We start from the raw sequence: 72,089 nt of genomic DNA on the forward strand, positions 1-72,089 counted from the left end.
CCGTGCAGTGTACGTGTCCGTGTGATGCAGACTCTTGGATGCCTCCTCCTCAAGAGGTAAACCATGCTGACGGAAGATCAATGTAAGTATCATACCATAAGGTAGTGATACCCTGTTGCTGCACATCACCTTCCTCATCTGCCTTAATATCATAGCCGGAAGATTTAGAGGAGTCCCCCGAATCATACACTCCATAACTGCTAGATCTCGCTCTGAGATGAGATCAAATCTCCCGGTCTTCGGAAATAAAATCCTATTTATCATATTGAGCAATAACCTCATCTCAGCGGAAAGAGAACTAGCTATTACCTTCTGAGAAAAATCGAAGTTCTCGTTTTCCATGATCAATTGCAGAGCTCTCATTTTGTCTTCTGGCCTCTCCGGAGTGGCTCCTATGCAGGGTAGGTGTAGTAACTCACTCAAGCTCTCCTCGGACACACGGATCCGAACCCCTCGAACTTCCGACATAAGTCCTCCCATACCAGTCTTGAGGAAGGCGTAGAACTCTTGGACCAACCCGGGGTAAATCACCACATCAAGGGAGCAAAGATACTCCCAACCTTGTCTTTGGATCCATTTCCAAATCCGAAATCCTTCTTGGTTGAAAAACTCCGAATGAATCCTTCTCCCGGTAGTAACCGGCCTCCCCGCAAATCTTGCAAGGATCACTGAGGGGGAAGGAGGAGGAGGGACCTCCGCACGTGCCTCACGTCGTGGAGACACGGGAGAAGGCTCGGTAGGACGCCTTTCCTCTTGTTGGACTCGGGTTACTCTTCCGGATCTCTTGGCTACGGCTCGTTTGGGTCCCATTTCTCCAAGATTTTCAGGAAATCTACTGTTTGGAGGTGTTTAGTGGAGATTGGAGAGTGGGGGCTAGACTTTTCGGAAGGAAACAAAGGGCAAACAGTGCCCTAGATGAGCTCTCGGGCCCCCTTATAACAGTGGGGTCCCGACGTTGGGTCGACTCAAGAATTTTCTTGGGTCGACTCAACGTAGGGTCGACCCATGTTCTGGGTTGGGTCGACCCAAGTGCAGAAATTTTGTTTTCTCTCCCTTTTTGCTTCTAAAAAGTTTTCCTTGCTTCCAATCCTTATAACCTCTTTATGGAACAATGATACATGAGTAAGGAATCTATAGATAACCAATTTGACTCATGTTTCATGGGATTTTTGAAGTTAGAGGAATGTATCATGACACTATTAGCTCCCTTTCATATTCATTCAATAAAAGGATCACATATACCTAATTCCCTCCTGAGCATACAGAATCTATCTTCACTCAATGGTTTTGTAAATATGTCGGCCAATTGTTTTTCTGTGCATATATGCTCAATGCATACGTTTCCATTTTGCACATGATCCCTAATAAAATGGTACCTTATTTCTATGTGTTTGGCCTTAGAGTGCTGAACTGGATTTTTAGTGAGATTGATAGCACTCGTATTATCACATTTAATAGGAATATTATCTAGTTTAACTCCATAGTCCTCTAATTGTTGCTTGAGCCATAATACTTGGGCACAACAACTACCAGCAGCTATGTATTCAGCTTCAGCTGTGGATAGTGCCACTGAGTTCTGCTTTTTACTAAACCATGATACTAAGTTATTTCCTAGGAATTGACATGTCCCACTTGTGCTCTTTCTATCTAATTTGCATCCAGCAAAATTTGCATCTGAATATGCAAGCAAATCTAGACAGGAGTCTCTCGAGTACCATAATCCAATGGTGGTAGTTCCTCTTAAATATCTAAGGATTCTCTTAACTGCACTTAAATGTGACTCCTTAGGATCCGATTGGTATCTAGCACATATCCCTACACTGAATACAATGTCGGGTCTACTAGCAGTAAGATAGAGCAAGGATCCAATTAGTCCTCTATAGAGCTTAATATCCACACTTTTCCCTTTTTCATCCTTGTCTAGCTTACTAGTGGGATTCATTGGAGTGCCAATTCCCTTATGATTTTCATTCCCAAACTTCTTCAGTATTTTCTTTGTATACTTAGTTTGATGAATGAAAATGCCTTCTTTGGTTTGTTTGATTTGTAATCCTAAAAAGAAACTTAGTTCTCCCATCAAACTCATCTCAAATTCTCCATGCATTAAATCAGCAAATTCTTTGCACAGAGTATCGTTAGTGGCACCAAAGATTATGTCATCTACATATATTTGTACCACTAGTAGATTTTTGTCCTTTCTTTTGAGAAATAGAGTTTTTTCTACATTTCCTCTACAAAAATCATTATCAATCAGAAATTTACTTAGTCTATCATACCAAGCCCTAGGTGCTTGCTTTAATCCATATAATGCCTTATGTAATTTAAACACATGATTTGGCAATTCATGATTTTCAAATCCTGGAGGTTGTTCTACATATACTTCCTCCTCAATAATACCATTTAAGAATGCACTCTTCACATCCATTTGATATAATTTAAAATCCATAAAACATGCAAATGCTAGAAGTAATCTAATAGCTTCTAATCTAGCTACAGGAGCAAATGTCTCATCATAATCTATTCCTTCTTCCTGATTGTATCCTTTAGCTACGAGTCTGGCCTTATTTCTTATAACTACTCCATTTTCATCTAGTTTATTTCTAAATACCCATTTTGTTCCAATTACTGAATTATGCTTTGGTCTTTCAGTTAATGTCCATACATTACTTCTTTTAAATTGATTTAATTCCTCTTGCATGGCATTTATCCAGTTAGTATCTTTTTCAGCTTCTTCATAAGTTTTAGGTTCTAATTGTGAAACGAAAGCAAGATAATCATTTAAATTTCTAAGAGAAGATCGAGTTCTTACCCCTTGAGATGGATCACCAATAATTAAGTCTTTAGGATGTCCATGTGCATACCTCCATTCTTTTGGCACGTCTTGGGGTTGTGGTGGCACGCAATCATCTCCCTTATCTTGATTTGGTACGTCATCAATTTTTAACTTCTCAAAATCGATAATTCCTGTATCATCATCAATAGAGTTTTCTTTCCTAGCAGACTCACTATCAGACTCATCAAATATAATATTGGCCGACTCTTCCACTACTAAGGTTCTTTTGTTGAATACTCTGTATGCCTTGCTAGATGTGGAGTATCCTAAGAAGATACCTTCATCTGACTTGGCATCAAATTTACTTAAGTCCTCCTTGCCGTTATTTAAGATAAAACATCTACATCCAAACACTTTAAAATATTTTGCAGTGGGTTTCTTATTCTTCCAAAGTTCATAAGGAGTTTTCTTAGTTATAGGTCGTATTAAAACTCGATTTAGAATATGGCAAGAGGTGTTTATAGCTTCAGCCCAAAAGTACTTTGGAAGATTTGACTCGCACAACATTGTGCGTGCCATTTCTGCCAATGTCCTATTTTTCCTTTCAACAACCCCATTTTGTTGAGGCGTTCTAGGTGCTGAAAATTGATGTGATATTCCATTTTTAGTGCAAAATTCCTCGAAGTGTTGATTTTCAAATTCAGTACCATGATCACTTCGAATGGCTACTAAGGTGAGTTTCTTTTCATTTATGATTTTATTGTATAGTTTCAAAAATTCTGAAAATGCTTCATTCTTATGTGCCAAAAATGAAACCCATGTATACCTTGAAAAATCATCAACAATAACTAGTCCATATTTCTTTCCTCCTAGACTTGTAGTTCTAGTAGGTCCAAATAAATCCATGTGTATGAGTTCAAATGGTCTAGTTGTTGATACTACGTTTTTCGATTTGAAAGATGACTTAGTTTGTTTTCCCAATGAACATGGTCCACATATTTTGTCCTTTTCAAAAATCAATTTTGGCACATCCTTTATTAATTCCTTCTTAACTAGTTTTGATATTAATTCCATACTAGCATGTCCTAATCTTCGATGCCAAAGCCAACTAGTTTCAATTTTCTTTTCTTCATTAGTAATTAAGCATAAACCATTTTTCTTGCCTAACTCATGAAGATCTACTAAGTAAATATTTCTTTGCCTTTGTCCTACAAGTACAATGCTATTATCTTTAGGATTTGTGATTATGCATACAGATGCTTCAAATGTAACTTTAAATCCTTTATCACAAAATTGACTTATGCTAAGAAGGTTATGTTTCAAACCCTTAACTAATAAAACATTTTCTATAAAAATAGATGGAGCAATGAAAATTTTACCCTTTCCAATGATATACCCTTTACCATTGTCTCCATAGGTCACTACTCCACCTTTCTTTGGTTCCAAGGTGACAAATTGATCTTCGTCACCGGTCATGTGTCTTGAACAGCCACTATCTAGATACCATCGTTTTTCCATTTTATCAGCTGCAAGACACACCTGCAATCAAGATCAAGAAGAACCTTTAGGTACCCAAGCTAAGTTGGGTCCTTTAGGGTTAGTACTCCATGTTCCTTTTGGAACCCAAACTTTCTTGAATTTTATCTTTTGATTATTACTTGATCTGTTTTGACTAGACTTTCTAAAATTACATTCGTATGCTCTATGTCCTATCTTATTACAACAATAACAAGTAATATTTTCCCTTTTAGCTTTTACAAAAATATTCTTTAAGAGTTTTTGTTTCCTATTTGTTCTATACCCTAAACCGGCCTTATCATATACAGCTTTTTGGCTATCAAGAATCAAGTTTAATTTAGTAGAACTAAGAGTAAATCTATCTACCAAAGATTTATATTTTTCAGCATCTTCTTTTAGCTTGACATTTTCAGCAATTAGATTTTTGGTTTCATTTTCAAGTTTCCTACTTAATGTTTCATAGTTATGAGATAGTTTTATCTTATCTTTAATGAGAGATTGATTTTCTTCTTTTAGAGCTTTATTTTTATTAATTACTTTCTTATGTTCTTCCATGAGTTCTAAGAATGCATCATGCAATTCATCAACAGTAAAATCACAGTCAAGTTCAGAATCTACCTCATCGTCATTGGCCATATGACATATTTGGGCCGTGTCTTGATGATCTTCGTCCTCCGAACTTGATTCCTCACTTTCACTCCAATCGGCCATAAAATTCTTCTTTTTCAACTTTCTTGCCATCCTCTTCAAATCTGGGCAATCTATCTTATAATGCCCGGGTTTGTTACACTCATAGCAAATGGGAGTCTCCTTTTCTTTTTCCTTATCCTTAACCTTTTCTTTGCTTGAGTTACCTTTAAGAAAGGGTTTCTTTTTATGGAACTTATTCTTACCTCTCATGAATCTTCTGAATTTTCTCCCAAGCACTGCCATCCCTTCTTCATCAATATCTTCATCATCATCTGAATCTTCCGATTCAGTTTGTTGTCTAGGGGTGGTAGTCTTTAGGGCAATGGGTTTTCTTCTCTTGACCTCATCTTCTGAATTTTGCCTCATTGTCAACTCATGGGTCATGAGAGATCCTAGGAGCTCCTCTAACTGCAGTGTGTTGAGGTCCTTTGCCTCTTGAATAGCGGTTACCTTGGCCTCCCAATTCCTTGGTAGAGACCTGAGAATTTTACGCACCAAATCAGAGTTAGAATAAGACTTTCCTAAACTTTTAAGCCCATTTATAATATCAGTAAAACGAGTAAACATATCAGTTATGGACTCAGTAGATTCCATTTTAAACAGTTCATACTTGTGTACTAATATGTTTATCTTGGACTCCTTAACTTGATTGGTCCCTTCATGTGTGACCTCAAGTCTATCCCAAATTTCTTTGGCGGTGGTGCAAGTGGATATTCTATTAAATTTATTTACATCTAAAGAGCAGTAAAGTGTATTTACAGCTTTTGCATTTAACTGTGCTAATCTTCTATCACTTTCATTCCAATCCATTTCTGGTTTGGGTATGATAGTGCCATCTATGTTAAGTGTGGGTATGTGAGGTCCTCTAGTGATGATTTGCCACAGTTCATAGTCCGAAGCTTGAATGAATATCCTCATTCTAGCTTTCCAATATGTGTAGTTTGTGCCATTAAATAGAGGTGGTCTATTTGTGGATTGCCCCTCACTCATTGCACATCCCACTTGGGTTGTCATGATCTTTAACTCTTGATTGTTAGATCAATGAGCACTATTAGAGCACCTCGCTCTGATACCACTTGTTGCCCAAGGTGACAAGCTAAGGAGGGGGGGGGGTGAATTGGTTTCTTCTAAATTTTGGTGCTTTAAACGTTTTCTTAATTAAGTGCGGTGGACGCTTTCTTAAGCTATTTGAGTGAGTTAAACTAACGCAAGGGTAGAAGATGATGCAAGAGTAAATGAAAACACAAGCACAACACAAACACAACAATATATAGTGGTTCGGTGCTCTCCTTAGTACCTACGTCCACTCCCCAAGCGTCCCCTTGGGAATTCACTATAATCTCGCGGATTACAGTTGGATTATTTTTCGGGCTCACAATCCAAAAACCTTTATTGGTTTTACGGGCTCACCAACGAACCTATACACTTTGGTTTTCCGGGTTCACCAAAAACCTTTGTTGGTTTTACGGGCTCACCAACGAACCTATACACTTTGGTTTTCCGGATTCACCAAAAACCTTTGTTGGTTTTGCGGGCTCACCAACGAACCTTTACAAAGTGTTTAATAACAAAAGAAAAGATTCAAACTCCTAAATGAGCATATGAAACAATATAAGCTACAAGGAAGAGTTAGAAAGTATTTATCGCTTTGAAGTCGCTTTGCTCTTCTTTGTCAAGGATGCTTCACTCTTTAAAGGGGATGGAGCTCTTGATGCCTCTTTGAATCTGCTCAATCCCTTTCTTTGATTCTTGAATGAAGCTCTTGATGAAGAAGATTAGGGCACTTTTGTATTCTTGGGTACTCTTTGATATTCAACTCAAAAGGTTATTCTCTCTGATGAATAGTGCCCCTTTAAATAGCTTCCCACCTTCTTTGGTCAAGCCCCAATGGTTAGAATTCAAAAACTAGCCGTTACTGACCTTGGGAAGGACAAAAAGTACATCTGCAGAACTAGCCGTTACTGTTCAGCCCGTGTTTGGGTCGGCTCAACTTGTCCTTGGGTCGACCCAACTTTGCCTTGGGTCGACTCAAACATTCCTTGGGTCGACCCTCTCAGAGAACACAGAAACCTCAATTTCAGCCTTTCTTCCCATGGGTCGACCCAACCATTCTTTGGGTCGACTCAAAGTTCACTTGGGTCGACTCAAATTCTTCTTGGGTCGACCCTCTCAGTAATTCCAGAGAACCGTTTTCTGTCTGTCTTTCTGTCTTGCCCTTTGGGTCGACCCTCTCAGAGTTTGGGTCGACTCAAGCTTGGGTCGACTCAACCACTGTGTGGGTCGACCCTCTCAGTGAATCCAGAGAGCATTCTTCCTTTGCGTTTTGAGGTTCTTTGGAGGTTGGGTCGACTCATGCTTACCTTGGGTCGACCCAACTCACTGTTCATTTGTGCTGTTTTTGCAGGAGTGTGCCAGATGATTCCTAGATGTGCCGGGGTCGACCCAATCAACCTATGGGTCGACTCAATCCACACTTTGCTGCATTCTCAAGGTTAGATTCATCCAAATGAACAAGACCATATATATATTTTCAATTAAACAAATGTACTGAGAGTAATGAACTTATAAATGAAGTATCAATTTAACTTATAGCATGCTCTAGATAATTACTTGTTAATCATCAAAATAACACTATCATCCTCAAAGCTATTAACACATCATGTTTTATTCTAAATAGAGTTCTATTGAGACCAATTATAAAGAAAATACCTTATGAAATTTGGAGAGATAGAAAATCCAAAGTAAACTACTTTCATGTTTTTGGTTGTAGGTGTTTCATTCATAATAATGACAAAGATAACTCAGGTAAATTTGATTCCAAATCTGATGAAGGTATCATTTTGGGATATTCTACATCAAGTAAGGCATATAGAGTCTTCAACAAAAGAACCCTTGTTATTGAAGAATCTATTCATGTTGTTTTTGTTGAGTCTAATGATGCATCCTCTAGCAAGAGAGTAGCTTTTGATGATGATGCATGGATACTTGAAGAAAAGATGGATGACATGACCTTACAAAAGGATGAACCGAAGCAAATTGAAGAGACTTCAACAAGCCAAGAGGTAATTGCTGAACATGGGCTTACAAAGGCTTCGAGGTATGCTCACCGTCACCCTAAAGAGTTAATCTTAGATGATCCATCTCAACCTGTTAGGACTAGAGCCTTTCTTAGAAACTTAAATAATCATCTTGCATTTGTTTCACATTTAGAACCTAAAAATATTGAAGAAGCTGAAAGTGATGTAAATTGGATAAATGCTATGCAAGAGGAACTTAATCAATTTACAAGAAACAAAGTATGAAACTTAATCGAAAGACCCTCTGAATATTCAATAATTGGAACTAAATGGGTGTACAAAAATAAACTTGATGAAAATAGAGTTGTGGTTAGGAACAAGGCTAGACTAGTAGCAAAGGGCTATAATCAAGAAGAAGGTATAGACTTTGATGAGACCTTTGCTCCTGTGGCTAGACTTAAGGTAATTAGATTGTTACTAGCATTTGCATGTTTTAAAGATTTCAAATTATTTCAAATGGATGTAAAAAGTGCTTTCTTGAGTGGGTATATTAATAAGGAGGTTTATGTAGAACAACCTTCTAGTTTTGAAAATCATCAATATCCCAACCATGTTTACAAATTAAATAAAGCACTTTATGGTCTAAAACAAGCCCCTAGAGCATGGTATGAAAGACTTAGCAAATTTCTATTATACCATGAATTTTCTAGAGGGAATGTAGACATAACCTTGTTTTTGAAAAAGAAAAACAAAGATATGTTAGTAGTGCAGATTTATATAGATGATATTATTTTCGGTGCTACTAACAATCGTCTTTGCAAAGAATTTGCTGAATTAATGCAGAGTGAATTTGAGATGAGCATGATGGAAGAATTGAACTACTTCCTCGGACTTCAAATCAAACAATCTAAGGAATGAATTTTCATCAATCAAGCTAAGTACATCAAAGAAATGCTAAAAAAATTTGATATAGATGGAAACAAGTCAATTGACACTTCCATGAGCTCATCATGCAAACCAGACAAAAATGAATCAGATAAGTCAGTAGATCAAAAGCTGTATAGAGGTATGATCGGATCATTATTATATCTTACAGCAAGTAGACCTGATATCATGTTTAGTGTATGCATGTGTGCTAGGTATCAATCTAATCCTAAGGAATCACACCTAATTGCAGTTAAGAGAAATTTTAAATATCTAATAGAAACAAAAGACATTGGTTTATGGTACTCTAAAGAATCAAGCATAAACTTAATAGGGTACACTGATTTCGACTTCGCTGGTTGTAAAATTGATAAAAAAGCACCAGCGGGTCATGTCAATTTTTAGGAGAGAACTTAATTTCATGGTTTAGCAAAAAATAAAACTCGGTTGCACTATCTACGGCGGAAGCCGAATATGTTGCTGCCGGAAGTGTTGTGCTCAAATTTTATAGATCAAGCAACAACTTGAAGATTATGGCATTAAACAAGATAAGATTCCCATAAATTGTGATAATACAAGTGTCATAAATCTAACTAAAGATCCAATTCAACACTCAAGAACTAAACATATTGAGATAAGACATCACTTCATAGGAGATCATGTGTTAAATGGTGATGTGATGCTTGAATTTGTTTGTACTGATGATTAACTTGCTGATATCTTCGCAAAATCCTTGAATGAAGATTGATTTTGTATTCTTAGAAGAGGGTTAGGAGTGATTGATCCATTCCTGTGATACTCTTCTCTAATTCATTGATTTTGATGATTAGCTTACGTTGGATATAGGATTTCACGTCTGTGATCATCAAATCATTCCTTAAATTCTAAAAATTTTTATATCTCTCTCTTTTGGCACGGAATTAACTGAGATTTTGAGTATGTGCCAGAGTTCGAGTCGACTCGAATGAATTTAAGAGTCGACTCATGGGCAAGTCGACTCGCGCATATTCAGGAGTCGACTCGAGGTCGAGTCGACTCGCGCTTTACTAGAGTCGACTCGAGGTCGGAAATCCGTCTTTTAACCCTAATCGAAATGATTTTTTCCAAACTTCCTTTTCGGTCGCCACTGTTCAAAAACCCTAGAGTCGTCTCCTACCTCGTCTCCGACCCCTTTCTTCATCCTTTTCCCAGTGTTTCCTCCCTTTTCCCATCTTGTCTTCCGTGATTAGGTCAAAAATACCTAGAAAAGCCGTCGTCCCGAGCTGGAAGAGATATCTCACAGCGAGCGGCGCCGAGAGACGGTCCAAGTCGTGGAACGAACCCATGAGGCCACCACCTCCGGTTCCTTCTCTGCCTAGATCGATCCCTCGCATCCGTGCGCCGGGAGGGTTGTCTCCACCGGAAGGAAGGTCAACTTCGACTTCCTCTCCTAGGAAGGGTTCACATTAGGGCATCACCTTAGAGCCAAGGCCTAGATTACTTTTGTTCCCTTGACCTCCCTACATACCCAGGGCTAGTTAGGAAATTCTATGGGACCGTCACACAGGGTGGCGGTGGTATTCAAGGGACTGCAGCAAATGTCCGTATTTCTAATTCAGAGGATATCATTGCTCAAGTCCTCCACCTCTCCCGAGAGGGGATTGCTCCCACACATCCCACTGATAGGACTGAGGTCCTTACGGCCATCCTAGGGAGACCACCTCAATCCCACATAGAGGAGGTGTTTGCAAATCAGCTTTCAGCTAAAATGCGACTCCTTCTGAGTATCATTTCTAAGACTCTCTTTCCTAAGACCGGTAGGTTTGATTTCATTTCTGAAAAAGACCTAGCCTTGATGTTCTACATTCTACATGACATTCTCCTCAACTTTCCAAAACTTATCTACAGCTACATTTGTGAACCCCTAGACAAGCCTAGGTTGAGTCTCCCCTACGGCATGCTCTTCACACTCATCTTTAGGGAGTTAGAAGTTCCTATCCCTGAGGGGGAACCCTCTCGCTCACTCAGATATACAGATCATATGGGTGAGGGGACTCTTCACCGGATGGGTTTTCACAAAGTGTAGGGTGCTTGGGTTAGGAAGTCATCCACATCCATACCATCTGACCCCATTACTTATCACTCACCTATCTCTGACCATGATCAGGACCACTCCACAGATCCTTCCACCTTTCCATCCACAGCTGGTCCCTCATTCATTGCCGAGTGATGAGAGCACAAAAGTGCGATCTACACATCACTTAAATTAGCATTATTGCTAACAAATAATGATAACAGTGCTGCATTAATATTTTATTTTTGTTGGGTGCAGGTGATCGTAAATCAAAGTTAAAATGCGCATTGGGTCCAAAAGATGCATCACCGTAGGTGACCAGTCAACCGCATGGTTCAACCCCAGTTGCACATTAGAAGGAGTCTAAGTTCAGCAAGACAGTTCACTGCAATTAATTCCCACGTATCTTCTCCATATTCATCTCCTATGCATCCAGCTTCTCCCAGACTAGGTGCAGCCACATCCAGCGTCCGTGAAGCATCTCCCGCTCCCAGCTCCAGCTCCTACGTGTTCCAACCAATCCCAAGCGTTCAAGCCCAGCCGGTCAGCATCCCATGAAGCATTCCTTCCGAACCAGTCCACCCAGCATCCACGAGCCTCCCAGATTCCGCTTCTCCCGCGAGTGATCCTCCACGTCCAGGAACAACAGCAAATCCCAGGATTCATGATCATCCCAGCGCATGTGATCAGCTCCATCTCAAGCTCATCCGCGTGCAGCCCAACATCCCGTGAGCAGTCTCCGTGTCTCGGATTTCCTTCCTCCCAAGCTTCCACGTTCACAGAATCCCAGCATCCCCAGATCTTCAGCGGTCCACGTTCGAGCTCCTCACGAACGCATGCGTCTTCCGCCTCTTCCCGGCGATTTTCTAGCTCTTCCGTTCGCAAGCGTCTCAGCCCGTATCAGCTGCGATCCAGCCGTCCCGACTTCAGCCATCTGAGATTGCATCCAGAATCCCAGCATCACAACGTCTGCAAGCATCTTCCGCGAGCCATCCACGGTTCAGATCTCCCAAGCTACCACCGAGCGTCCACGCTCCAGCTTCTCCCGTGAAGCTTCCCATTTCCGCATCCTCCGAACCAGCATCCGATTCTTCCGGGATTCGCAATCATCCGAGTCCCAGTCAAGTATCCGCGTCCGAATCTCCCGCGCCCAACGCCTGCGATCGTTTCGTGATCCAAATCCCATGATTCCGCATTCGGATATTTCGCAACTGGATCAGGGATCCATCGCACGAGCTATGTGAGGCTTCCGCTCGGCTGGGGGGATGTTATTCCTTCCCATTCGGTGAAACAGAGGGGAGCCCTCTGTCAAAAGAAAAAAAAAAAAAAAGAAAGGGAAACAGGGCCTCCCCTGTTTCCGAAAAGAAAAAGAAAAAAATGAAAGGGGGATTAATGCATGAAATGAGTGGCTGATTTCTTAGGAAGGGTGATGGAGGAACCTTTGATGTATTTCTCTTTGAAGTAAATTCTAAACTTTTGCTTTCAATGATTTATATTTATTGATATGTTCTTGATCCATGCGTAGTTATTTCATAGATAGATCTTTAATGGATTATGATTATTGATATATGGATTGCTTTAGTATTTGATTCGTCGTAGACGTAGAAAGCACGATGAATGCTTAGAAATTGAGTTCATATGTTCATGAAACATATACCATGATTAGATCTATCCTACATTTAATCTTTAATCAAGAACCATAGAGTTTATTCCTTGGATGCAATATCATCAAGGGGGATTCCAGATCCCTACCATCTTTATTTTATTGAATTTTGTTTATTATTCTTTGCATTTAATTTCTGAAACTCAAAACATCATTTTAATCCACAAATTTATTTAACTGAAAATTACATCTAAAAATTACGCTAATAATCTATAGATCGTTCCCTGAGGATTCGACCTCGGACTCTCGAGATTTTACTACTTGTGCGATTCTCCTGCACTTGGGAGAACACCGAGCCCTCGACCTCTGCTGGACCTTCCACAGTGCCACCACCTCAGCAGCCACTAGAGATCAGGATTAGTCCTGAGTAGCTCCGAGAGTTGAGGGATGACATAGTGAGGAAACTCAGAGGTACCTCCAGTGCACCCTCCACTGACCTCACTTCCTCCACAGCAGCAGTATCCATGATGGTAGCTGAAGTCAAGGAGGAGTTGTCAAGTCTGAGGAGTCTAGTTCAGGGTCAGTACTTGAGCCTCACAGCTATTAAGGAGGACACGAAGCAAATGCAAGATACTATTAGATCAGAGCTGCTAAGGCAAAGTCAAGGTGCAGAAAGGCTTGCAAATGTATTGATAGATAAGCTTGATACAATCAATGAAAAGTGTGACCCAACTGACCCAGACACAAGCTAGGACGACTTCAGAGATTATTACACAACTAGGAAATGTCTCTAAAGGAATGAGCTTGGTTTTGCAGGCTCAGCGGCGAAGTATGGGCACTTCATCTTCTTCTTCCAGACGTCCTTAGTTGTACTTTTGTTTTATTATCATGTAAAATCCTTTTGGACTCTCAAACAATGTACTCAAATTTTGTAATTCATACAATGAATTGAAGTTATTTTCAAAAAACTTGAGGATTGTGCCTTGTTATATCTTTCTATGTTATGTGCTTTTTGCTATGATGACAAAAAGGGGGAGAAAAATAAGATATTTGCAAGTAAAGGAATCTAAACAAGAATACTTTTAAGCAAAAAGAAAACCAAATGTGATTTGTTCTCAGTGGAGAAAATAAGATATAATTGCAAGTAAACCAAATGAGATTTGTTCTTAGTGGATTCGATACCTCGAGGTTCATTATTCCTCTATTGGGGCTCCTCAAGGAGTAATCTCCAGAATCTATTCGAGGGATATTCGGAGATTAGTTGAATCATATTAAAGAACAAATTGTCAGATTTTTTCTTCTCTAATTAAAAGAATTTTTAAAAAAAACTTGAACAAAGTTCAAACAAAATAGAATGCAAATAATATTGAGGGGGAGAATCTGAAATTCTAAGAAAGCAAATTAATTAAAAGAATATAAGCCAAACAATTGAATGTATGTTTTTGAAGGCTTATATAATTCCAAATGAAAGGGAGAGCTTTAATTTCAAAGTATACTGACTCATACCTTTCAATTTTGGATACACTAAATGACTAGACATTTGAATTCATTTCGAAAATTTACTACAATTCACTTCTTGATTGAGCAATTCACTTTACAAATACTAAATGTTTTGTCATCATCAAAAAGGGAGAGATTGTGAAGTGATTGAGTAAACCCCTATATGATTTTGATGAGCTCAAAGCATTTGAGTATATTTTATGTTGTACTAATGAATTCAATCTAGTGTTTCAGACAAATATGTGTGAATTTCTATTTAAGTGCCTCAAGCTTTAGTTCAAAGTAATTTAAATAAGTATTGGACTCAATTTGAACCAAAGTCTGCATCCCGAGTCGACTCCGAAAGATTACGAGTCGACTTCGAGTGGTTTAAAGGTTCTGGCACAAGCTCGAGTCGACTCCGGTACTCTACGAGTCGACTCCGACTGAGAATAGATAGAAAGACAGAAAGAAGAGTTTCAGACCCTGCCAACGAGTCGACTCCAATGCTTGCCGAGTCAACTTTCGATGGTTCCGAGTCGACTCCAAAGGGTAACAGACAAAAAGACAGAACGATGGATTTTAAATCCTGTTACCGAGTCAACTCTAGAAGGTTACGAGTCGACTCCGATGTTTAGCGAGTCGACTCCTAGTTATGTCCGAGTCGACTCCTAGAGGAAAGCAGTTTGAAAGGCAGAGAACCAATCTCAGAAACACTGTGAACGAGTCGACTCCAATAGTTCCAGAGTCGACCCCCAAGTCAGCTGAGTCGACTCCAACAAAGCGCGAGTCGACTCCGAGGCAGATCAGTTCAATAAATAGAGAATCGATTTTTCGGACTCTAAGAACGAGTCGTATCCCGAAAATCTCGAGTCGCCTCTCAAGACAGCCGAGTCGATTCCAAGAAAATCCGAGTCGACTCGAGGAAGAAAAATAGAAAGATGGGTTTCTGGAACCCTAAGAACGAGCCGACTCCTAAGTGTCCGAGTCATCTCCAGATGTTGGCGAGTCGACTCCAGGTTTGGTCCGAGTCGACTCCAGGATGGGACAAGCACTTTAATTCAAATCCTGAACAACGGACGAGTCGTCTCCAGTAAAGCATGAGTCGACTCCAGCAACAGTCGAGTGGACTCTAGATCGCACGAGTCGACTCCGATCCCAACGGATACATTGTCAGGATGTGCAGATGGGACAGAACGGCTCCAAATCACTCTCTAACGGCTAGTTTTTGAATGGAACCATTTAAATAGCCAGAGTGAACAGTAGTAGACAACAAGAGAGCTATTCGATCTGAGCATTAAAGCATTTTCAACTACCAAGAGCTTCTTAAGAGTAGATACAAGCAAAAGAAGGAAGATGTGCATTCAACTCAATCCGAGAAGTACTTCCTTCGCATTCAAGGCTCTATTACTGTCCTCCAACCTTCAGTGCTTTCAAGAGGAGACTCAGAAATTGAGAAGCCCCTACTTTTCCATCTAAAATCTATTTGAGGGCTTCTAACTTTACTTTGCTTATATTGTTCTCACATCTGCTTTTTAGAAGCTTTCTCTGTGAATTTCCAAACTTTGTTTTTCTTACTTGATTCAATCAGGAGATTGAATCATGGGTTGTAAGGTTTGTTAGTAAGCCAAAGATAAAACCAACGGCGTAAGATTGTGGTTGGTGAACCGGTGAAAACCAACTGGGTTTGATTGTGAACCCGAAAAAATAATCGGATGGTTCTAGTCGATGAGCCTGTGAAAACCGACCAAGTTCGTTGTAATCTCGTGAAAACAACAAGTTGGGTTGTGAGCTTGTAAAACAACCGGCTATAATCCTAGAAATTATAGTGAACTCCCAAGTGCGGCTTGGGGAGTGGACGTAGGAGCAAGAGTTGCTCCTGATAAGTGCTTAATAATCTATAATTTAGTTATCTTTCCATAGCACTTATCAATGTTCTTGATAAATACATATTTTACCATGAAATTGAATAATCATTGAAATAAATTTAAAATATGGTAAGAAGTAAATAATTTTTTTTTAAAACAGACTCTGAACTTGTCTCTCTCCTGGTTGCGATCTTTCATGAAAACATATAAGGAGGATGTTGTGTTGACCTGGTTTAGTAACCTGATGGAGTTGTAACCAAGCTAAGGCTATGATTAAATAGGTTTTGGTCCTGATTAGATAATTATTTTTGTATAGGGAAAAATGTTTGATTAACCCTTTTTATTAAGTCACAGTCCTATTTTTAGTCTTGTCGAGTCCGGTCTAAAGCAATTTAGCAAGAATTAAATTTAAATGACATTGGGCTCGAGAGCAAGTTCAAGCAAATCAACGATCATGACCCACCTCAAATCCAAAGCCAATTCCCAACCAATTCCTTACCTGCCTTCATATAAAATTTATAATTTTAAAACAAAAAAAATAATTAAATATCAACAATAATTTCAAGAAAAATTACTAGATTCACTGTTCATATGAACAGTGTCCTGTGAAAACACTGTTCATATGAACAGTGTTACAAAAAAAAATATAAAAGATAAAAACACTGTTCATCTTCTTCCCCGCAGTGCATCACGGCCGAGATTCGCGTCCTCCCTCCCATTCTAGCCACGAGTCCCACGCAGTGCAGCCAGATCCAGATCCTCCGCCTCTTCTTCCGCCCGTGATGCATCCGGATCCACTCCCAGCAGCCGAGATCCAGCTCCTCCATCTTCATCCGGAGCTCTTCCCAGCAGCCACGCGTCACAGCCGATGCTCCCATCCTCCCATGGTCCAAAGAAGGAAAGCCATGAAGCATGATTCCTTCCACGGATCCACAGCTTGCGACCAGCATCCTATTTTTCACCATCATCGTCCGCATCTCCTCCGGATTCAAAATCCCCAAATCATGGATTGATGCCCTTCATCATCTTCACCCGAGATCCAGCCATTCTCCCAGCATCATGCCCTCGCGTGCAACAGGAATCAAGCCTCCGCGAGATCAAAGACGGCAGACCACGCCCTGAATCCATTGCTGGGTCTTCGGCAGTCTATAAGAGGAAGACGAGAAGAAGAAAGAGGAGGGGGAGAGAGCCCTGTTCCATGGAGGAAAAACAGAGCTTGCTCTATTTTGAAGAGAAAAGAAAAGCAAAAAAAAAAGAGAAGAGAATAAAAAATAGAGAGGTCTTGACGCGGATGGCTTCACTACAACAGAAAAGGTTTTTGCCGACTTTGTATTGCCGACGCTAGTTAAAAGCGTCGGCGATTTTTTTTTTGGGGACAGTAACCGTCGACGCTTCTGAGAAGCGTCGGTAAAAAAGCTTCCAGCGACGCTTTCTTTAAGCGTTGGCGTCTGGTTACATTACCGAACGGAATATTTAATCCCCGACGCTTATAAGCGTCGGCATATCGGAAGAACACGACGACGCTTATAAGCGTCGTCGGACTTCATTCCTCCAAAACCCGATCGACCCCCTCCCTCTAAAGCCCTAAATCCCCATCTCACGCCGACCGACTCCCTCTCTTCTCAACCCTTTTCACCGATCTCATCCATTCTCCTCCGCCGAGCGCTCTCCGTCGTCGCGATGGGGGGAGTCGCTGCTGATGCAGGCGTTGAGCAAGCGGCGGACGTGGGTCTTCCTCTTCCTCGTCGTCTACTCCCTCCTCCTCTCCTCCTCCTGGAACCTCCTCCTCTCCATCCGCTCCTGGTACAACTCGGCGGCCGCCTCCGCCTCCTCCCGCGCCGCCGCCGGCTGGAAGGCCCTCTACGCCTCCGTGCTCTACGGAGGGGTCTTCGGCCTGCTCTCCATGGGGGCGGCGCTGGCCGTGGCGGTGCCAGCCACGTTGGTCACCTGGATCACGATCCTCGTGCTACTCGCCCTCTTCAAGCTCCTCCTCCTCGCCTTCAGCCTCGGCCCCCTCTGCCCCTCCCTCCCCCTTCTCCCCTTCCTGTTCACCTCCTTCTTCCCTGTCAAGATCCAAAACAAACCCAAGCCCAAACCTCCCATCTCTTCATCTTTATCCACCCTTCACCGCCTCATCACTGCCGTCATGGTTCTCCTCTTGGCCACCATCATCTCCAGCTACCGCTATAGTGATAGAATGCATCCGTACCTCCTCCTCGCCATCTACTGCTGCCACATCTACCTGATCCTAGATCTCGGTCTCGCCTCCATTGCCAAGATCGCCACCGGTCTCCTTGGCCTCGAGCTGGAGCCCCAGTTCAACAACCCCTTAGGCGCCTCCTCCCTTCAGGACTTCTGGGGCCGCCGCTGGAACCTCATGGTCTCTTCCATCCTCCGCCCCTCCGTCTACGACCCCGTTCAAGCCCGCTGGGGGCTCGACGCCGGCATCCTCGCCACCTTCTTCGTCTCCGGCCTCATGCACGAGCTCATGTTCTACTACCTCACCTTGGCACTTCCCACTGGGGAGGTTACCGCGTTCTTCGTCCTCCACGGGCTGCTCACGGCGGCGGAGAGGAAGGCCCGGAAGGCCGGCTGGTGGCGGCCGCACCCCGTCGTGGCGGCGCCGCTTGCACTCGGGTTGATCGTCGGCACCGGGTACTGGCTCTTCTTCCCGCCCCTCCTGAGAGGTGGGGCCGACGCGGTGGGGCTGGCGGAGTTTTCTGCTGTGATGGGAGTTTTCCAAACCCCCTCCAATATCCCATGTACTTTTTGCTGATGACATGCAAGTAGCAAGGGCGATAGTAAAGGATAGAATTCTACTTAAAATCCCTTGTTGATGCTTGTTAATTATAGCCGGCCAAGCTATTAATACATCTAAATCCCATCTTATCTTCAGCCCAAGAACCCCAAGAGCAATTAAGTCTAATATATGCAAGGTTTTTTCCATGCAGGAGAGCAGGGGGTGTGGAAATATGTAGGGGTTCCTCTATTAGGTATGCCTCTGGCCTCTTTGAATTTTAATTTTCTATTGGATAAGGTGGCAACGGAGATTGCAAGTTGGAAATGGAAGGCTTTATCTCTGGCTGGTAGAACAACCTCACTCCAACTTGTGCTTTCATCTATTCCTATCTGTTGTATATCCTGTGTCAGTGTGCCTTTATCTATCAATACAAGACTTGACAAGGAGCTTTCGGGCTTTGTTTTATGGGGACATACTTCTGATAGGAGGGGTCTTCATCTAGTTTCTTGAGCAAATGTTTGTATACCAAAAGACCATGGTGGTCTGAGTTTGTGTTTATTGGCGCAAATGAGGTATGCTTTCTTATGTAAGATGGTTGTGCATGTGGTCTTGAAACCTGACTCTTTATGGGCGAAAGTGAAACCTGACTCTTTTTTTTTTACTAGTTTTTGTTCTATCATTGCATCTCCAGAGTCTTTCAGAATTTTTAATTGTTTTGGGTGGAAAAAATTGTGTTACAAGCTCATGATTAATAGATAACAAGATTGTTCTCTTGTATTTCCCTCCTTCCCACCATTTGTGTTACTCGATCTATTGTTCTGCTTCTTTGTTTAGCTGACTGAGCTCTTTTTGCTTATTTTTCACTGAAATTGTGCCTCCCGTTATTATCTTGTTTAAAGCATTACTGAATGTTTTGAACTCTGATTTGATAACTCACTGGTGATATGGAACATTGAATGGAGATTTGTAGGAGATTTTTGGCCCAACACATACTCGTATGTTGACAGGGCTTTACACATATGGTGTCTTTTTATCCTTATGTTTGCACCAATAATGTGGCTTACATGTTCTTCATGTGATCTAAGAACTAGATCAGTTTCATATCATCTCCAACATGGCAATCATGATTGTCATGCAGAACAGCTTTACAAGCTGATTCATTACATTCAATGCTACTGTGCCTTTTCCTTGTCTTCTTTTTTTCAAGGAAATTGCTTCTTAGTACTATGACTTTATCTATAATCATATGTTTACATGTGTTCTCTTATGTTTATTGATCACTTCAATTGGACTCTATCATCTAGGTACCCATCATACTGTCGACCAAATATATGGCCTTCCATTTCCTTGCCTGAGCTTGAACAAGGTACATGGGCATCTCTCCTCTGAATCCATATATGTGAATAATACTGGAGAAGGTTCTTCAGTCTGTTGGGTAAATTGTATATTATCATCTTCATGAGATTCCTAAGAGGAAGTTATATCCATCACTGTGAGAACTTTGAGAATATGGTCCCTTCCAATTCTCATTTGAAATGCTTCTGAAATGTTGAGTGATTCATGTTGGTAGAATTAATTGGGTGATTCTCATAATAAATTTTCCTGTAATTTCTTTCTCTAATTATTTTAACTATTCTTTTATAGATCCAAGATTCTTCACGCTTATTCTCTGATTCAAATTCTAGCATCCATCACTCAAGTTCTTGACCCAAAGATTCATCAACACCTAGGTATATTTTCAATTTTTGTGATTATGTATCACCATCTTTATAATTAAAAATTTAACTTTGTTTATCAGATAATAACCATATTTTCTTTATTTCTTTTTTCTTGTCCTTCAGCTTCTTTTTTTCAGTCAAAGTTTGTTCTGTTATGACAGTATGCGGTTTTCTTGTCAAAGTTTGTTCTACTTGATGGATGTTTCCTCCTTCAAATGTTTAATGAGGATCTGCAAGCGGAGGAGCTCAGATCGCTTTTCGACGATAATGTGTGCCTCAAATGTCATATTCTTGTAGACCTGATGTTGCTAGAAAATCAACTTCCGTATTTCATTGTCCAGCATCTCCTAGAAACACTGGGGATGCCAGAGTGGGATAGCTCCCGCCTTCTGAATGCTGCCATCGATGCGTTCGATGACTTTCCGCCATCGTTCTGGAGAGGTCCACAGCCAGAGCTGCCCGCCGAAGGCTTCGATGTGGATCATTTACTCCACTTGATCCACCGATGGATCCGGCGATTCCCAAAATCAGAGGTACCAACACAGCAAGCTACAGTAAACGATCAAGGACTACTTATTCTGCTTTATCCCTAATAATCGACAAGACTGGGGATTGGCTCTCCAAGGTGTTGCCGCGCCGTACCAATTCTTCGAGTTCAGAGGTATTCCCAAGAACCCTCCCCCCCATTACTAGACTTGCAGAGGCTGGAGTGAAAATCGAGGGGAGCAAGTCAGCATCTGGCTTTCTAGACATTACGTTCTGTAAGGATCAGGGGGTGTTGGGAATCCCGGCCATTTTTGTGATGAGTCAACGAACTTCTTTTTTGCAAATCTAATTGCTTTGGAGCAAAGTTGCAGGAGACACGAGATGGATGTCACTGAATATACCAAGTTTCTGGATGCCATCATCAACACCTCAAGAGATGTGGAGTTGCTTCACCGGGAAGGGATCATTCAACCGCATATTGGAGATGACCAGGACATTGCATAGTGGAAGTACATTGCAAATGTAAATTGACAGTACGAATGTAATTTGACAATATGAATGTTTTGATAAATATGTTTGATTGTGCTATGAGTATAATCTCGTTTAGTGTGAATGCTTTTGATTTTGTAAACAGAGTTTTAAAAAAAAATTTAAATTTTTTTTTAAAAAAATTATACTCTAACGACGTTTTAAAGCGTCGTTAAAATTCCGGTGTTTTAACTATTACCGACGCTTTAAAGCGTCGGTAGGTTTGACTTTAACGACGCTTTAAAGCGTCGCTAGTTACCGACGCTAAAAAGCGTCGCTAAATTGTACGTTACCGACGCTAAAAAGCGTCGCTAATGACCGACGCTTTTGAAAGCGTCGGAAAATGTTTTATCCACTGTAGCATAGGCGATGCTTTACCGACGCTTGGAAAAGCGTCAGGATGGTTTTTACCGACGCTTAAAAGCGTCGCTAATGGCCAAAAAAAGCGTCGCTAATGCCCAATTTTCTTGTAGTGCTTGGAGCATCTCAGCAAACCAATCAAAGTCGTCGTGCATCATGAGCAGCTAAACCTCGGTTTAAGGGTTCGATGAAGCCATGGAGGAGTATTCGTTTCATTTTTATTGACTTGAGTTTGTATTGTAAGATTGTTGCATGATGAAGAATTTTTCAATTGATCTTATGATTTATCCAATTTATGTGAATCATTTATCTTGCAGAAAATATTTTACATAGATTGATCTATTTCATTGAATCCAACACCTGTGGTTTGGAGGAGATATTCATGTGACATCGATTTCATGTTTAATGATTTAATGATCAGATGCATCATGCTAGGTTAGACAGGTCATGCTTATCGTTATAGTAGATGGTTTGTGCTAGACTTAGATGATTCATGCTGGGAATTAGTTATAATTTTCTTTTGTGATTGCTTTGGCTTGTAGTCGGAAGCAATCAAGTCTTACATACAACTCAATCATTGAAAGCGTCACGGATATAAATCTATTGGCGAATTCTAGCCCTAAACACCTCCCTCCATAGATAACTCAAACTATTACATCCATATTAATTCTTAGTTTTTATCATTTACTCTAGCTTATACCCTTTGAAGTATTTAATTAAGAAAAATAACTTGTCTCCAATCCCTGTGGACCGACACCCGTAATCACTGTCGTACAGGATACGTGCTATTGCGTGGTTTATTTTCAAAATTGAAATAACCGATCAATTTTTGGCGCCGTTGCCGGGGATTGCTAGCATAGTTATTTTTCCTATCATTAAAAAAACTTAATTAAAAAAACTTTCAAAAAATATATATATATCTAAAATAAAATAAAAAATTATTTTCTATTATTGTTACTTTTCTTATCTCCTTTTTCTTCCTTACTAATTTTTAATTTTTCTTGTTATATTATTTGATCAGGAATCGAGAAAAAATTTGGGATGATCAAAAGGAGAATTGCTGGAAAAGGAATGCTGTAGAGGTTTGCCTAAAAATTTTTTTAAATTGCTGGGGAAATCCCTTTTGTAACCTCTAAACCTTTCTTATTTAAATTGATTATTAGCTTAAAATTTTGTGGTGATTGTTTAATTTTAATTTCAGCAAAATTGTGAATGCATGCCTGATACACATACACCAATTAATCTGCACTTAGTAAGGGCAATCACCCCAACAAGATAAGAGCCGGATTTCATCACCGGACTCTGCCCAACTTAGATGAACTCAATCTCACATAGTGTCACTTTAATTAAAATCAATTAGACGTTGGCTTCTAGGGACATTCGAGATCAATAGGACGAAGATCACCGAAAGTTGCACCAATTTCGCTCTGTGGCTTAGTTGATGTCTAGGCAAGCTTTGTCCCTATAAGGGAGACAGTTCATCTGTTCGAGGCAAGTGGGTTTTAAGTGGGACCTTTGCGAACGCATCGTGACCCCTCCACTTACCTGGGAGCTTACCTGGTCAACTCGGTTCATTAGATCGGATTGGAGGCTTAGGTGCCCTCTTCAAACCAGTTAGGAGCTGTCTAGTGATTTTAGGACAAATACAAGGATTGATGTGTTTTTCTTTTATTGCATGCTTGACTGATCAAGTACTAGTGTATGCAAGGGAGTCATTCTAGAGTACGTGACCTATTACCTTTTGACCCTGAAATAGAACGGACCCTTAGAAATATTCGAGCTGAGATCAGAACAATAGAATCATCCCCACCTCCTGAGATGGCTGAAGAACAACCCAAACTCCTGAGGGAATACTTTACTCCCACCATTTACACTTTCCCATCTTGCATTCGATTACCTGAAGTAGCAGCTGTACAATATGAAATAAAGTCTAGTGTGATCCAAATGCTCCCATCTTTTTATGGGCTCACCAATGAAGACCCATATAAACACCTAGATGAATTCCTTGAGATTTGCACCACTGTCAAGATTCAGATCTTCACTGATGATGCTCTGAAACTTAGATTATTCTCCTTCTCTCTTAAAGATAGAGCCAAACAATGGCTGAATTCTTTAGAAGCTAACTCGATTCGTTCTTGGGATCAAATGCAACAAGAATTCCTTAAAAAATACTTTAAAAAATACTTTCCCATAGGAAGAACGAACCAGTTTAGACGTGCCATTACAAGCTTCTCCCAAATCGAGGGAGAAGAATTTCATGAAACTTGGGAGAGATTTCGGGACCCAATCCGTAAATGCCCACATCATCAAATACCTAAGTGGCAGCTAGTGCAATGTTTCTATGACGGATTGACTGAACGAAACTGTCAGATGATCGATGCTGCATGCAGGGGGACTTTCATGCTTCAAAATGAGCATGAAGCATGGCAATTATTTGAAAATCTTAATGAAAACTCCCTCCACCATGCTTCATGTTCTCGTCAAGCACCCCCAAATTCTCAAAGAAAAGGGACCATTTGTGAAATAAGTCATTCTATGGACCTGTCTAGCAAGGTAGATGCATTGTCCCATAAGATTGACCAACTGATGATAGGTGGGCATTACATTAACTCTTCCCAAGCACAAGTGTGTACTATCTGTTCTAGCCCATCTCACCCTATTCATGAGTGCCCTTCAGCACCCCAATTCTCCGAACTCATACAAGAACACATCAATGCTGCTCAAACACAGCCTAGATCGGGTAATGACCCATTTTTCAATACATATAACCCGGGATGGCGAAATCATCCAAACTTTTCTTGGAAGCAGCAAGCTTCGAATACAGCCCAACCCTATTTCCAAAATTTTCAAAATCCTCAGAATTTTCAAACCCCACAAAATATTCATCCCTACCATCCCTCGATTCAATTTCAACACACTCCTCCTCTACCCCAAAGAAACACAGCCTTTGAGGAGAAAGTGTTGAACGCCCTTCAAGGTTTGGAAACCATTACACAATTGGTGCACTCTCACACGCAATCCATCACCAAGGTAGAATCCCAAATGGGGCAACTAGCTAATGCACTGAACAAGCGAGAGGAAGAAAAGCTTCCAAGCCAACCATTAAGTAAACCTAGGGGACAATACATGGCTCAAGAAAATCAACTAAATGCAATTCATCATGAACAAGCCAATGCTTTGACTATCCTAAGGAGTGGACTTATAGTAGACAATAAGATTAGGGAAGATAATAATAAGGAAGATGAAGAAGAGGATAGACATGTGTCAAATAAAAACCTAAAACCTTCTTCTTCTTCAGCTAGTCCACCTTCTGCCAAAACTCACATCCCAAAGGCCCCATTTTCTGAAGCTCTTAATTCACCCTCTCCCTTTGATGACAGAAAGAAAACTTCACTAGAGGAAATGATGGAGGTTTTCAAACAAGTGAAAATCAACCTTCTGCTTCTTGATGCTATTAAACAAGTTCCCTCCTATGCTAAATTTCTCAAAGACCTTTGTACCCAAAAGAAAAAATCTAGGACACATGTGCCTAGAAAGGTCTTCCTAACTGAGCAAGTGAGTTCTATTCTCCAACACAACCCTCCTTCGAAATTCAAAGATCCTGGTGCTCCCACCATCTCCTGTGTCTTAGGAAATAATTTCATTGATCGAGCACTCTTAGATCTAGGGGCAAGTGTCAACTCTTTTACCTTATTCAGTTTATGAGGAACTTGGGTTAGGTGAGTTAAAACCAACCTCGGTATCCCTTCAATTGGCTGATCGATCTGTAAAAACACCATGTGGGAAAATTGAAGATGTTCTTGTCAAGGTAGACAAATTCTATTTTTCAGTAGATTTCATCGTCCTTGATATGGAACATGAACCTAATCCTAAAAAACAAATCTCCGTGATCCTTGGGCGGCCCTTTTTAGCAACAACCAATGTGTGCATCAATTGTAGAACAGGGATAATGAACATATCATTTGGGAACATGAAGGTAAAATTAAATGTGTTCAATGCGGACGACCAACCCGCGAGGAAAGTTAAGTGATGAGAGCACAAAAGTGCAATCATCAGACCATTTTAATTAGTATTATAATTAATCATTAATAATAAAATTAACTAATTAACGTTGTATTTGTGTTTGAGTGCAAGTAATCCAAGAGACCCAATAACATTGGGTTTGAGCCCAATGCCCGGCAGCCCGAGCTCAACAAATTCCCCAGCTGCCATACAAGCATGAAATCCTGCGTCATCCATCAAGTCAGTCCCGCATCAAGGCCCCGCGATCATTTCCTTCTCGGCCATCCGCCCAGCCAATCATCAACATCCCAAATAAATCCACTCCGTCCGCATCATCAACGAGTCCTCCTAGCAAGCCACGGATCACGCCATCATCACAGCTATCCGTTTCAAAGAGTCCCTTTAGCCGTGAAGCCAAAGGTTCAAGCCCCTCCACGCGCCTCCTTCCTTCTGCAACAGCCCAGCTCCTTCCCAAATCAAGCCATCCGTACCACGCCCAGCTTCATCCCGCGGTCCGTGCGATCCCAGGAGACTCCAGCTCCTCCCAGCGAATCCCATTTGCAAGCCGAAATCCCAGCAACGCCAGAAGAAGGAAATAGGAAGCAAATCCCAGCTCTTCCGTGATCCCGTCGATCCCGCTTCCAATCCGGCACCCAAAGAAGGGAAGATCAGCAATCCAACGCGTCTCCTCCCTTCCGTTTTTCTTCCTCTTCCGCGTGCAATCCCGACGATCATGCTCCCAGCCATCCGTGCCTTCCTTCCTTGCATCCACGGTCAACTCCTCACAGCATCCCGTGAAGGAAATCCATGGATCTCACGCTCGTCTACCCTCTTCCTCCTCCCAATGATTCCACGAGTGTGCCCAAGCATCGATCCAGCCGGCCGTGATTCTCCAGCAAATCGCAGCATCACGTCCGCAATCGCCCGTTGATCCCGTGATCGGCTCCTCCCAGCAGCCCCTCATGCCATTTCTTCCACCCGTCTGTGTTCATCACGGAAGACCGCATCCTCCCAGCAGTCCGCGATCAACGTTCCTCGAGATCCCAAGCGCCCATTTTCCATGTGGCTGATCTCTAGTGGGGACCTATAAAAGGGAGGGTAAAAGGAGAAGGAGGGAAGCTGGGAGAGGTGGGTGGCCGGCGGGTCCACAGAAAAGAGAAGAACAGGGGAGAGGGGTCGGTTTGGGAGAGAAGAGAGAATGCCTTGCTCTGTTTTCAACGAAGTTTGAAAACAGAGCATTGTGATTTTTTTTAGTTTTAGCTTTCTGTTTAAGTTTAGTTTTTTTTATTTATGAGAGCAATGTTTTTCTTTAGTTTGAGTTTATGAGAGCAATGTATTTTTTTTAGTTTTATTTTAATTGAAAGTTTTAATCGAGAAGTTATGTTTTGAGTTTCAGAGCATGTTGTTCTTATTTTTAGTTTTATTTTAATTGAGAGGTTTTGTTTTGAGTTTTAATTTTTGAGAGTTTATTTGGGTAGAAAGTTGTATTTATTCTGAAATTTTAATTTCTGTTCTGCAATACATTAAATCTTCTTTCATGCAATCTATATTCCAGTCTGCAATTTTACTAGCACTGTTTTCATCCATTTTATGCCAAAGCTTTTCTTTGATTAGTTCAATATATAAATACCTTTCGAATTTAAATACCTATCTTTTTGTCAATTTTAAGTAGAAAATATTCTCTGGTAGCCCAGAGAATCATTCAAACATCCTCGAAATAATGTTTTTCTTTTATCATTCAAAAACTAATTTCAAATCCAAGTGAACGTTCTAATTTTTATGCAACTCCAATCGCCTCCCTGTGGATCGACCTCTTACAACCACTATTCTTCGGGTAGAACAGGTAAGAGTAAATTAAATTTAAACTTTGTTTATCGGTTCTAACAACGATCTGTTTAGCATATTTTTAGTTAAACAGAAATCGGTCGAACAAAATTTTGGCGCCGTTGCCGGGGAGGCAAATCGAGAAGCAAGAACGATCACGAAGATCAAATCAAATTTTGGATGCCCGGAGTGAACGCACTCCGGTAGTAAGTTTTTATTTTTATTAATTTTTCTTGTTTTGATTATTTTCAGTTAGTAATTTCGTAGTTATTAAATTCTGAAATTTGAAATTCGAAATTAAAGTTTTCTGAAAAAAAAAGTAAAAAAAAATTTGAAAAAAAAATTAAAAAAAATTCAAAAATTCAAAAATTTAAATTCAAAATTTGAATTCTGCGATTCAAAATTTGAAATTCAAAAAAAAGGTTAAAAAAATAATTAAATTAAAAAATTCAAAAAATATTATTTTTGCTAGTAATTGATAAGGTGCAATCCCCCGAGGTTATCATACCTTTATTGGGGCTCCTCACGGAGTAATCTCCAGAGCTTATTCAACGGGCATTCGGAGATTGACTGACGCATAAGGATTGTGTTTAGTTTACATTCAAGTTATTGCTATAAAAAAAAAAGTAAAAGTAAAAAAAAAAATTGCTTGCTCATTTAATCAATACAACCTAATGATATTGCATAAACTTTGAAAAAAATATTGATTATTTGCTGCATTTAGTATTAAGCATTTGCATAAAATAATTTAAGGGCAAAACCCATTAAAAAGATAAGGTCGGAAAGTCATTACCTGTCCTTAGCCCAAAAATCACCACCTTGCATACTTATCCTAAGCCAAATTAAATTAAAATCAAATTAGACATTGGCCTTAGGGTTTTCGAGCTCAATTAGGCTCTTGGAAAGAAGCGGCTGAAAGCCACTCCAGTGAGGATTTAGTAATTGGTGATGTCTAGGAAAGTTTTACAACAGTGAGAACTGTTACGGGTATTGTGGTCTTCCTCTTCCTCGTCGTCTACTCCCTCCTCCTCTCCTCCTCCTGGAACCTCCTCCTCTCCATCCGCTCCTGGTACAACTCGGCGGCCGCCTCCGCCTCCTCCCGCGCCGCCGCCGGCTGGAAGGCCCTCTACGCCTCCGTGCTCTACGGAGGGGTCTTCGGCCTGCTCTCCATGGGGGCGGCGCTGGCCGTGGCGGTGCCAGCCACGTTGGTCACCTGGATCACGATCCTCGTGCTACTTGCCCTCTTCAAGCTCCTCCTCCTCGCCTTCAGCCTCGGCCCCCTCTGCCCCTCCCTCCCCCTTCTCCCCTTCCTGTTCACCTCCTTCTTCCCTGTCAAGATCCAAAACAAACCCAAGCCCAAACCTCCCATCTCTTCATCTTTATCCACCCTTCACCGCCTCATCACTGCCGTCATGGTTCTCCTCTTGGCCACCATCATCTCCAGCTACCGCTATAGTGATAGAATGCATCCGTACCTCCTCCTCGCCATCTACTGCTGCCACATCTACCTGATCCTAGATCTCGGTCTCGCCTCCATTGCCAAGATCGCCACCGGTCTCCTTGGCCTCGAGCTGGAGCCCCAGTTCAACAACCCCTTAGGCGCCTCCTCCCTTCAGGACTTCTGGGGCCGCCGCTGGAACCTCATGGTCTCTTCCATCCTCCGCCCCTCCGTCTACGACCCCGTTCAAGCCCGCTGGGGGCTCGACGCCGGCATCCTCGCCACCTTCTTCGTCTCCGGCCTCATGCACGAGCTCATGTTCTACTACCTCACCTTGGCACTTCCCACCGGGGAGGTTACCGCGTTCTTCGTCCTCCACGGGCTGCTCACGGCGGCGGAGAGGAAGGCCCGGAAGGCCGGCTGGTGGCGGCCGCACCCCGTCGTGGCGGCGCCGCTTGCACTCGGGTTGATCGTCGGCACCGGGTACTGGCTCTTCTTCCCGCCCCTCCTGAGAGGTGGGGCCGACGCGGTGGGGCTGGCGGAGTTTTCTGCTGTGATGGGAGTTTTCCAAACCCCCTCCAATATCCCATGTACTTTTTGCTGATGACATGCAAGTAGCAAGGGCGATAGTAAAGGATAGAATTCTACTTAAAATCCCTTGTTGATGCTTGTTAATTATAGCCGGCCAAGCTATTAATACATCTAAATCCCATCTTATCTTCAGCCCAAGAACCCCAAGAGCAATTAAGTCTAATATATGCAAGGTTTTTTCCATGCAGGAGAGCAGGGGGTGTGGAAATATGTAGGGGTTCCTCTATTAGGTATGCCTCTGGCCTCTTTGAATTTTAATTTTCTATTGGATAAGGTGGCAACGGAGATTGCAAGTTGGAAATGGAAGGCTTTATCTCTGGCTGGTAGAACAACCTCACTCCAACTTGTGCTTTCATCTATTCCTATCTGTTGTATATCCTGTGTCAGTGTGCCTTTATCTATCAATACAAGACTTGACAAGGAGCTTTCGGGCTTTGTTTTATGGGGACATACTTCTGATAGGAGGGGTCTTCATCTAGTTTCTTGAGCAAATGTTTGTATACCAAAAGACCATGGTGGTCTGAGTTTGTGTTTATTGGCGCAAATGAGGTATGCTTTCTTATGTAAGATGGTTGTGCATGTGGTCTTGAAACCTGACTCTTTATGGGCGAAAGTGAAACCTGACTCTTTTTTTTTTACTAGTTTTTGTTCTATCATTGCATCTCCAGAGTCTTTCAGAATTTTTAATTGTTTTGGGTGGAAAAAATTGTGTTACAAGCTCATGATTAATAGGTAACAAGATTGTTCTCTTGTATTTCCCTCCTTCCCACCATTTGTGTTACTCGATCTATTGTTCTGCTTCTTTGTTTAGCTGACTGAGCTCTTTTTGCTTATTTTTCACTGAAATTGTGCCTCCCGTTATTATCTTGTTTAAAGCATTACTGAATGTTTTGAACTCTGATTTGATAACTCACTGGTGATATGGAACATTGAATGGAGATTTGTAGGAGATTTTTGGCCCAACACATACTCGTATGTTGACAGGGCTTTACACATATGGTGTCTTTTTATCCTTATGTTTGCACCAATAATGTGGCTTACATGTTCTTCATGTGATCTAAGAACTAGATCAGTTTCATATCATCTCCAACATGGCAATCATGATTGTCATGCAGAACAGCTTTACAAGCTGATTCATTACATTCAATGCTACTGTGCCTTTTCCTTGTCTTCTTTTTTTCAAGGAAATTGCTTCTTAGTACTATGACTTTATCTATAATCATATGTTTACATGTGTTCTCTTATGTTTATTGATCACTTCAATTGGACTCTATCATCTAGGTACCCATCATACTGTCGACCAAATATATGGCCTTCCATTTCTTTGCCTGAGCTTGAACAAGGTACATGGGCATCTCTCCTCTGAATCCATATATGTGAATAATACTGGAGAAGGTTCTTCAGTCTGTTGGGTAAATTGTATATTATCATCTTCATGAGATTCCTAAGAGGAAGTTATATCCATCACTGTGAGAACTTTGAGAATATGGTCCCTTCCAATTCTCATTTGAAATGCTTCTGAAATGTTGAGTGATTCATGTTGGTAGAATTAATTGGGTGATTCTCATAATAAATTTTCCTGTAATTTCTTTCTCTAATTATTTTAACTATTCTTTTATAGATCCAAGATTCTTCACGCTTATTCTCTGATTCAAATTCTAGCATCCATCACTCAAGTTCTTGACCCAAAGATTCATCAACACCTAGGTATATTTTCAATTTTTGTGATTATGTATCACCATCTTTATAATTAAAAATTTAACTTTGTTTATCAGATAATAACCATATTTTCTTTATTTCTTTTTTCTTGTCCTTCAGCTTCTTTTTTTCAGTCAAAGTTTGTTCTGTTATGACAGTATGCGGTTTTCTTGTCAAAGTTTGTTCTACTTGATGGATGTTTCCTCCTTCAAATGTTTAATGAGGATCTATCTGCAAGCGGAGGAGCTCAGATCGCTTTTCGACGATAATGTGTGCCTCAAATGTCATATTCTTGTAGACCTGATGTTGCTAGAAAATCAACTTCCGTATTTCATTGTCCAGCATCTCCTAGAAACACTGGGGATGCCAGAGTGGGATAGCTCCCGCCTTCTGAATGCTGCCATCGATGCGTTCGATGACTTTCCGCCATCGTTCTGGAGAGGTCCACAGCCAGAGCTGCCCGCCGAAGGCTTCGATGTGGATCATTTACTCCACTTGATCCACCGATGGATCCGGCGATTCCCAAAATCAGAGGTACCAACACAGCAAGCTACAGTAAACGATCAAGGACTACTTATTCTGCTTTATCCCTAATAATCGACAAGACTGGGGATTGGCTCTCCAAGGTGTTGCCGCGCCGTACCAATTCTTCGAGTTCAGAGGTATTCCCAAGAACCCTCCCCCCCATTACTAGACTTGCAGAGGCTGGAGTGAAAATCGAGGGGAGCAAGTCAGCATCTGGCTTTCTAGACATTACGTTCTGTAAGGATCAGGGGGTGTTGGGAATCCCGGCCATTTTTGTTGATGAGTCAACGAACTTCTTTTTTGCAAATCTAATTGCTTTGGAGCAAAGTTGCAGGAGACACGAGATGGATGTCACTGAATATACCAAGTTTCTGGATGCCATCATCAACACCTCAAGAGATGTGGAGTTGCTTCACCGGGAAGGGATCATTCAACCGCATATTGGAGATGACCAGGACATTGCATAGTGGAAGTACATTGCAAATGTAAATTGACAGTACGAATGTAATTTGACAATATGAATGTTTTGATAAATATGTTTGATTGTGCTATGAGTATAATCTCGTTTAGTGTGAATGCTTTTGATTTTGTAAACAGAGTTTTAAAAAAAAATTTAAATTTTTTTTTAAAAAAATTATACTCTAACGACGTTTTAAAGCGTCGTTAAAATTCCGGTGTTTTAACTATTACCGACGCTTTAAAGCGTCGGTAGGTTTGACTTTAACGACGCTTTAAAGCGTCGCTAGTTACCGACGCTAAAAAGCGTCGCTAAATTGTACGTTACCGACGCTAAAAAGCGTCGCTAATGACCGACGCTTTTGAAAGCGTCGGAAAATGTTTTATCCACTGTAGCATAGGCGATGCTTTACCGACGCTTGGAAAAGCGTCAGGATGGTTTTTACCGACGCTTAAAAGCGTCGCTAATGGCCAAAAAAAGCGTCGCTAATGCCCAATTTTCTTGTAGTGCTTGGAGCATCTCAGCAAACCAATCAAAGTCGTCGTGCATCATGAGCAGCTAAACCTCGGTTTAAGGGTTCGATGAAGCCATGGAGGAGTATTCGTTTCATTTTTATTGACTTGAGTTTGTATTGTAAGATTGTTGCATGATGAAGAATTTTTCAATTGATCTTATGATTTATCCAATTTATGTGAATCATTTATCTTGCAGAAAATATTTTACATAGATTGATCTATTTCATTGAATCCAACACCTGTGGTTTGGAGGAGATATTCATGTGACATCGATTTCATGTTTAATGATTTAATGATCAGATGCATCATGCTAGGTTAGACAGGTCATGCTTATCGTTATAGTAGATGGTTTGTGCTAGACTTAGATGATTCATGCTGGGAATTAGTTATAATTTTCTTTTGTGATTGCTTTGGCTTGTAGTCGGAAGCAATCAAGTCTTACATACAACTCAATCATTGAAAGCGTCACGGATATAAATCTATTGGCGAATTCTAGCCCTAAACACCTCCCTCCATAGATAACTCAAACTATTACATCCATATTAATTCTTAGTTTTTATCATTTACTCTAGCTTATACCCTTTGAAGTATTTAATTAAGAAAAATAACTTGTCTCCAATCCCTGTGGACCGACACCCGTAATCACTGTCGTACAGGATACGTGCTATTGCGTGGTTTATTTTCAAAATTGAAATAACCGATCAATTTTTGGCGCCGTTGCTGGGGATTGCTAGCATAGTTATTTTTCCTATCATTAAAAAAACTTAATTAAAAAAACTTTCAAAAAATATATATATATCTAAAATAAAATAAAAAATTATTTTCTATTATTGTTACTTTTCTTATCTCCTTTTTCTTCCTTACTAATTTTTAATTTTTCTTGTTATATTATTTGATCAGGAATCGAGAAAAAATTTGGGATGATCAAAAGGAGAATTGCTGGAAAAGGAATGCTGTAGAGGTTTGCCTAAAAATTTTTTTAAATTGCTGGGGAAATCCCTTTTGTAACCTCTAAACCTTTCTTATTTAAATTGATTATTAGCTTAAAATTTTGTGGTGATTGTTTAATTTTAATTTCAGCAAAATTGTGAATGCATGCCTGATACACATACACCAATTAATCTGCACTTAGTAAGGGCAATCACCCCAACAAGATAAGAGCCGGATTTCATCACCGGACTCTGCCCAACTTAGATGAACTCAATCTCACATAGTGTCACTTTAATTAAAATCAATTAGACGTTGGCTTCTAGGGACATTCGAGATCAATAGGACGAAGATCACCGAAAGTTGCACCAATTTCGCTCTGTGGCTTAGTTGATGTCTAGGCAAGCTTTGTCCCCATAAGGGAGACAGTTCATCTGTTCGAGGCAAGTGGGTTTTAAGTGGGACCTTTGCGAACGCATCGTGACCCCTCCACTTACCTGGGAGCTTACCTGGTCAACTCGGTTCATTAGATCGGATTGGAGGCTTAGGTGCCCTCTTCAAACCAGTTAGGAGCTGTCTAGTGATTTTAGGACAAATACAAGGATTGATGTGTTTTTCTTTTATTGCATGCTTGACTGATCAAGTACTAGTGTATGCAAGGGAGTCATTCTAGAGTACGTGACCTATTACCTTTTGACCCTGAAATAGAACGGACCCTTAGAAATATTCGAGCTGAGATCAGAACAATAGAATCATCCCCACCTCCTGAGATGGCTGAAGAACAACCCAAACTCCTGAGGGAATACTTTACTCCCACCATTTACACTTTCCCATCTTGCATTCGATTACCTGAAGTAGCAGCTGTACAATATGAAATAAAGTCTAGTGTGATCCAAATGCTCCCATCTTTTTATGGGCTCACCAATGAAGACCCATATAAACACCTAGATGAATTCCTTGAGATTTGCACCACTGTCAAGATTCAGATCTTCACTGATGATGCTCTGAAACTTAGATTATTCTCCTTCTCTCTTAAAGATAGAGCCAAACAATGGCTGAATTCTTTAGAAGCTAACTCGATTCGTTCTTGGGATCAAATGCAACAAGAATTCCTTAAAAAATACTTTAAAAAATACTTTCCCATAGGAAGAACGAACCAGTTTAGACGTGCCATTACAAGCTTCTCCCAAATCGAGGGAGAAGAATTTCATGAAACTTGGGAGAGATTTCGGGACCCAATCCGTAAATGCCCACATCATCAAATACCTAAGTGGCAGCTAGTGCAATGTTTCTATGACGGATTGACTGAACGAAACTGTCAGATGATCGATGCTGCATGCAGGGGGACTTTCATGCTTCAAAATGAGCATGAAGCATGGCAATTATTTGAAAATCTTAATGAAAACTCCCTCCACCATGCTTCATGTTCTCGTCAAGCACCCCCAAATTCTCAAAGAAAAGGGACCATTTGTGAAATAAGTCATTCTATGGACCTGTCTAGCAAGGTAGATGCATTGTCCCATAAGATTGACCAACTGATGATAGGTGGGCATTACATTAACTCTTCCCAAGCACAAGTGTGTACTATCTGTTCTAGCCCATCTCACCCTATTCATGAGTGCCCTTCAGCACCCCAATTCTCCGAACTCATACAAGAACACATCAATGCTGCTCAAACACAGCCTAGATCGGGTAATGACCCATTTTTCAATACATATAACCCGGGATGGCGAAATCATCCAAACTTTTCTTGGAAGCAGCAAGCTTCGAATACAGCCCAACCCTATTTCCAAAATTTTCAAAATCCTCAGAATTTTCAAACCCCACAAAATATTCATCCCTACCATCCCTCGATTCAATTTCAACACACTCCTCCTCTACCCCAAAGAAACACAGCCTTTGAGGAGAAAGTGTTGAACGCCCTTCAAGGTTTGGAAACCATTACACAATTGGTGCACTCTCACACGCAATCCATCACCAAGGTAGAATCCCAAATGGGGCAACTAGCTAATGCACTGAACAAGCGAGAGGAAGAAAAGCTTCCAAGCCAACCATTAAGTAAACCTAGGGGACAATACATGGCTCAAGAAAATCAACTAAATGCAATTCATCATGAACAAGCCAATGCTTTGACTATCCTAAGGAGTGGACTTATAGTAGACAATAAGATTAGGGAAGATAATAATAAGGAAGATGAAGAAGAGGATAGACATGTGTCAAATAAAAACCTAAAACCTTCTTCTTCTTCAGCTAGTCCACCTTCTGCCAAAACTCACATCCCAAAGGCCCCATTTTCTGAAGCTCTTAATTCACCCTCTCCCTTTGATGACAGAAAGAAAACTTCACTAGAGGAAATGATGGAGGTTTTCAAACAAGTGAAAATCAACCTTCTGCTTCTTGATGCTATTAAACAAGTTCCCTCCTATGCTAAATTTCTCAAAGACCTTTGTACCCAAAAGAAAAAATCTAGGACACATGTGCCTAGAAAGGTCTTCCTAACTGAGCAAGTGAGTTCTATTCTCCAACACAACCCTCCTTCGAAATTCAAAGATCCTGGTGCTCCCACCATCTCCTGTGTCTTAGGAAATAATTTCATTGATCGAGCACTCTTAGATCTAGGGGCAAGTGTCAACTCTTTTACCTTATTCAGTTTATGAGGAACTTGGGTTAGGTGAGTTAAAACCAACCTCGGTATCCCTTCAATTGGCTGATCGATCTGTAAAAACACCATGTGGGAAAATTGAAGATGTTCTTGTCAAGGTAGACAAATTCTATTTTTCAGTAGATTTCATCGTCCTTGATATGGAACATGAACCTAATCCTAAAAAACAAATCTCCGTGATCCTTGGGCGGCCCTTTTTAGCAACAACCAATGTGTGCATCAATTGTAGAACAGGGATAATGAACATATCATTTGGGAACATGAAGGTAAAATTAAATGTGTTCAATGCGGACGACCAACCCGCGAGGAAAGTTAAGTGATGAGAGCACAAAAGTGCAATCATCAGACCATTTTAATTAGTATTATAATTAATCATTAATAATAAAATTAACTAATTAACGTTGTATTTGTGTTTGAGTGCAAGTAATCCAAGAGACCCAATAACATTGGGTTTGAGCCCAATGCCCGGCAGCCCGAGCTCAACAAATTCCCCAGCTGCCATACAAGCATGAAATCCTGCGTCATCCATCAAGTCAGTCCCGCATCAAGGCCCCGCGATCATTTCCTTCTCGGCCATCCGCCCAGCCAATCATCAACATCCCAAATAAATCCACTCCGTCCGCATCATCAACGAGTCCTCCTAGCAAGCCACGGATCACGCCATCATCACAGCTATCCGTTTCAAAGAGTCCCTTTAGCCGTGAAGCCAAAGGTTCAAGCCCCTCCACGCGCCTCCTTCCTTCTGCAACAGCCCAGCTCCTTCCCAAATCAAGCCATCCGTACCACGCCCAGCTTCATCCCGCGGTCCGTGCGATCCCAGGAGACTCCAGCTCCTCCCAGCGAATCCCATTTGCAAGCCGAAATCCCAGCAACGCCAGAAGAAGGAAATAGGAAGCAAATCCCAGCTCTTCCGTGATCCCGTCGATCCCGCTTCCAATCCGGCACCCAAAGAAGGGAAGATCAGCAATCCAACGCGTCTCCTCCCTTCCGTTTTTCTTCCTCTTCCGCGTGCAATCCCGACGATCATGCTCCCAGCCATCCGTGCCTTCCTTCCTTGCATCCACGGTCAACTCCTCACAGCATCCCGTGAAGGAAATCCATGGATCTCACGCTCGTCTACCCTCTTCCTCCTCCCAATGATTCCACGAGTGTGCCCAAGCATCGATCCAGCCGGCCGTGATTCTCCAGCAAATCGCAGCATCACGTCCGCAATCGCCCGTTGATCCCGTGATCGGCTCCTCCCAGCAGCCCCTCATGCCATTTCTTCCACCCGTCTGTGTTCATCACGGAAGACCGCATCCTCCCAGCAGTCCGCGATCAACGTTCCTCGAGATCCCAAGCGCCCATTTTCCATGTGGCTGATCTCTAGTGGGGACCTATAAAAGGGAGGGTAAAAGGAGAAGGAGGGAAGCTGGGAGAGGTGGGTGGCCGGCGGGTCCACAGAAAAGAGAAGAACAGGGGAGAGGGGTCGGTTTGGGAGAGAAGAGAGAATGCCTTGCTCTGTTTTCAACGAAGTTTGAAAACAGAGCATTGTGATTTTTTTTAGTTTTAGCTTTCTGTTTAAGTTTAGTTTTTTTTATTTATGAGAGCAATGTTTTTCTTTAGTTTGAGTTTATGAGAGCAATGTATTTTTTTTAGTTTTATTTTAATTGAAAGTTTTAATCGAGAAGTTATGTTTTGAGTTTCAGAGCATGTTGTTCTTATTTTTAGTTTTATTTTAATTGAGAGGTTTTGTTTTGAGTTTTAATTTTTGAGAGTTTATTTGGGTAGAAAGTTGTATTTATTCTGAAATTTTAATTTCTGTTCTGCAATACATTAAATCTTCTTTCATGCAATCTATATTCCAGTCTGCAATTTTACTAGCACTGTTTTCATCCATTTTATGCCAAAGCTTTTCTTTGATTAGTTCAATATATAAATACCTTTCGAATTTAAATACCTATCTTTTTGTCAATTTTAAGTAGAAAATATTCTCTGGTAGCCCAGAGAATCATTCAAACATCCTCGAAATAATGTTTTTCTTTTATCATTCAAAAACTAATTTCAAATCCAAGTGAACGTTCTAATTTTTATGCAACTCCAATCGCCTCCCTGTGGATCGACCTCTTACAACCACTATTCTTCGGGTAGAACAGGTAAGAGTAAATTAAATTTAAACTTTGTTTATCGGTTCTAACAACGATCTGTTTAGCATATTTTTAGTTAAACAGAAATCGGTCGAACAAAATTTTGGCGCCGTTGCCGGGGAGGCAAATCGAGAAGCAAGAACGATCACGAAGATCAAATCAAATTTTGGATGCCCGGAGTGAACGCACTCCGGTAGTAAGTTTTTATTTTTATTAATTTTTCTTGTTTTGATTATTTTCAGTTAGTAATTTCGTAGTTATTAAATTCTGAAATTTGAAATTCGAAATTAAAGTTTTCTGAAAAAAAAAGTAAAAAAAAATTTGAAAAAAAAATTAAAAAAAATTCAAAAATTCAAAAATTTAAATTCAAAATTTGAATTCTGCGATTCAAAATTTGAAATTCAAAAAAAAGGTTAAAAAAATAATTAAATTAAAAAATTCAAAAAATATTATTTTTGCTAGTAATTGATAAGGTGCAATCCCCCGAGGTTATCATACCTTTATTGGGGCTCCTCACGGAGTAATCTCCAGAGCTTATTCAACGGGCATTCGGAGATTGACTGACGCATAAGGATTGTGTTTAGTTTACATTCAAGTTATTGCTATAAAAAAAAAAAGTAAAAGTAAAAAAAAAAATTGCTTGCTCATTTAATCAATACAACCTAATGATATTGCATAAACTTTGAAAAAAATATTGATTATTTGCTGCATTTAGTATTAAGCATTTGCATAAAATAATTTAAGGGCAAAACCCATTAAAAAGATAAGGTCGGAAAGTCATTACCTGTCCTTAGCCCAAAAATCACCACCTTGCATACTTATCCTAAGCCAAATTAAATTAAAATCAAATTAGACATTGGCCTTAGGGTTTTCGAGCTCAATTAGGCTCTTGGAAAGAAGCGGCTGAAAGCCACTCCAGTGAGGATTTAGTAATTGGTGATGTCTAGGAAAGTTTTACAACAGTGAGAACTGTTACGGGTATTGTGGTATTGGTGTATCCCTTCTGGCACCACCACACACCCCGGAACTTTCCTGGTCACTGGTTACTGGATCACTTAACTGGTAAGCTCAAGCTTAATCTGAAAGGGAGATTAGGAGCTGTCTAATCTAGAGAGAATTTCAGAAACTTTTTTTAACCTGATAAGTCTCTGTGCAACTAGATTTAAGAAGCTACTAAACCTCACTTAGTTCTAAGACTAATAGATCAAATTATTGTGTGGTGTTGATTGTGGTCATCTTGGTCTAGCCCTTCTTCTTATCTTTTAGGATTTCGTTTAAAAAAATTGAGTCTAATTAAGTTGTGGAAAATGTATGCATGGTAGAAGGTCATTAAGAGATAAGTTAACCCCATTTGATCCTGAGATTGACAGAACTTTTCATCATAACCTGCGAACTGTAAACCAACCGTCGATCTCTACAATGGGTGAACATATTAGAACCCCGAATGAATTATTCGCTCCTGCATCCGCTAGTCCACCTACATGTATAGTATTGCCAATAAATAATGCAGCCCAATTCGAGATTCGGGCTGCAACAATAAACATGTTACCCAAGTTTCATGGGTTCGAGAGTGAACAACCCTACATTCATCTAAACAAATTTTTGACAATCTGTCAAACGTTTAGAAATCAAAATTTAGATGAAGAGGGTATTAAATTAAGGCTATTTTCTATGACTCTAGAGGATCGTGCCGCTGCATGGCTGTATTCCCTTGCTTCAAATTCCATCACATCTTGGGAACAACTATCTAGGAAGTTCATGGCTAAGTTCTATCCCATGGTAAAAACTGAAAAAATTAAAGATGCCATCAGAACTTTTAGAGAAAAATCAGAGGAGGAATTTTCCCAACTTTGGGAAAGATTCCATGATCTTTTGGTCAAGTGCCCGCACCATGGGCTTGACAAGGCTGATCTAGTACATTTCTTTTATAAAGGACTACCTCCGGCACATAGAAACATGATCGAGTCCATGCACAAAGGTAGGTTCATGGACCAAACCCCGGATCAAGCCTATGAATTTCTTGTTGACTTAGCCGAGAACGCCCAAAATTGGAGTAGCTATGGTGAGGAAGTAAATAGAGATGAGTTCGGGTCTAGAAAATCAGGTAATTATGAAATGAAAGCAAACCCAGAACTCAAAAATGTCATGTCCAATCTGGTGACTGGAATGAACAACTTAAGCAAAAAGTTTGATGCTTTCATTGTTTCCACTAGCTCGAGTTCATATAAAGAGTTAAATCCCATCATGAAAGTGGATCACGAGTCACATAGTTTATGTATCTTGTGTAATAGTTCTGAGCATCTAGTGGAGTGTTGTCCTAGTTTACCCAACATTAAGGCTGAGCAAGCAAATGCTCTAAATTCATATAGTGCCTTTAAGAAGCCCACTCCCAACTCGTTCAGCCCAGTTTACCACCATGATAATAGGTTCCACCCAAATTTCTCATATAAGCAAAATGAACCTATTCAACATCAAGGTGGTCCACCAGGTTTTCAGAACAACTTTCCCAGGATAGGTCCACCACAAATGAACCAACCTTTGGTTCCATCTGTACCGCCTTATAATGCCCCTATCCCACAGCAACCTTCACAATTAGAAACCATGATGGCTAATATGATGAAACAACAACAAGATTTTATCAAGCAACAACAACAGACCAATACAGCCCAAGCCCAGACTAACCAATTCCATGCGCAAGCAATTGCAAAACTTGAGGTTAGTCTGAGCCAAATAGCTAACTCTCTAGGGGATAGGAAGAAAGGTGAACTACCTAGTCAACTAGTGCCTAACCCTAGCAGACAACAAAATCAAGGTCAGATAGGTCAGTATCAAATCAATTCTAATGGAAATCCGATCTATGAAGTCCAGGCAATTACCACTTTAAGGTCTGGCAAGCAAGTGGACAATAAAGTCCAACTTCCTGAAAATGAAAAAGAAAATAAATCTGAATCTGATAAGAACCCTATTCAGAAGAGGGGTCAAGAACAGGACAAACCGGAAAAAAGGGAAGAACCTATAGAAACATACAAACCCAAGGTTCCCTTTCCCAGTAGACTTCAGGACTCCAAGAAACAATCTAACTTTGATGAAATCATGGAAGTCTTTAAAACTGTTCAAATAAATATACCTTTTCTCGATGCCATAAGACAAATTCCCTCCTATACAAAATTCTTGAAAGACCTCACCACGGTCAAAAAAAAAACAAGTATTCCTAGGCAAGCTGTTATGGCTGCACAAGCCTCATCTCTCATTCAACAACAGATTGCTCCAAAATTCAAAGACCCTGGTTGCCCAACTATTGAAATAAAAATAGGAGAGACGATCATCCAAAGAGCTCTATTAGATTTAGGAGCCAGTGTAAACCTACTTCCCTACTATGTGTACCAAAAATTAGGTTTGGGGGAATTAAAGCCTACAAATATTACCCTTTCCTTAGCAGATAGGACAGTGAAGTACCCCAAGGGGATTGTAGAGGATGTAATAGTAAAAGTAAATGAGTTTTACTATCCTGTGGACTTCGTTATCCTTGAGACTGAACCTGCAATACATCCAGACAGTCACACACCTATAATTTTAGGTAGACCTTTCTTAGCCACAGCAAATGCTGTGATCAACTGTCGAAATGGGATGCTGAAGTTATCTTTTGGCAACATGAAAGTCGAGCTTAATGTCTTCAACATAAGTAAACAACCACCAGACGACAAAGAAATCAATGAAGTTGACATGATTGAAAGTCTGGTTCAGGAGACTTTCTTACAAACTTATAATAAGGACCCTTTATAAGCTTACCTTGCCCATTCCGAGGAAGGGATCAAGCATGCGCCTCTTAGTTCTGTTCCCCTTATGAGCATAGATCGTCATCAGCCGACTGTTCTTCATCGGACTTTTCCAAAACCATTCTTAGATAATGGTTGAAAAAAAAAAGGAGATTTACATTTTGTCTGGCTGAAGACATAAAACTTAGCGCTCTTGGGAGGCAACCCAACATATAAATATCTTCTATAAAAAAAAAAACTACTAACATGCAGGTTTGGGGGATTTTGCCCCAATTTTCAATTTACCTACCCATATCAGGTAACTTCTCCTCTGTCCTCTTACTGCTTTAATTTTTCTTTAACATTGAGGACAATGTTAGATTTAGGTTTGGGAGTATTTTTAAGCATTTGGAATTTTATAAAAATAAATAAAAAAAAATTTAAAAAAATTTTGGAAATTAAAAAAAAAATTTTACAACACACAAGGTATATAAAATCTAAGAGCCCAATGACTAGTTGGAAGTAGTGCAAAGTGAGTTCTTTTTATTAAGTTCCTTTTAGTGAGTTGTAAGCTAATTAGTGCTTTGAATTTCACAACACATCTGGCCTGCATTTTCTAAGGTATAGGTTCGACATTGTGTTGAGAATATGGTAGCAACCTCGAATCCTGATGAACCATCTTTTTCTGATCCCAAAAAAAAAAAAAAACTATTTGGTGGATTTAGTCAGGTACATCGAAAAAGGCTACCTATTGTCAAAGGTCAGCGGGCTTGTGATGAGGAACCCGAGCATAGGTCCGTAGGGGAGTCTTGATGCCCGACACCTCATGCCAACTGGTGTGAGAATTGTCGACTAATTGCTCGCTACATGGAGGAATCATCACAGGAGTAAAAGTGCACAATATATACACTATCATTTCTCTTTAATGAAAAAAAAAACAAAAAACAAAAAAAAATGATGAAAAAAAAAATGTATATTGACCTTAAGAAAGACAATAGTGTGAAAGCCGTCGTTGTAAAAATTCGAGTAAACTGGAATATTACAGATAAAGCCCATGAGGTATTAAAGTAAACATCCACAGCTCTCGAAATCCTGCAGATAAGATGATTTTGAATCAGTAAATAGGTCTTGTCCGACCAATTCTTGGAAACTACCAATATTAGCAATATTTTGGAGATCCAAAATCTTAGCTTGTGCATGGTCCAAACTTCACTGAGCACTCAAGTATAAATAAGTCTTACAACTCCCTAACGGAAAACTTAATGACTTCAACTTAAATTGCATACTAACCTAGAATTTGGGCTACTTAGTAATTAAAACCTTGTGTGCTTTGGAAATTCTTATCAGTTATGTACTTGAAATTAGACTTTCATTTCACAAACCAAATTTTATTTTGGGATCGAAGTTTGTGGGTAACTTCACTACAAACCCTCACGAGACAATACTTGTCCACTAGGGTAACCTAGGGGTTTAACGGCTTGTTGCACGTGCTAAGTGCAATCGTAATGCTCTACGAAAGTGAGTATTTATCTTAGTTCATGTATATTTATATATATATAATAAATAAAACTTTTGCACTCTCATTTTATCATTGTCGCACTAAATTGCTAGAGACTAGCAATAAGCTGGTTGGGGGGTGTGATGAGAGCACAAAAGTGCAATCATCAGACCATTTTAATTAGTATTATAATTAATCATTAATAATAAAATTAACTAATTAACGTTGTATTTGTGTTTGAGTGCAAGTAATCCAAGAGACCCAATAACATTGGGTTTGAGCCCAATGCCCGGCAGCCCGAGCTCAACAAATTCCCCAGCTGCCATACAAGCATGAAATCCTGCGTCATCCATCAAGTCAGTCCCGCATCAAGGCCCCGCGATCATTTCCTTCTCGGCCATCCGCCCAGCCAATCATCAACATCCCAAATAAATCCACTCCGTCCGCATCATCAACGAGTCCTCCTAGCAAGCCACGGATCACGCCATCATCACAGCCATCCGTTTCAAAGAGTCCCTTTAGCCATGAAGCCAAAGGTTCAAGCCCCTCCACGCGCCTCCTTCCTTCCGCAACAGCCCAGCTCCTTCCCAAATCAAGCCATCCGTACCACGCCCAGCTTCATCCCGCGGTCCGTGCGATCCCAGGAGACTCCAGCTCCTCCCAGCGAATCCCATTTGCAAGCCGAAATCCCAGCAACGCCAGAAGAAGGAAATAGGAAGCAAATCCCAGCTCTTCCGTGATCCCGTCGATCCCGCTTCCAATCCGGCACCCAAAGAAGGGAAGATCAGCAATCCAACGCGTCTCCTCCCTTCCATTTTTCTTCCTCTTCCGCGTGCAATCCCGACGATCATGCTCCCAGCCATCCGTGCCTTCCTTCCTTGCATCCACGGTCAACTCCTCACAGCATCCCGTGAAGGAAATCCATGGATCTCACGCTCGTCTACCCTCTTCCTCCTCCCAATGATTCCGCGAGTGAGCCCAAGCATCGATCCAGCCGGCCGTGATTCTCCAGCAAATCGCAGCATCACGTCCGCAATCGCCCGTTGATCCCGTGATCGGCTCCTCCCAGCAGCCCCTCATGCCATTTCTTCCACCCGTCTGTGTTCATCACGGAAGACCGCATCCTCCCAGCAGTCCGTGATCAACGTTCCTCGAGATCCCAAGCGCCCATTTTCCATGTGGCTGATCTCTAGTGGGGACCTATAAAAGGGAGGGGAAAAGGAGAAGGAGGGAAGCTGGGAGAGGTGGGTGGCCGGCGGGTCCACAGAAAAGAGAAGAACAGGGGAGAGGGGTCGGTTTGGGAGAGAAGAGAGAATGCCTTGCTCTGTTTTCAACGAAGTTTGAAAACAGAGCATTGTGATTTTTTTTAGTTTTAGCTTTCTGTTTAAGTTTAGTTTTTTTTATTTATGAGAGCAATGTTTTTCTTTAGTTTGAGTTTATGAGAGCAATGTATTTTTTTTAGTTTTATTTTAATTGAAAGTTTTAATCGAGAAGTTATGTTTTGAGTTTCAGAGCATGTTGTTCTTATTTTTAGTTTTATTTTAATTGAGAGGTTTTATTTTGAGTTTTAATTTTTGAGAGTTTATTTGGGTAGAAAGTTGTATTTATTCTGAAATTTTAATTTCTGTTCTGCAATACATTAAATCTTCTTTCATGCAATCTATATTCCAGTCTGCAATTTTACTAGCACTGTTTTCATCCATTTTATGCCAAAGCTTTTCTTTGATTAGTTCAATATATAAATACCTTTCGAATTTAAATACCTATCTTTTTGTCAATTTCAAGTAGAAAACATTCTCTGGTAGCCTAGAGAATCATTCAAACATCCTCGAAATAATGTTTTTCTTTTATCATTCAAAAACTAATTTCAAATCCGAGCGAACGTTCTAATTTTTATGCAACTCCAATCACCTCCCTATGGATCGACCTCTTACAACCACTATTCTTCGGGTAGAACAGGTAAGAGTAAATTAAATTTAAACTTTGTTTATCGGTTCTAACAACGATCTGTTTAGCATATTTTTAGTTAAACAGGAATCGGTCGAACATTAAGTGTTTTATGATAGACAAAATAGATGAACTCATAGAAGGAGATGCAAAAACTACCTCACTGTGTCTGGCTGAAGACAATAAACTTAGCGCTTGTTGGAAGGCAACCCAATTCTTTTAGTTTTCTTTAACATTGAGGACAATGTTAGGTTTAGATTTGGGGGTATTCATCTTGATTTTCATCCAAAAAAAAAGAAAAAGAAAAAATGTGTTCATTTTCATTTTTTATAAAATAATAATAAATAATAATAATAAAAAATTTTAAAAAAAAAGTTTTTGTTTTTAAAAACCTAATTTCTATACATTTATGTGAGAATGATAAATATACAAAGTATATAAAATCTAAAAAGCCCAATGACTAGTCAGAAGTAATACAAATTTAAGTTCTTTTTATTAAGTCTCTCTTAGGGAGTTGTAAGCTAATTAATACTTTGGAATTTCACTACACACTGGCCGACCCTTCTAAGGTCTAGGCTCGACATTATGTTGATAGTATAGTAGCAACCTTGGACCCTGATAAATCATACTTATCTAATCCAAAAAAAAAAACAAAAAAAATCAATAAAAATGGATTTAGTCAGGAACATCGAAAAAGGCTACCTATTGTCAAAGTCAAGTGGGCTTGTGATGAGGACTCCGAGCATAAGTCCGTAGAGGAGTCTTGATGCCCGACACCTTATGCCAACTGATGTGAGAGTTGTCGACTGACTGCTCGTTACACAGAGAAATCACCACAAGAGTAAAAGTACACAATTTATATATCTTTTTTTTAAAAAAAAACTCTGTATTGACCTTAAAAAAGACAATAGTGTGAAAGCCGTCGTTGTAAAAATTTGAGTAAACTGGAATATTACAGATAAAGCCCGTGAGGTACTAAAGTAAACATCCACAACTCTCGAAATCCTGCAGATAAGATAATTTTGAATCAGTGAGCAGGTCCTTTCGACCAATCTTTGGAAACTACTAGTATGAGCAATATTTTGGAGATTCGAACTCTTAGCTTGTGTACGGTCCAGATTTCACCGAGCACTCCAATATAAATAAGTCTTACAACTTTCTAAACGAAAACTTAATAATTTTAAATTAGATTGCATACTAACCTAGAATTTGGGCTGACTTAGTAAATAAAACTGTGTGTGCTTTGAAATTCTTATCATTTATGTATCTTAAATTAGATTTTAATATAAAAAATAAAAAAAAAGAGTTTCTGAAATTCTTAGCTAGTATGCATTTGGAATTTGATTTTCACTTCATAGATCAATCGATCTAAAAAAAATAAAATAAAAATAAAAATAATTAATAAAAAATTAAAAAAATAAAAAATAATAAAAAATATAATAATAATAGCAATAATAATAAATGATTTATTTTAAGATTGAAGTTTGTGGGTATCTTCACTGGAAACCCTCACGAGACTATAACTCGTCCACTAGGGGTAACCTAGGGATTTAAAGCCTTGTTGCATATGGTAAATGCAATCGCGATACCTGCAAAAGTGAGTTAGAGTTTTTTCTTTTCTAATTTTATTTTGCTCGAGGGCTAGCAAAACATAGGTTTGGGGGTGTGATAAGTGCTTAATAATCTATAATTTAGTTATCTTTCCATAGCACTTATCAATGTTCTTAAACTGATAAATACATATTTTACCATGAAATTGAATAATCATTGAAATAAATTTAAAATATGGTAAGAAGTAAATAATTTTTTTTCTTAAAATAGACTCTGAACTTGTCTCTCTCTTGGTTGCAATCTTTCATGAAAACATATAAGGAGGATGTTGTGTTGACCTGGTTTAGTAACCTGATGGAGTTGTAACCAAGCTAAGGCTATGATTAAATAGGTTTTGGTCCTGATTAGATAATTATTTTTGTATGGGAAAAAAGGTTTGATTAACCCTTTTTATTAATTCACGGTCCTGTTTTTAGTCTTGTCGAGTCCGGTCTGAAGTAGTTTAGCAAGAATTAAATTTAAATGACATTGGGCTCGAGAACAAGTTCAAGCAAATCAACGATCATGACCCACCTCAAATCCAAAGCCAATTCCCAACCAATTCCTTAAAACAAAAAAAAATAATTAAATATCGACAATAATTTCAAGAAAAATTACTAGATTCACTGTTCATATGAACAGTGTTCCGTGAAAACACTGTTCATATGAACAGTGTTACAAAAAAAAATATAAAAGATAACACTGTTCATCTTCTTCCCCGCAGTGCATCACGGCCGAGATTCGCGTCCTCCCTCCCATTCCAGCCACGAGTCCCACGCGGTGTAGCCAGATCTAGATCCTCCGCCTCTTCTTCCGCCCGTGATGCATCCGGATCCACTCCCAGCAGCCGAGATCCAGCTCCTCCGTCTTCATCCGGAGCTCTTCCCAGCAGCCACGCGTCACAGCCGACGCTCCCATCCTCCCATGGTCCAAAGAAGGAAAGCCATGAAGCACGATTCCTTCCACGGATCCACAGTTTACGACCAGCATCCTATTTTTCGCCATCACCGTCCGCATCTCCTCCGGATTCAAAATCCCCAAATCACGGATTGACGCCCTTCATCATCTTCACCCGAGATCCAGCCATTCTCCCAGCATCACGCCCTCGCGTGCAACAGGAATCAAGCCTCCGCGAGATCAAAGACCGCAGACCACGCCCTGAATCCATCGCTGGGTCTTCGGCGGTCTATAAGAGGAAGACGAGAAGAAGAAAGAGGGGGGGGAGAGCTCTGTTCCACAGAGGAAAAATAGAGCTTGCTCTGTTTTGAAGAGAAAAGGAAACCAAAAAAAAAAAAGAGAAGAGAATAAAAAAATAGAGAGGTCTTGACGTGGATGGCTTGGAGCATCTCAGCAAACCAATCAAAGTCGCCGCGCATCATGAGCAGCTAAACCTCGGTTTAAGGGTTCGATGAAGCCATAGAGGAGTATTCGTTTCATTTTTATTGACTTGAGTTTGTATTGTAAGATTGTTGCATGATGAAGAATTTTTCAATTGATCTTATGATTTATCCAATTTATGTGAATCATTTATCTTGCAGAAAATATTATACATAGATTGATCTATTTCATCGAATCCAACACCTGTGGTTTGGAGGAGATATTCATGTGACATCGATTTCATGTTTAATGATTTAATGATCAGATGCATCATGCTAGGTTAGACAGGTCATGCTTATCGTTAGAGTAGATGGTTTGTGCTAGACTTAGATGATTCATGCTGGGAATTAGTTATAATTTTCTTTTGTGATTGCTTTGGCTTGTAGTCGGAAGCAATCAAGTCTTACATACAACTCAATCATTAAAAGCATCACGGATATAAATCTATCGGTGGATTCTAGCCCTAAACACCTCCCTCCATAGATAACTCATACTATTACATCCATATTAATTCTTAGTTTTTATCATTTACTATAGCTTACACCCTTTGAAGTATTTAATTAAGAAAAATAACTTGTCTCCAATCCCTGTGGACCGACACCCATAATCACTGTCCTACAGGATACGTGCTATTGCGTGGTTTATTTTCAAAATTGAAATAACCGATCAGCTCTGAACCACTATAAACTTTTCTGTGTTTGTATTGATTGTTGTCTCTTTCTCTCTCTTCACTCACTGCATCTAGTAAACTAAGTAATTTGCTTGCAATAGATTTAGTTAATCACTCATTATATTTTTAATTGGTCAACATTTAATTAAAATCCAATTCACCCCCCCTCTTGGGTTGTCTCCTTGGGCAACACTGTGATTGGATCCTCACCTAACAGTTATTAGAACCCAACCCCATCTTTATGTTAGAGCCCGCCCATGCCGCTGATATTTCAAAACAAAATCAGATGGCAGCGGAATCGGCATAAGCGGGATCGATGTTCATCGTATGAACGTGTTTCAAAAACCGTTCGTAGATAGATAAGGATTAAAAACTTTTAATCTAATTAGAAGATCAGATCTTCACCTTGTGCGGGTAGATGATCACCGCAAACTGGAGTTCGTGGTTTTAGGATGAAGGTTCGTATGAAGCCGTTCACACGTCCGGCCTCTACGGGTATCCACACGAAGCAGAGATCCGATCAAAGCTCTCTTGTCTTCCCGAGGTGCTAGTTCCCTTGCAAAGACTTCTTTTGATGGCTGATTTCCTCCCTTTCAATCAACCCTTGATTGTGCTTGGGAGGAGGAAGAGGAAGGATGAAACTTGAAGATGAATCAAAGCCCTTGCTGCCTACTTCCTTTTCCCTGCGTTGGAAGGAGGAAGAGAGGAGAAGGAGGCCGCCAATGGCTTCTTCTTTTCTTCCCTTTGCTTGCGGCTGAACCAAGGAGGAGGAGAGGGAGGCCACGGCTTGGAAGGGAGAGGATTCAATTCACTTAGGGCGCCGGCCCTTGCCTCCTCCTTTTATAGCCATCTAGGGGTCCTACAATTTAGGAGCCCTAGACTAGTTTCCTAAGAGGGGGCGCCGGCCCCCTCTCTTCATGCCGCACTAAGGAAGCAAAAGGGGAGAGGCTTGCGCCCCTCCCTCTTGGCAAACCCTAATCTACATTAAGTAGGGTTTGGAATGCCCTAATGTGGTCAAGCCCTAATCCAATTAGGCTTAGCCCATGGGTGAACTAATTTGGATCCAATCTAGGTAAGTCCTAATCCAATTAGAACTTAAATCAATTTTGACTCAATTGAACTCTTCAATCCTAATCCAATTAGGAGTCTTATTGATTTATTAGATTAATAATTAATTGTGACTTAAGAAACCCTAATCCAAATTAGGACATATTTAATTTTAGTCCTAATCTAATTAGGACTCTTATTTGAATCCGAAGTCCTAATCCAATTAGGACTTCTAGGAATCCTATTCTAAGTAGGAATTCATATTGAATTCAAAATCCTATTCTAAGTAGGATTGTGGGAATCCTAATCCAAGTAGGACTCCCAGTCCTAATCCAATTAGGACTCTAAAAATCCTACTCCAAGTAGGATTCGTGTTTTTAGTCCAATTAATCAATTTCCATTCCTTCTTCAACTTATTATCAATCGAATTGATTACTCGTGATTCATAATCACTTTTCAACCATCGGATCGGTCAATACTTCTAGTGTGTGTGACCCCATAGGTTCTATTCTGACTGGTAGTGAGATATATTGCGACCTCTATCACAATATCTTTGAAAACTTCTTTCAATGGGTTGGAACGATTCCAACTCAACTCATTAGGGTTTATCGATCATCGAGACAATCCCTATGAGTTCCACCATCCACCAGTGACACCTAGCAGCATGTAGTGGCTACCCAGCAGAATAGAATGGTGAACCTCTAGGTGCAGTTATTATGTGATACAGTCCTTCTATCGTGGATCCCTACAGGACGGAGGTCATGGACAACTCGTCAAACCCCATCGTCTGTCATATGGCAAGATTTATTCGACTTAAGTTCGAGAGCAGAGAACTCTTTCTCTACTGTGCAATCTGCCCCGGCCGAGGTCTTACGAACTCAGTCTTATAAATCACATAGGATCTCTTCTTATCTATCAAGGTCGATAGATTCCTTATAGGTGCATACCCTACTCCTACAGTGACCCTACTGCAGCCAATCTACACTGCATGGACCCATATGGCTAGAGACCATGTATGTGTGCAGTCAAACTACAATAACCTCACTGTGAGTGGCCGAAGCACCGCAGGTCAAAGGACCAGTTACACTACTGCAACATCAAGCAAGTTACTGACGAGTGGATAGACATCCAAGTAACTGCTTGTATTGGTCACGCTCAGTACCCTTGTTCTTAACAAGCACCTGCACTATTACTTCAGTGTCGCCACACTGTGGACTCGAGTCTCGTCCATCCATAAGAAAAGTACTGTGTGCACTGATCTCATCGGATCGATCACCGCCCTCGTGATGATCCATCGATCAGGAGCATTCAGAAATTAATCACCAATGATGCATGGCTCAAATTCTTAACTCTTAAGAATATGCATCATCATCTTATTAATTCTTGGACGATTCATAGACACATAAACAATATGAATGAAAAAGATGCCTTTTATTTATTCAATAATAATAAAGTCAAATACAAATTATGTCCCATAATTAATAATGTGTCAGCCAAAATTGGCTTCTAGGACATACATCTAACAATCTCTCACTTGCACTAAAGCCAATCAGTCATATATTTTAGTCCCATCTTCTCAAGGTGGACTTTAGTCTTTTGCTGACTTAGCTGTTTAGTGAACGGGTCTGCCACGTTATCCGCGGAGTCTACTCTCTGCACTTCGACATCTTCTTCTCAACATAGTCGCGTATGAGATGGAAGCGTCGCTCTATATGCTTGGACTTCTGATGAGACCTTGGCTCCTTAGCAAGAGCTATGGCGCCATTATTATCGCAGTAGAGTGTTATGGCATCTGATGACATTACATCCAATTCCGCAATGAATTTCTTGAACCAGAAGCCTTCCTTAGCAGCTTCAGAGGCGGCGATGTATTCAGCTTCCATAGTAGAATCAGCAATGATCGGTTGTTTAGAACTCTTCCAATTCACCGTACCACCATTGCACAAGAACACATATCCAGATGTTGACTTCCTATCATCGACATCAGTCATGAAGTCTGAATCTGTGTATCCTTCTACCTTCAACTCTGATGATCCTCCAAAGACCAAGAATAAATCTTTAGTTCTTCTCAAGTACTTAAGAATATTCTTCACAGCTGTCCAGTGTTCTTCACCTGGATTTGACTAATATCTGTTTGTGACACTCACAGCAAGAGCTATATCAGGTCGTGTACATAGCATGGCATACATGAGGCTCCCTATTGCCGATGCATAGGGAATCTTGCTCATGCGTTGAATCTCTTCATATGTGTTGGGGCACATCTTCTTGGAGAGATGAATTCCATGCCTAAGGGGTAAGAGACCCCTTTTGGAGTTTTCCATGCTGAACCTTTTCAGCACTTCCTCTATATACATTTTCTGTGATAGGCCAAGCATTCTTTTAGATCTATCTCTATAGACCTTTATTCCCAAAATATAGGATGCTTCCCCAAGGTCTTTCATGGAGAACTCTTTTGACAACCAGACCTTGACCGAGGTTAGCATGGGAATATCATTCCCTATCAGGAGGATGTCGTCCACGTATAGTACGAGAAATACGACAGCGCTCCCACTAACCTTTTTGTAAACACACGGTTCCTCTTCGTTTTTGATGAAATCAAACGTTTTGATTGCATCATCGAAACGAGTGTTCCAACTCCGAGATGCTTGTTCTAGTCCATAAATGGACCTTTGCAGCTTGCAGACTTTGTGATCTCCATCACTGGAAATGAAATCCAGAGGCTGTTCCATATAGATATTTTCTTCAAGATATCCATTTAGGAAAGCAGTTTTCACATCCATCTGCCAGATTTCATAATCATGAAATGCTGCAATGGCAAGCAATGTTCGGATGGATTTCAGCATGGCTACAGGTGAAAAGGTCTCCTGATAGTCAATGCCTTCGCGTTGATTATACCCTTTCGCCACCAGCCTTGCTTTATAGGTCTCTACCTTTCCATCCGAACCTATCTTCCTTTTGTAGATCCATTTACATCCAATAGGTACAATACCTTCTGGTGGATCTACTAAGGTCCAGACTTGGTTGGAATGCATGGAGTCTAATTCTGACTTCATAGCTTCCAACCATTTCTCGGAATCGATATCAGATATCGCCTCGTTGTAGGTTTTGGGATCCTGTATGTGATCCCTATCTCCCACTAGGAACATTTTCTCGGTATCCTCTTCTAGTATACCTAAGTATCTATCGGGAGGATGGGAGACCCTACTAGATTTGCGAGGTGGTTGAGGGACATCGTGTACTGGCCCTGTATGAATGGGTTCGATAGGATCCATGACTCGTTGCTTTTCAGAGACTTTCTCTTCAAGCTCAATTTTCCTCCCACTGCCTCTATCAAGGATAAACTGATTTTTCAAGAAGATGGCATAACGGCTCACAAACACATTGTGATCCTCTGAGACGTAAAAATTGTATCCCAATGACTCTTTAGGATATCCTATAAAACGAGCACTTATGATCCTAGCCTCTAGTTTGTCCGCCTGTAGTCTTTTGACGTGGGCCAGACATCCCCAAATCTTGAGATGACCAAAACTTGGTTTCCTACCATGCCATATCTCATACGGTGTGGTAGGAACGGATTTAGAGGGACTCTATTTAGTAGATATACTGCGGTAAGTAAGGCATCTCCCCAAAGAAATATTGGTAGATCAGTGAAGCTCATCATGGACTGGACCATATCCAATAGAGTCCGATTTCTCCTCTCTGACACCCCGTTGAGTTGAGGTGTACCCGGAGGTGTCCACTGTGAGACTATGCCGTTTTCCTTGAGATAGTTCTGGAATTCCCCACTAAGGTATTCTCCTCCTCGATCTGATCGAAGAGCCTTAAGAGGTTTTTCAGTTTGTTTTTCTACTTCATTTCTGAACTCTTTGAACTTTTCAAAAGATTCAGATTTGTGTCTCATAAGATACACATACCCATACCGTGAATAATCATTGGTAAAGGTAATGAAGTACGAATAACGTCTCCTGGCTAGCACATCGAATGGGCCACATACATCTGTATGTACTAGGGTAAGTATTTCAGTGGTCCTCTCCCCATGTCCTACAAAGGGCAATCTAGCCATTTTTCCTTGAAGACAGGACTCGCAAACTGGATATGACTCGGAAGTCAATGAGCCGAGAAGCCCATCTTTATCCATTTTGTTCATTCTGTCCTCTCCAATATGGCCAAGCCTGAGGTGCCACAAATATTTTTGGTTTATCTCATCCCTGGATCTCTTGGATCCTTTGGCACTCACTTCTTGTTCAGACACATTTATAGATACATTCATATGCAAATGATAGAGACTGTCAATCATAAAATCACGTGCTACTATTTTATTTCTGAAATAAATAGAACAGCAGTCTTTGTCAAATATAAAAACATGACCTTCCTGTGCTAGACATGAAACAGAAATCAAATTTCTGCTAGCAGCAGGTACATAATAGCAGTCTCTAAGTAATAAACTAAAATCAGACGGTAGTCGCAGATGGTAGGTGCCCACAGCCACAGCAGCAACTTTTGCCCCGTTGCCAACCCGAAGGGTTACCGCACCTTCCGCCAGCCTTCTACTTTTCTTTAGACCCTGCATGGTAGTACACAAATGAGCACTAGAACCAGAATCTATAACCCAACTAGAAGTAGAAGAAACCGTTAAATTGGTTTCAATTATGAGCAAGTCTATACCTTCTGAAGGTGTGTCAGCCTTATTGTTCTTCAGGCTCTCGAGGTATGAAGGACAGTTTCTCTTCCAGTGGCCGTCGACATTGCAGTGGAAACATTTTCCTTTGTCATTGGCCTTTTTCTTTTGAACTTCCTTCTTTGGCTTCTTGTCTTTCTTCTACTTCTTCGCAGGCTTCTTTTTCTTCCAAGCAGACTTTCTCTTGGAACCAGAAGTCAACTCAGCAGCAAGGACATTGCCCCTTGAACCTTTCAAGGCTCCCTCAGCAGTTACCAACATATTTATCAGTTCAGTCTTAGTGCATTCAATCTTATTCATATGGTAGTTTACTATAAACTGACCAAATGAATCAGGAAGGGATTGAAGGATCAGATCAACTTGCAATTCCTTGTGCATGTTCATACCGAGCTTCTCAAGCTCCTCTAGGTCCTTGATCATAGTCAGACCGTGGTCATTGACGGACTGCCCCTCGCGCATCTTTGCTTTGATGAGCCTCTTGGACACTTCAAAACGAGCTGTGCGACTCTGCTCACCATACAACTCTTGCAGGTGTGCCAGTATGTCCCTAGCAGTCTTCATATTTTCATGCTAGCATTGTAGTTCATTGGACATGGATGCCATGATATAGCACTTGACCCTAGTGTCATCGTCTGTCCACTTCTCATGCGTCGTACGCTGATCAGCGGTCGGACGTGCTGGTAATGCGGGGATGTCATTGTCGAGCACATAGCCTATTTTCTCGCAACACAGAACAACTTTGAGATTCCTAAGCCAGTCTCTGTAATTGGTACCGGTCAATCGGTTGGTCTCAAGAATACGGGTCAAAGGGTTTGAGGCTGACATTATGATCTGCAGAGAGTAAAGATTCTAGTTAGACTTTTGTACTTGATCCTAATCTGTTCTAAGGTCTTTTAGAACAAATGTAACTCCCACTATTTTCTCGAATTCCTCACACTCCCCTGGTAGGAAAACGGAAATCCTACACGACTAGGGTTTCCAGTGGGTACTGCGGTTCCACTGATTTACATACCACCTCACCTAACAGTTATTGACATAAATGAAAGTGAATCCTAGGTTCTTCGGTGTTAAGCATGCGGATTTTTTTTTTTTTTAAAACCATGGCTGAACCTGATCGGGTTGCCTACGTACCCCTTCATAAGGGGGATCAAGCCATACGTAGTTCTTTTTAAGTTTTAAAACGCAGCGGAAAAATCGAATCAAACAATTTAATTCATGCATGCTTACAAGATCAAATCTAGAAATCAGCACCTTAAGAACACATAGGATTATGCCGGAATTGTTTAAACAATTATGCTAAAACTTTCATGCATGATTAACTATCAGATCTGAAACTTAAGAACTCTATTCCGATTAATCTCCGAATATCCATTGAATGGATTCTGGAGATATCTCCGTGAGGAGCCCCAAAAGAGGGTAAAACCTCGGGGAATCAGACCTAGATCTTGACACCATAATAAAAGATTAATGTAGGATTAATACCTTTTATGATGGATGAAACTTGTGGATCTGATCCTCGACTTCGCAGCCACGCACACGAATGGCCTCTACGAGAAGTCCACGCGAAGTTCCTGAAGAGATCCAATCCTGCGGAAGTGCTAGCTTGCGCAGAATTTCTTGAGGCTGAAATTTGATCTTCCAAACACTATCAACTTTTGATCCGCCTTCTTGGAAGAACTTGGAGGAAAGGTTTAAAGGGATTGAAGAGGACTTAGATCTGATCTAAAGACTCTTATCAGGGACCCCTAACACTAATGGCGCGATGGACTTAGAGGAGGAAGAAGTCAGCTAGATTGAATGCAGAATTTTTCCATTCATGAACTAGGGTTCCTCTCTTTTTTTTCCCCTTTTTTCTTCTTCTTTTTCTCTCTTTTTACCTTGAATTCGACCACCAGATGATGGAGGTCCTTTTAATGTTGCTCTCCTACCTAACTTCATGCCAACCATCCCATATTTGTGGAGGATTTTGTGGGGTTTTGAATTTTGAATTCAAAATTCAAGTTCATGTGCCATTACATGATGAAGCTTGATCTAATCTAAACCATTCATCATGTTGCCACTTCCCTCTTTCAATTTCGAAATTCCCATGCCCCTAATCAGATTAGAGGGTCACGTGGTGATTTTGTGGTGATTAAATTCAAAATTCAACCTTAATTAGAAGTGAGATAAAGATAAGGATGGCATATGTCATGAAGAGAGAGAATTTGATCTTATCCAATTCTTTTCATGAATTTATCTCTCCATTTCGACCCATCTAATGATGAAAGAGGTCCCTGATGTTGCCAAGTGTCCCATGGCACCATTAAATAAATTAAATTAATTTTTAATCATATTAAAAATCAATTTTTGGCGCCATGCATGGATATGTGACAAGTGGATTTCAAGATCCGAATAGTTTCAGATCAAACCCATTTAATTTAATTAAATCCTAACAATTAGAATGATTCAATTACCATGGGTTGAACCTAATCCAATTAGGTCAATCCCTAATTAAGCACAAATTTAATCTAATTTAATTTGGTCAACCTAAGTCCTCTTGATTCAGACCTAATCCAATCAGGTCAAAAACCCTGATTGAGCCCAGAATTGAATCTAATTCAATTTGGCTCATCCTTAGTCTAATTACTCAATCCAATTGAGTTCATTAGCAATCTAATTACTAATTAATCCTCCGATAATTACTTTAATTATTTTATAAGATAATTTGCCAATTGAATTGACCAAATTACCCCTGAATGATTCTTAATCATTCATCAGCCTTCTTGATCAATCAGGAATCTTCTATGCGTGTGACCTCATAGGTTCGAACCTAAGCCGGTAGTATAGGAACGACTTCCTACACTAATCGATGTGACCATCTAGCAATGGTACCCGACGTCCGAATAGGCCGAATATATGCGAAGCAAATATTCTGGAACCCTGAACTATGGTTACTGTATAATTCAATCCCTTTGACTCTTAATGCCAGGATGACTTAGAGCTCACTGTCAACCCTATAATTAGTACATCCATTATGTGATTAACTTTAGATATCCCGTGACTCCTCACTGAGATTACCCTGGCCAAGGTTTTGCTAAATTAGTAACAAGACATTATCTCCTGTTTGCAGGAGGGGTCAATTCCATCTTGACTCACAACTGACTATGCAAGTACTTGACTGCACCCAGTGACCTTCCGTCACTGAATTAGAAATTCAGGTAGTCCGGTACCAAAGTACAGTGAGTTGCTTGCTAGTCACAGGTTGCGGTCTCAGGTCAGAGGGCCAAACTTATACCCATATCCACTCGGAACATCTCTCGACAGTAGAGCGTTCCGGAATTGGTCACGTTCAGTGAAATGTACTCCTACACTTCACCTGTATGGCATACCAGTGTCTCCACACTCCTTGGTTAAGAGGACAACCAACGTATATGTTACACAACGACCTAATCTCGATAATGTTGTCGTCCTAGTAACAACATATCATTTGGTCGCGAACAAGTTTAAGGACTCAAAAATAAATCCTCCTTTATCATAACATAAGTCCTAAGGACTTCATCATATAAGAGTTCATTTGAAGATGAAATGATGAATAATGCCAAATAATACTTTATTAATTTGTCAATTTATTTACAATATTCAATCATCAATATGCTGACGATTGACATTTAGGATACAATTCCCAACAACTCCCACTTAGCCTAAAGCCAATCAGCACAGTATCTAATACCCATCTTCGACTTGTGTTCGTTGAACTCTTTGATGCCGAGGACTTTGGTAAATGGGTCAGCCAGATTTTCTTTTGTGTCAATCTTCTGAAGATCAATATCACCTCGTTCTATAATCTCTCGAACCAGGTGATAACGTCGCAGAATATGCTTGGTCCGCTGATGTGCTTTAGGTTCCTTTGCCTGAGCTATGGCTCCAGTGTTATCACAAAATATAGGAACTGGACCATCAATGGAAGGTGCCACTCCCAGCTCGGTGATGAACTTGCGCAACCATACGGCTTCCTTGGCTGCATCAGATGCTGCAATGTATTCTGCTTCACATGTAGAATCTGCCACTGTATGCTGCTTGGAACTCTTCCAGCAGATGGCCCCACCCTTAAGAGTGAAGATATATCCCGACACGCTCTTGCTATCATCTTGATCTGACTGAAAACTTGAATCGGTATATCCCTCAAGTTTTAAGTCAGAATCACCGTAGACAAGCCACTGATCTTTAGTATTTCTCAAATACTTAAGGATGGTTTTGACAACCTTCCAGTGGTTGCTACCTGGATCAGACTGGTATCTACTCACTACTCCTAGTGAGTATGCCACGTCTGGTCTAGTACATGTCATGGCATACATTATAGATCCCACTGCCGAAGCATATGGAATTCTATCCATAGTCTCTCTTTCTTGAGAGGTTGTCGGACAATCCCTTTTAGAGAGGTTAATTCCATGGCCCATTGGAAGATAGCCTTTCTTGGAATTAATCATACTGAACCTTTTCAGTATAGTATCAATGTATGTGGATTGGGATAATCCAAGCAATCTTCTAGATCTATCTCTATAGATCTTCATCCCTAGGATGTAAGATGCTTCTCCCAAATCCTTCATGGCAAATTGAGATGATAGCCAAACCTTTATTCCTTGTAATGCAGGAATGTCATTCCCGATTAAAAGAATGTCATCCACATACAAAACAAGAAATATAATAACTGAACCATTTGCCCATTTATAAATGCAAGGTTCCTCTTCATTCTTAATGAAGCCATATGATTTGATCACCTTATCAAATCGTATGTTCCAACTCCGTGAAGCTTGCTTTAATCCATAAATGGATTTTTGAAGCTTGCACACCTTAGACTCATCTGCAGATATAAAACCTTCAGGTTGCATCATATACACCTCTTCTTCTAAATCTTCATTTAGAAAAGCGGTTTTAACATCCATCTGCCAGATTTCATAATCTAAGTGTGCTGCTATCGCAAGCATAATCCGAATGGATTTGAGCATTGCCACAGGAGAAAACGTCTCGTCATAGTCAATACCATAACGTTGACGATATCCCTTGGCAACCAGACGGGCTTTATAGGTCTCTACTTTTCCGTCTGCGCCCCGTTTTCTTTTGAAAATCCACTTACACCCTATGGGTTTAATCCCTTCGGGTGGGTCAACTAATGTCCATACATCATTGACCTTCATGGATTCCATTTCGGATTGCATGGCTACAAGCCATGCATCAGAGTCATGCCTCTGCATAGCATCCATATAGGTGATCGGATCCTCATTGTTTTCATCAAGTTCGACAGGATCCCCGTCCTGGACCAAGAAACCGTAGTATCTGTCCGGCTGACGTGGTACTCTACCTGATCGCCTTAATGGTGCATCTAAGATGGGTTCTGGATCTGATCTAATCAAATCTGACTCAACTAGTTCAGTAGATGGTGTCGGATCTTCTACATGTTGAACTTCCCTAAGCTCAACATTAGAGCTTTTAGTTCCTTCACTAAGGAATTCTTTCTCTAAGAAAACAGCTCTATTGCTTACGAATAACTTTTGTTCTTCAGCAAAGTAGAAGTAATATCCTTTAGTTTCTTTAGGATAACCAACAAAGAAACATTTGTCAGACTTGGGTTCAAGTTTGTCTGTCTTCAAACGTTTGACATATGCTGGACACCCCCAAACCCTAAGGTGAGACAGCATTGGCTTACGTCCAGTCCACATCTCATGTGGTGTTTTATTTACAGACTTACTTGGAACCTTATTTAGAATGTAGCAGGCTGACTCAAGTGCATATCCCCAAAAGGATATGGGCAGACTTGCAAACCCCATCATGGATCGAACCATGTCTAACAGAGTTCGATTTCTTCTTTCTGATACACCGTTATACTGTGGTGTACCAGGAGGAGTCCATTGGGAGAGAATCCCATTCTCTCCTAAATATGTCAAAAACTCATTGGAAAGGTATTCGCCTCCTCGATCTTATCGAAGAGTTTTAATACTCTTTCCAGTTTGTTTTTCTACTTCATTACGATACAATTTGAACATTTCAAATGCTTCAGATTTATGTCTCATTAAATAGACATAACCATACCTAGAAAGGTCGTCTGTAAACGTAATGAAATATGAATACCCACCTCTAGCATCTGTGCTTATTGGCCTACATACATCAGAATGTACAAGGGTCAATAAATCACTGGCTCGTTCACCTTTTCCGGTAAAAGGTGATTTGGTCATCTTACCAAGAAGACATGACTCACAGGTTGTCAATGATTCACAATCATTAACATTGAGGATTCCCTCTTTACTTAACCTGTTCATCCTGTTCTTGTTAATATGACCTAGCCTATGATGCCAAAGGTAGACATCCGTGACATTATCTATTCTAGGACGCTTACTTGACGTGTACATTACATTAACAGGTTGTGATAACAAGTAGATGCCATTGCTCAATTGTCCATTCATTACAGTAACACCATTCATAATGATATCACAAGAATATTTCTTTATTGAAATTTCATAACCGTTCATGGCCAAAAGGCCTACGGAAATTACATTCAATAAGAATGCAGGACAATAGTGACAATCACTCAAGACAACTACACGAGAATTGAAAACAAGTTTGAGATTTCCTAAAGCTAGAACTGGAACAGATCTTCCATCTCCAACATTCAGAAATCTCTCGCTGTTTTCAAATCTCTCATTGACCTGAAGTCCTTGCAATGAATTGCATATATTAAACGGACTTCCAGTATCTAATACCCAGGTTGAATTATCACATATAGAGAAATTACAAGGTGTTATCATATAAATACCTTGATCAGCAACTGATTGCCCTTTTCTCTTGCTTAGCCTGTTCGGGTCAAGTGAGGTAAGGTACTGAGGACAATTCCTCTTCCAATGCCCCTGCTTCTTACAATAGAAGCATTCTGCCTGACTTTGGTCATCCTTAATCCTTTTGGTCTGACTATGCTGAGTTTTCAGCTTTCTATACCAATTATTGAAGTTAGGACTAGTCAACTTGTCATTATCCAATAATGAGCGAAGTGACAAACTTGTGGCCATTTCTACATAAAAGAAAATTTGGCTATTAGTATATGAATTGACTAAACACAGTAGACTTGGACTTTAGTCTAAAGATACTCCCACTATTTTATACAAATTGGTAGCCTCTACCTCCAATTCGAAAAATTACTCCTAATTCTTTAGTGGGCACTAGAACCCAATAGATCGCATATAGGCCCGAGTGTGGCTCGGCTAACCCATATGCACCTATTGGTAGGTTCTAAACCAGTTGCTTCACCAAGCAACTTCTAGTGATAATTTTGCCCTAGGTTCTTCGGCAGGCGTGTGGCGCCTCCACCGAATACCCTAGTCAGGTCCAACCATTAAATGATAGGGTTAAGTCTAATCAACTAATAGACGACCAAGCCCGAGTGTGGCTCGGCTCACCTGACCGCCTATTGAAGGTACACTTAACTCATCATATATTGAATGACAATTCCAATGCTTGATAAGTACCAGGCGTGTCGCGCCTCCAATAATTATCAAAACATTGGACCCATTATCACCCAACTTAATGGGAGGCTATGACCTAGTTATCCCCATAACCATTTCATTTTAAGGACCTAATAATTTTAGAGAATTTCATAATTAGGATAGATGAGAAGATCCGGTTAGTCTAATTTCTCCCACTGACTTCACCAAATCAGATTAGACTCAAACCGGTTAAGGAGACACCTAAATCAGTCAAACTGATTTTCCTTATAGGCATGGGCTAACTCGAATCATTAAGTGATCCAATCAAAATGTGATTGACCATGTCGGCCAGGTAAGTGAGATCGGTGGAAGGGATATGCCATTAACTCGGCAAAGACGAATCAGTGCGAGTAGCTCCCAATTAAAAACCACCGGTCAAAACTGCCAAACTTACCTTAGACACCGACTGGTTAATCAATTTCGATTTGATTACTCAAATGACTCGGGCTACACCTCTGAGCCTAAATCAAGTTCCATCTTGGTCTAATCAAAGACATGGACTTGATCCATCTACAACTATTATAAATTGATCTAGAATTTTCTTGACCTAATCTAGTTACTACTTAATTAGATTTGATCAATTAATTCTATTTGTCCATGTATGATTCTAACCTTAGGTCTAACCCAATCCTAGGAACTTGATTCAAGCTAACCCATATGCCCAAAGAATTATGCAATGTCAATTAATTGAGTTACAATTCTATTTCATAACACTTAATTCTCAATTAAGTTTAGACTTATGAAAGTTTTGATCATTGCATATTTCTTTTTAATTACATATTAATTACAATCTTTCAGTTCTTAAAACATATTTTCAGATCTGAGTTTTTGTAATTAATCACATGTAATCAGATTAAATTCATGTTTAAGTCATTATATTTAATGTTCATGCATCACATATACATAACAACATGAATTAATACAAACAACATACATCTTATGTATTTGTTTTTTCACTTTTATTTTCAGATCTGATTTGTTCATTAAAATTAGAGATCATATGAATCATAAATTTTATTTAGATCTAATCTAAACAATATTATGATTTCAGATTTATTTATGTTACAAATCTTAACACAAACATGCATCATATGCATTCAAAATTTCAGATCTAGTTAATCATGCATAATCAGCAATTAAATCAATCATAAAAAATACTTTAGATCTAATCTAAGCATGCTCATGATTTCAGATTTAATTACAAGAATTAAAACATAAAAGTTTAAACATGAACCTGGCTCTGATACCACTGAAAGTGAATCCTAGGTTCTTCGGTGTTAAGCATGCGGATTTTTTTTTTTTTTAAAACCATGGCTGAACCTGATCGGGTTGCCTACGTACCCCTTCATAAGGGGGATCAAGCCATACGTAGTTCTTTTTAAGTTTTAAAACGCAGCGGAAAAATTGAATCAAACAATTTAATTCATGCATGCTTACAAGATCAAATCTAGAAATCAGCACCTTAAGAACACATAGGATTATGCCGGAATCGTTTAAACAATTATGCTAAAACTTTCATGCATGATTAACTATCAGATCTGAAACTTAAGAACTCTATTCCGATTAATCTCCGAATATCCATTGAATGGATTCTGGAGATATCTCCGTGAGGAGCCCCAAAAGAGGGTAAAACCTCGGGGAATCAGACCTAGATCTTGACACCATAATAAAAGATTAATGTAGGATTAATACCTTTTATGATGGATGAAACTTGTGGATCTGATCCTCGACTTCACAGCCACGCACACGAATGGCCTCTACGAGAAGTCCACGCGAAGTTCCTGAAGAGATCCAATCCTGCGGAAGTGCTAGCTTGCGCAGAATTTCTTGAGGCTGAAATTTGATCTTCCAAACACTATCAACTTTTGATCCGCCTTCTTGGAAGAACTTGGAGGAAAGGTTTAAAGGGAGTGAAGAGGACTTAGATCTGATCTAAAGACTCTTATCAGGGACCCCCAACACTAATGGCGCGATGGACTTAGAGGAGGAAGAAGTCAGCTAGATTGAATGCAGAATTTTTCCATTCATGAACTAGGGTTCCTCTCTTTTCTTTTCCCTTTTTTCTTCTTCTTTTTCTCTCTTTTTTCCTTGAATTCGACCACCAGATGATGGAGGTCCTTTTAATGTTGCTCTCCTACCTAACTTCATGCCAACCATCCCATATTTGTGGAGGATTTTGTGGGGTTTTGAATTTTGAATTCAAAATTCAAGTTCATGTGCCATTACATGATGAAGCTTGATCTAATCTAAACCATTCATCATGTTGCCACTTCCCTCTTTCAATTTCGAAATTCCCATGCCCCTAATCAGATTAGAGGGTCACGTGGTGATTTTGTGGTGATTAAATTCGAAATTCAACCTTAATTAGAAGTGAGATAAAGATAAGGATGGCATATGTCATGAAGAGAGAGAATTTGATCTTATCCAATTCTTTTCATGAATTTATCTCTCCATTTCGACCCATCTAATGATGAAAGAGGTCCCTGATGTTGCCAAGTGTCCCATGGCACCATTAAATAAATTAAATTAATTTTTAATCATATTAAAAATCAATTTATGGCGCCATGCATGGATATGTGACAAGTGGATTTCAAGATCCGAATAGTTTCAGATCAAACCCATTTAATTTAATTAAATCCTAACAATTAGAATGATTCAATTACCATGGGTTGAACCTAATCCAATTAGGTCAATCCCTAATTAAGCACAAATTTAATCTAATTTAATTTGGTCAACCTAAGTCCTCTTGATTCAGACCTAATCCAATCAGGTCAAAAACCCTGATTGAGCCCAGAATTGAATCTAATTCAATTTGGCTCATCCTTAGTCTAATTACTCAATCCAATTGAGTTCATTAGCAATCTAATTACTAATTAATCCTTCGATAATTACTTTAATTATTTTATAAGATAATTTGCCAATCGAATTGACCAAATTACCCCTGAATGATTCTTAATCATTCATCAGCCTTCTTGATCAATCAGAAATCTTCTATGCGTGTGACCTCATAGGTTCGAGCCTAAGCCGGTAGTATAGGAACGACTTCCTACACTAATCGATGTGACCATCTAGCAATGGTACCCGACGTCCGAATAGGCCGAATATATGCGAAGCAAATATTCTGAAACCCTGAACTATGGTTACTGTATAATTCAATCCCTTTGACTCTTAATGCCAGGATGACTTAGAGCTCACTGTCAACCCTATAATTAGTACATCCATTATGTGATTAACTTTAGATATCCCGTGACTCCTCACTGAGATTACCCTGGCCAAGATTTTGCTAAATTAGTCACAAGACATTATCTCCTGTTTGCAGGAGGGGTCAATTCCATCTTGACTCACAACTGACTACGCAAGTACTTGACTGCACTCAGTGACCTTCCGTCACTGAATTAGAAATTCAGGTAGTCCGGTACCAAAGTACAGTGAGTTGCTTGCTAGTCACAGGTTGCGGTCTCAGGTCAGAGGGCCAAACTTATACCCATATCCACTCGGAACATCTCTCGACAGTAGAGCGTTCCGGAATTGGTCACGTTCAGTGAAATGTACTCCTACACTTCACCTGTATGGCATACCAGTGTCTCCACACTCCTTGGTTAAGAGGACAACCAACGTATATGTCACACAACGACCTAATCTTGATAATGTTGTCGTCCTAGTAACAACATATCATTTGGTCGAGAACAAGTTTAAGGACTCAAAAATAAATCCTCCTTTATCATAACATAAGTCCTAAGGACTTCATCATATAAGAGTTCATTTGAAGATGAAATGATGAATAATGCCAAATAATACTTTATTAATTTGTCAATTTATTTACAATATTCAATCATCAATATGCTGACGATTGACATTTAGGATACAATTCCCAACAATAAATTGATGAATGTACAACTCTTGTACAATGCTTCTTAAGCATGTTGCAGTGCTACTTGGTCTCTAAGCCATGAAAACCTCACCTAACAGTTATTGGTCCCATTTCTTAGTTAAGTCAGACCCACCATATAACCGTAGGAATAAAGTCGTCATTGGGTCCTCACCTAACAGTTATTGGTGCCCAACCCCACCTTTACCCTACAACATCTCATGTCTATAGAGAGGTCCAGTCCTTCGATGCAACTTGCCCACTATGTCCAGCCGAGACAAATCAACATTAGAAAGACCTTAGCAGCTCTACTACAGTGGAAGACCTATTGACTTAATATTGGTTAATCAGGTCTTAGTGTTTGCAACTTGAGCTCTTTATAAGAGGTAATCGAACAATTGGCCAGGTAAGTAGGTGGGAGGCTCCCCTTACTCAAAGAGTAAGGTCCTAATTAAGTAACCACCTTTCATGCTTTCCTAGACACCAATTAGATCAATTAATCTAATATGACTCGCTCATGTTGGTTCACTCTCGACTTGATTGAGGAGGTTTTAATTTAGGTCTCAATTGGGTTTGCTAAATCACATGTAAACCTATCTACCCAACTCTCATTCACATCACATGCAAACGGCACATTGCAGGCAGTTATAATCGCAGCAATAATTAAAGCTAAACTTTAAATAGGTGATGATCATGGATTCTAGTTAGATCGTATTACAAGCACATGCATGTCAATCGATCAAGTGGTCTTCAACTCTTGAATTTGTTCCAAGTCTCCTTGATTCGATCCTTGACCAACTCTTGATCCAATTGCCATCAACCGCTTAGACCCCTGCTCATCTCATGCCTTGTCTTCAACTTGATCGTTGACATACATCACATCACAGAAATACAACCAGATGTAAAATAAAAATAAAAATAAATTACATCCCCTTTTAGGAGGCACGCAGGCCTCTCAAAATATTAAACAAGATGCATGCAAGCATCTGAAAAATTACATGACATTACAGATCACATCGCAGGTCATTACATTTGATACCAAAAGGGTTTGAATCCTATGATCATCACCACATGCAGCAATTATAATTTTCAGATCTGAAAACTAATTGATTATCTTATGACATAGGTTGCTGATCATGCTAATCATGATTCTAAACTTTGTAATCCCATTAACAATGCAATTAGAATCATCTTTTTATCACATAAAAATCAGCATGCAAAAATCAGCACCCTAGAAAAAATCTGCATGCAGAAAATTTTCAGCATGCATGATCATTCAATTTTCAGATCTAATAAACCTATTAATAATTAATCCTTATCTTAATCTACGATGCCTAGGCTCTGATACCACTGTTAGAGCCCGCCCATGCCGCTGATATTTCAAAACAAAATCAGATGGCAGCGGAATCGGCATAAGCGGGATCGACGTTCATCGTATGAACGTGTTTCAAAAACCGTTCGTAGATAGATAAGGATTAAAAACTTTTAATCTAATTAGAAGATCAGATCTTCACCTTATACGGGTAGATGATCACCGCAAACTGGAGTTCGTAGTTTTAGGACGAAGGTTCGTATGAAGCCGTTCACACGTCCGGCCTCTACGGGTATCCACACGAAGCAGAGATCCGATCAAAGCTCTCTTGTCTTCCTGGGGTGCTAGCTCCCTTGCAAAGACTTCTTTTGATGGCTGATTTCCTCCCTTTCAATCAACCCTTGATTGTGCTTGGGAGGAGGAAGAAGAAGGATGAAACTTGAAGATGAATCAAAGCCCTTGCAGCCTACTTCCTTTTCCCTGCGTTGGAAGGAGGAAGAGAGGAGAAGGAGGCCGACAATGGCTTCTTCTTTTCTTCCCTTTGCTTGCGGCTGAACCAAGGAGGAGGAGAGGGAGGCCACGGCTTGGAAGGGAGAGGATTCAATTCACTTAGGGCCCCGACCCTTGCCTCCTCCTTTTATAGCCATCTAGGGCTCCTACAATTTAGGAGCCCTAGACTAGTTTCCTAAGAGGGGGCGCCGGCCCCCTCTCTTCATGCCGCACCAAGGAAGCAAAAGGGGAGGGGCTTGCGCCCCTCCCTCTTGGCAAATCCTAATCTACATTAAGTAGGGTTTGGAATGCCCTAATGTGGTCAAGCCCTAATCCAATTAGGCTTAACCTAAGGGTGAACCAATTTGGATCCAATCTAGGTAAGTCCTAATCCAATTAGAACTTAAATCAATTTTGACTCAATTGAACTCTTCAATCCTAATCCAATTAGGAGTCTTATTGATTTATTAGATTAATAATTAATTGTGACTTAAGAAACCCTAATCCAAATTAGGACATATTTAATTTTAGTCCTAATCTAATTAGGACTCTTATTTGAATCCGAAGTCCTAATCCAATTAGGACTTCTAGGAATCCTATTCTAAGTAGGAATTCATATTGAATTCAAAATCCTATTCTAAGTAGGATTGTGGGAATCCTAATCTAAGTAGGACTCCCAGTCCTAATCCAATTAGGACTCTAGAAATCCTACTCCAAGTAGGATTCGTGTTTTTAGTCCAATTAATCAATTTCCATTCTTTCTTCAACTTATTATCAATCGAATTGATTACTCGTGATTCATAATTACTTTTCAACCATCGGATCGATCAATACTTCTAGTGTGTGTGACCCCATAGGTTCTATTCTGACTGGTAGTGAGATATATTGTGATCTCTATCATAATATCTTTGAAAAACTTCTTTCAATGGGTTGGAACGATTCCAACTCAACTCATTAGGGTTTATCGATCATCGAGACAATCCTTATGAGTCCCACCATCCACCAGTGACACCTAGCAGCATGTAGTGGCTACCCAGCAGAATAGAATGGTGAATCTCTAGGTGCAGTTATTATGTGATACAGTCCTTCTATCGTAGATCCCTACAGGACGGAGGTCATGGACAACTCGTCAAACCCCATCGTCTGTCATATGTCAAAATTTATTCGACTTAAGTTCGAGAGCGGAGAACTCTTTCTCTACTGTGCAATCTGCCTCGGCCGAGGTCTTACGAACTCAGTCTTATAAATCACATAGGATCTCTCCTTATCTATCAAGGTCGATAGATTCCTTATAGGTGCATACCCTACTCCTACAGTGACCCTACTGCAGCCAATCTACACTGCATGGACCCATATGGCTAGAGACCATGTATGTGTGCAGTCAAACTACAATAACCTCACTGTGAGTGGCCGAAGCACCGCAGGTCAAAGGACCAGTTACACTACTGCAACATCAAGCAAGTCACTGACGAGTGGATATACATCCAAGTGACTGCTTGTATTGGTCACGCTCAGTACCCTTGTTCTTAACAAGCACCTGCACTATTACTTCAGTGTCGCCACACTATGGACTCGAGTCTCGTCCATCCATAAGGAAAGTAATATGTGCACTGATCTCATCGGATCGATCACCGCCCTCGTGATGATCCATCGATCAGGAGCATTCAGAAATTAATCACCAATGATGCATGGCTCAAATTCTTAACTCTTAAGAATATGCATCATCATCTTATTAATTCTTGGACGATTCATAGACACATAAACAATATGAATGAAAAAGATGCCTTTTATTTATTCAATAATAATAAAGTCAAATACAAATTATGTCCCATAATTAATAATGTGTCAGCCAAATTTGGCTTCTAGGGCATACATCTAACACTTTATCCCACAACATCTCATGTTAATAGAGAGGTCCAATCTTTCGATGCAACTAGCCCACTGTATCCAGCCGAGACTAATTAACACCGGAAAGATCTTAGCAACTCTACTACGGTGGAAGACCAATCGACTTAATATTGGGTAATCAGATCTTAGTGATTCCAACTTTGAACTTTCCATAGAAGGTAAACAGGTGGGAGGCTCTCCTTACTTAGAGAGTATGGTCCTAATTAAGTAACTACCTTTGAGCTTTCCTAGACACCAATTAGATCAATTAATCAAATATGGCTAGCTCAATGTATCGTTCACTCTCGATTAATTTAGGGAGGTTCTAGGTCTCTTAGGATTTACATCTAATGTAACCATCTATCCCATACCATATGTCATTCGATTTACATCTTATGTAAATATCACATTGGTTCAAGTTTACATCCTATGTAATTATAAAATTCTTTCATATATTATGTGATTACATCTTATGTAAATGACATAATTGTTTCAGTTTACATCTTATGTAAATGTCCTATTATTTAAAGATTTTATTTACATCTCATACAAATAAATTTTGTTTAACTAATACATACATCTCATGCATACATTGTATTAAACATAACCTTAAACAAGTATGAACATTATGATTACCACATGCATCTCATGTATAATTTTCCAAATCTGAAACTTTAAACCTATTATGCTATTCTCTGAATTTCAGATCATGCATTAATTGATTTTAAACATTGTAATCTAATTGCAATTCAAAAATAATTTGCAAGATTAAAGCAAATAAAAATCTGCATGCTGAAAATTTCAACAACCTAAAATTTCAGCACGGAAAAAATCCAGCAAGCATAATTCTTTTAAAAATCAGATTAAAAATGTGGTAATCAATCCTTAAATTCTAATCATGCTCCCTAGAACCATGGCTCTGATACCACTGCTGTGATACGCCCCGTGCGATGCGAGATTCGCAGCGGAATTCGCACGGGATGTTGTTCATCGTATGAACGCGCCTCGGATTGTAGAATTCAAAAATTTCTTTGGATCCAAATCTAGAAGATCTTTGAACTCAATAGGGAGGAAAGATTAGGATTTGAGGAAGGTTGATTAAGATTCATAAAATTGAAATAAAATCAGAAGTAATTAATTTGAAGATCTCATCTTCAAAAAATTTTGCAGGTGTAGAACACCGCAGCCTGATGATCTATCTAGGTTTCTGGTTAAGCCGCACATATGTTCGGCCTCTACAGGTATCCATACGAGGATCTAATCGTCTGAGATAGGGTCTTACCGGAGTGCTAGTTCCTTGCAAAAACTTCTCATGACTATCATGATATTGGAAGATAAAAATCTGCAGCATACCTCTTTAAAGGAGAACGCTTTCTTCTTCAACCTTGCTCGCAATTAAGGGAGATAAGGAGGTGGATTTGCTCGTGAATCTTCCTCGCCTTGCAACCGTGGAAGAAGAGGATGAAGAACACCCCGCTGCCATGGAGAAAGAGAAGAGGAAGAAGGGGCTGACGTGAGGAAGAACACCTTCTTCCTTGGCGTGATTTGATCTCTTCCTTTGCTTCTTCTTCTTCTTTTCTTTCCAACGCTTGGAGGAAGAAGAACCCTTTCACCTTGCTGCCGTGAGGAGAGAAGAGGGCCTCCTCTTGCTGCCGTGGGAAAGAAAGAAGGGAAGAGGGAGGAGGCGTGGAGGGAAGAGGAGAATTTTATTTCCTATAACACCTCCGGGGTCCTTTTTATAGATTTGGGTTTAGGGTTTTCCTAATCTTATTAGGAGTAGGAGATAATCTTCTCAAAATAACCAACCCTTGGATTAATGCCAAGTGTCCAATCCATGTGCCCTAGGTGCCATCAAACCAATGCATGACAAGTGTCATTGGATCTAGAGATTATAGCCTAATCCAATTAGGCTTGAACCCATTCATGGCGCCATGGTAA

The 72,089-nt window shown here is 40.1% G+C and overlaps 2 non-coding genes and 2 pseudogenes across 2 annotated transcripts; 2 read left to right on the forward strand and 2 right to left on the reverse strand.

Annotated features, from left to right (window-relative positions):
* The first annotated feature begins 17,828 nt into the window (after positions 1–17,828).
* On the forward strand, positions 17,829–19,130 carry LOC149753319 (putative long-chain-alcohol O-fatty-acyltransferase 5 pseudogene; annotated as a pseudogene).
* Positions 19,131–23,963: 4,833 nt separating this feature from the next.
* On the reverse strand, positions 23,964–24,069 carry LOC120107684 (small nucleolar RNA R71). The gene has a single exon (XR_005509364.2). It is a non-coding gene; the product is annotated as a small nucleolar RNA R71 (small nucleolar RNA).
* A 4,683-nt stretch (positions 24,070–28,752) lies between these two features.
* On the forward strand, positions 28,753–31,100 carry LOC149753320 (putative long-chain-alcohol O-fatty-acyltransferase 5 pseudogene; annotated as a pseudogene).
* A 3,792-nt stretch (positions 31,101–34,892) lies between these two features.
* On the reverse strand, positions 34,893–34,998 carry LOC149753321 (small nucleolar RNA R71). Its single transcript, XR_016395819.1, has one exon. It is a non-coding gene; the product is annotated as a small nucleolar RNA R71 (small nucleolar RNA).
* Between the last annotated feature and the right edge of the window lie 37,091 nt (positions 34,999–72,089).

Source organism: Phoenix dactylifera, chromosome 6 (genome assembly GCF_051530095.1).
Source record: "Phoenix dactylifera cultivar Ajwa chromosome 6, Ajwa_hap1_PhDact_Kaust_v1.1, whole genome shotgun sequence".
NCBI classification, from domain to species: Eukaryota; Viridiplantae; Streptophyta; class Magnoliopsida; order Arecales; family Arecaceae; genus Phoenix; species Phoenix dactylifera.